The sequence below is a fragment of the Lolium rigidum genome, chromosome 3 (genome assembly GCF_022539505.1).
Source record: "Lolium rigidum isolate FL_2022 chromosome 3, APGP_CSIRO_Lrig_0.1, whole genome shotgun sequence".
NCBI lineage: Eukaryota > Viridiplantae > Streptophyta > Magnoliopsida > Poales > Poaceae > Lolium > Lolium rigidum.
Window position 1 is genome coordinate 72840069 of NC_061510.1, and position 72089 is coordinate 72912157.

The following is a 72089-nucleotide window of genomic DNA, read 5'->3' on the forward strand; positions in this document are numbered from 1 at the left end:
TAACTAATTTTTTTGTGTTTTTGATATAGAGTGCAAGACGAGTAAATAAAGTAAAGCTAGCAACTAATTTTTTTGTGTTTTGATATAATGCAGCAAACAAAGTAGTAAATAAAATAAAGCAAGACAAAAACAAAGTAAAGAGGTTGGGAAGTGGAGACTCCCCTTGCGGCGTGTCTTGATCTCCCCGGCAACGGCGCCGAAAAAGAGCCGTTGACGTGTGAGTTGAAAATCTTTGTGGTGTAACTTTTCTTCGTTCCCGGCAACGGCGCCGTAAAAAGAGCTTGATGGCGTGTATTTCACACGTTCGTTGGGCAACCCCAAGAGGAAGGTATGATGCGCACAGCGGCAAGTTTTCCCTCGAGAAAGAAACCAAGGTTTATCGAACCGGGAGGAGCCAAGAAGCACGTTGAAGGTTGATGGCGGCGGGATGTAGTGCGGCGCAACACCGGGGATTCCGGCGCCAACGTGGAACCCGCACAACACAACCAAAGTACTTTGCCCCAACGAAACGAGTGAGGTTGTCAATCTCACCGGACTTGCATGTAACAAAGGATTAACCGAATTGTGTGGAAGATGATTGTTTGCAGAGAAAACGGTAAAAACAAGTATTGCAGCAGATTTGTATTTCGGTATTAAAAGAATGGACCGGGGTCCACAGTTCACTAGAGGTGTCTCTCCCATAAGATAAAAGCATGTTGGGTGAACAAATTACGGTCGGGCAATTGACAAATAGAGAGGGCATAACAATGCACATACATGGCATGATAAGTATAGTGAGATTTAATTGGGCATTACGACAAAGTACATAGACCGCCATCCAACTGCATCTATGCCTAAAAAGTCCACCTTCGAGGTTATCATTCGAACCCCTTCCAGTATTAAGTTGCAAAGCAACGGACAATTGCATTAAGTATGGTGCGTAATGTAATCAACAACTACATCCTCGGACATAGCGCCAATGTTTTATCCCTAGTGGAAACAGCACAGACACAACCTTAGAACTTTCAGTCACTTGTCCCGAGTGTCAATGCGAGGCATGAACCCACTATCGAGCATAAATACTCCCTCTTGGAGTTAAAAGCAAAAACTTGGCCAGAGCCTCTACTAGTAACGGAGAGCATGCAAGATCATAAACAACACATATGTAATAACTTGATAATTAACATAACATGGTATTCTCTATCCATCGGATCCCGACAAACACAACATAGAGTATTACGGATAGATGATCTTGATCATGTTAGGCAGCTCACAAGATCCAACAATGAAGCACAATGAGGAGAAGACAACCATCTAGCTACTGCTATGGACCCATAGTCCAGGGGTGAACTACTCACTCATCACTCCGGAGGCGACCATGGCGGTGTAGAGTCCTCCGGGAGATGAATCCCCTCTCCGGCAGGGTGCCGGAGGAGATCTCCAGAATCCCCCGAGATGGGATCGGCGGCGGCGGCGTCTCAATAAGGTTTTCCGTATCGTGGTTTTTCGCATCAGGGGTTTCGCGACGGAGGCTTTAAGTAGGCGGAAGGGCAGAGTCGGGGGGCTGACGAGGGGCCCACACCACAGGGCGGCGCGGGCCCCCCTTGGCCGCGCCGCCATGTGGTCCGGCCACCTCGTGGCCCCACTTCGTATGCTCTTCGGTCTTCTGGAAGGTTCGTGGCGAAATAGGCCCCTGGGTCTTCGTTTCGTCCAATTCCGAGAATATTTCGTTACTAGGATTTACGAAACAAAAAACAGCAGAAAACGAGAACCGGCACTTCGGCATCTTGTTAATAGGTTAGTTCCAGAAAATGCACGAATATGACATAAAGTGTGCATAAAACATGTAGGTATCATCAATAATATGGCATAGAACATAAGAAATTATCGATACGTCGGAGACGTATCAGGGTGCCGCCCCTACACCTAAGATAGGTGTAAGGGCGGCTAGATGCCTAAGGGTTGCACTACGACAGCATATGATACGAAGAACAATGCTAACCCTAACACATCTAAGATAACTACGTTGCTCGCCATCAAAAAGGCTTCGAGTACGAGCAACGCATGAACAACGTAATAAGCTACGTCTGCCTAGATCGCAAGATGCGATCTAGGCAGCATGGTGCTTACCAGGAGAAACCCTCGAGACGAAGGAGTTGGCGATGCGCCGAGATTGATTTGTGTTGAACGTTGGTTGTTGTTTATTTCATAAACCCTAGATACATATTTATAGTCCGGGGGACTTTCTAATTCAGGCGTGCACCTAACCGTGCACGGGTTAAACTCTAACTTCTAACCGATACGTATCCTACTATGGTACAGATACACGGGCAATTAGCCCAAACTTGGTACACAAGGCCGATTCATGCATTTCTTCTATATATATATTCTTCAAGCCCATCTTGATCGCGGCCCACCTCTGCTTCGGTCAAATTCTGGTGATAACACATGCCCCCTGGTTTTGGAAATGATATTTCCAAAATGATTACGCTTTTCTTTCGTCGGGTCATGTCGTGGCGTCTTGCCTCCTTGACTTTATCACCAATCTAAAAACTCCCTCTTAAAATGAAGGAATGTCTTCACTTAACCTCGCCGATAGCTGGAATCAAGCACTCCCCAAAAGAGCCGATGGTATCACCCCAGCCTTTATGATAAAACAGGAATAAGGCCAACCTAACTGCCTCTCCAAACGGTAACCTGTGCCCTCCGTCTGAGAAACTCAGATCCCCAAATCGCCGCCTCGGCAGCTCCACGAATCTCAGATCTCAACCGCGCCGTCCCGATTCCTCAGCGCATCCAATGGCGGAATCATCCGACGCCAACGACATGGTCTCCGGTCTGAAGGTAATCCTCAACAGCCTCCTTGTCATGTGCATCAATGCTAGGAGTAAACAGCAAACACCTGAATTAATGTTCTATTCCATTATCAATTTTAGGTTTCAGACATCCTGCTGCCACATCCTTCTCTCGCAAATTCTATGTGCCTCGGTCCTCGTTCTTCCGAGAGTCCCGCCCTCCTAATTTCATGCGAAGCTAACAGAATCCCCTTCGTGAATCAGAACTTAGAACTGACCTCCTGGGCTGACTGCCTGCGAGCCTGGCCTAATCCTCCTGAGGGTTGGGTGACATGGTACAATAGAGTATCAAAAACCCATTATGCCACCTGGGAAGCCATAGGGATAGCCGATGCCCTGTCATTATCATTGTATCCTCTTGAGAAGAATGAAAATATTCTGAAAACCATCGGCTACTTCTAGTCTGACGCACTGAACTGCTTCATGTTTGGCCATGGCCCTATGACACCAACCCTGCTGGATGTGGCCATGATCACGAGCCTAGACATTGCATCCCCAAGCCCTTCGCATTCAAACTGCTGAAAGTCCCTTTCACCCTTTCTTCTAAAAAAGAGTGTACCGAGTGGGGTGCCTACCTCAATCGTTATATGAAGACAAAAGGCCCTATGACGGAGAGAGAACACACAGCCTTCCCGAACTTTTGGTTGGAACACTTCATATTCTCGTGGCCCATCACTTGCCCCTACCAAGAATTACCTTTCCCTAGCCTATGAACCGGCCAAAGGCACCCATCTTGGCCTAGGCAAACTGTTTCTTGGAGAGGTCTATCGATCTCTTCAATCGATGTCTCGTCAAACTGTTCTCTCAAAAGACAGATTAAACCGGCGGTCCCCGGTGGTTTATTCGGTTATGGGCGCAGCTATACTTTCGTAACCAAATCCCGGACTTCCCACCTTTGACCTCCTGCACCTTTCCAGATGCTAACGGAAAGGATATCCGATGCACCAGCTATGGCCAAGCTTTGTATGGTCTCCCAGGCAGCAGGCTGATCCCTAAGGAAGCAGCAGGGTGGTTCAAGATCTTCTTCCAAGGTTTGGACAACCCCCTGTTCTTTCCTTATACTGAACCGGAGAACTTTGAAAATCCAGTCTCCGTTCGATTGGATAACTTTGCCGATGACGCTAGCACCCAGCATCTGTATTCCATCATGATTCGTCCTTGCTTCCTCCCCGTTGGCATGAGTACCTCGAACCGGATCATCAAGCCTGGTTATGAGTGTTATCAACCGGTAGTGGTAGCCCGACAGCTCGGTCTTGGGCAGGTGCCTCCACACTTCTTCTTACACCACCTGACAGCAAGCAGAGTTGAACTGCCTGACATCCTTACTGGCCAAAGGTGTTATACCTTCTTTGATGCTTTGGCCATTCTAATTCCCCACGACCTCCGTTTCTCCTTCACTACCGATGGTTTCGAGACTTGGTGGTCCATGTGGAAGACCCATATCTTCAGAAGGGCTTTAGGACCGCTGTTGAGACAACTTGATGCCGAGTATGACGTCCCCGCAGACCAGGTACCATTACTCAAATATTTCTTGTAACCGCTTATGGTGATTTGTCTGTGACCTGACTCCATCTTCTGGCAGCAACAAGATGGCCCAGCTCCCACGCAAGCCGATGGCTCCCCCTTCGTATTCCTTCCTCCGACCCCAATGGTTCTCTTCTGCCAGAGCTCGCCACCTCTGAAGAAAATCATAATGCAAAGTTAGCCGATTTCACCGAAATCGGCTCCCAAGAGTAAAGCATCTTCGGGGCCAGTTGCCCCCCGAGCCTCGACTCAGGCGAGGACGGCGGTGAGGAAGGTGGCTGTCAGGAAGACCCTGAAGCGCAAAGCTCCTGCCCAAGAAAGCTTGCACGTAAGTTGATTCGTGTCTTGACCGAACACATTTGCCTTCCCAACCTTTGTAACATGGTTGTACCTCTTCTTTCAGACTTCTACTGAAGAAGACTCCAGTGAGGTCCAGTCCAAGGGACTCCTCCCCGGGCGATACAGAGAGATCGACCACACAGAGCCAGACGGACTCGCCAACGTCAGCTTCTAGGAAAAGGTCGACTCCCGAGCCTGCTGACCTTCAAGCTCCGATCAAAACGGGGTCACGCCTGAAGCGTCGATGCGTCAAAAGGGCTCGCAAAGGCCCACAAGTTTCCTCGCCGAGCCAGGAAGTTTCAAATGTAATTACCTCAACAGCTCGTATTCCACACCATCCCGTTACTAATTGGATTGCCTCACCATTTCCCTTGCAGACTAATGGGACCTCTAGTGGGGACGTTGAAGAAGTACCGATGCCACCTGCTACACTCGGCCTATCCAACTCGCCGAGCGTGGCTGACCAAGTAGCTAACCTGGCCCAGACTACCGCAAAGCCGATTGTTACAACATCGGCTGCCCTTCCTTTCTTGGGAGAGGTAAGTTCCACTCGCTCGGGCCTACCCTTTCCTTTTGCCCTGTGCTCATACAGCTCTTGCTCGTCTGTCAGGGCTGCGATCCTTCAAGCTTGCTGACGTTCGACCCCGACTCCATCGAGCCAGCTTCTTCCAAAGCAGGTGAAGAGCCAAACCCTAGCGCGGTCCATGGCCCGCTCCAGCGTCTCAAGGTTTTGCTCTCCTCCCCGGTCGAAACCCTGGTCGAGAACCCCGAGGCAATCAAAGGCATCCTCGAAGACATTCAGCCACGTCTCCCAATGGCGCTGCAGGTTAAGCTTTGGCCGGCTGTGACTTTGTCGGTTTTCAGGTCAAGGGTGCAGTCGGCTCGTCAAAGAATTACTCTCCGCCGCGCCCAGCTCCCGTTGAGAGCCGATATTGCCGATAAATGTCAACGGCTCAACGAGAAGAAAGCAGCTTTAGATGCCAAGACCGCCACTTCTACCCATAGTGTCGAACTCGAGACCTTGCGCAAGGAACTGGGGGACCTTGAAAAGAGGGTCAGGGAGACCAAACAACTTATCCAAGACAAGGAAACCCTCATTGCTCGCTTTCAAGAGGAAGCAGAAGGTTTCACAGCCGATCTGAAGACCGATCTGGCCGAAATTCGTGCCCTGGGCGTCGACCGGTGATGGGGAGGGACGAGGACGACGAGGCCGAGATCGCCGATGTGGATCGGATCCGTGCCGATGCTCTTCACGCCCTTAACGCCTTTCTTCAGTAGGGCCTTTGTGTAAACTGATGTATGCTTTACTGAACTTGTCTAAAGTTGTTGGACGTGTATCGGCTTTCTTAACATTCTGAAATCAATGTCTGAGCATCGGCTCTGGTAACTGCTGATATCGGACGTGCATGCCCCTTTTTTTTTTACCGGCCGATTTCCCTATTGGCCACCAATATTTCTCCGCACATGGATCGGTGTCGCGCATGCTCATATGACTAGGTGCCCCCCGAGCCGATTCTCGCTAGTAACCGCCGATATCGGCTCTATGGTTAGCCAAGGTACTACGATGTGAACGTCGGCTTTGTTAGGAACAATGTGGATTTCTTCCAGTGCATCAGCCGACGCATCCCATTGCCCATTAGATCGACGTTGGACCCAGGCCGAATGCATGGTGAGAATTATTTTGGCCGATTTCTGGAATCGGCCTCCATGTTAGTAGGTCCATGAAGGTCTGGCGATGTTTCTTCACAGATCTTTGGGGCCGATCACTTGGATCGGCATTACCGCGTTTGCCCATACATAGTGTCGGAGCCGGTCGCGTGGAACGGCTTCTTTCTTGTCTTCGCTGTGAGAGCAGCTGCCCTCGTCTCTATCCTTACCAGGGTGGTGCCCGAGCCCTATCATGTTGATGTCGAATGAGGATCATGGCTGGCACCCTCCAGGGTAAGTGCGCTCCACCATGTTAACGGTGGATGCCGGTGAAATCGGCACTCGGGACTGGAGTGGCATCTCTCCTTTGTGAGTCCCCAGAGCTGGTCCCGACGGAGAATACTGATGGCTCATGATTTCCTGGATCACGCGCAGAGCGACACGCTCCAAAGTGTTCACCGAGCTCTCGTAGTGGCGGTGCGGCGAATGAGCCACCATGAAGTTGATCTCCCGACGCGAGCGACCTGGTGCGTTCTTCTCGACGGGGCGGACAGGTCCACTCCATCGAGCGCGCCTTCGGTGAGAACCCCTTCCACCTCGATGCCATGGGAGCGGGTTCCGTGGAAAGAGCCGATGAGGTCGGCTTCGAGGACCGCCTTGATCTCGTCATGCTTCTTCTTGAGCTCGTCGGTCGGATCCTCGTACTTGACCGGGGTGCCTTCCGCCATCTCGGATGTAGATGGCGATGCGGTGGATGTCGAAGATTGTCCCACCGGGCGTGCCGGAATGTGTTGCGGTCGAAACCCACCGGCGAGCGGCGACCGGCAACACCGTAGAGCCGGGAATCTCCCGGGACTGCGGCTGGCCCCGGTCCCTCCGAGCGACGGCCCGCAAAGCCTTCCGGTCACACGTCCGATGCTCGTCGCAAGGGCGTGCCACCTGACCTATACCCGGTCGGGAAGGTGTTGGATGATGCCTCGCTTAGTTTCCTGCATGGCATACACGTAAACGTTAAATACGAGCCTCGATCGGCTCTCGGGTTGTCCCGTGAATCGGCTCAAAGAGCCGATCCACCCATGATTCGTACGAGGTGTACGAATATATGGTGGTCCTGCTTGATCAAGATAAAGCTAAAGCGATCTACGACGATTTAGGGTTTTCACCGCATAATCGGATCATCCTACTCACGATTGGGCCTCGCGCTCGCGTACCGTGACCGTAAGCCGATCCTAGACAGGGCCTAAAAACCAACATGAGGTTGATCCCCGGAACATCCTGTCTAGGGCTAGCATACTCCACCCTACACGCCGCTGGATCCTCCAACCCTTTGTAAGGCCTAACTATTGCGGATATTAAACTAATCCTTGAAGAACAAGGAGCAACCGTAACGGATCGGATCTACTAAACAATGATCAAGCGGGTGCCGCCCCTACACCTAAGATAGGTGTAAGGGCGGCTAGATGCCTAAGGGTTTCACTACGACAACATATGATACGAAGAACAATGCTAACCCTAACACATCTAAGATAACTACGTTGCTCGCCATCAAAAAGGCTTCAGTACGAGCAACGCATGAACAACGTAATAAGCTTACGCTGCCTAGATCGCAAGATGCGATCTAGGCAGCATGGTGCTTACGAGGAGAAACCCTCGAGACGAAGGAGTTGGCGATGCGCCGAGATTGATTTGTGTTGAACGTTGGTTGTTGTTTATTTCATAAACCCTAGATACATATTTATAGTCCGGGGACTTTCTAATTCGAGCGTGCACCTAACCGTGCACGGGTTAAACTCTAACTTCTAACCGATACGTATCCTACTATGGTACAGATACACGGGCAATTAGCCCAAACTTGGTACACAAGGCCGATTCATGCATTTCTTCTATATATATTCTTCAAGCCCATCTTGATCGCGGCCCACCTCTGCTTCGGTCAAATTCTGGTGATAACAAGTGCACATGCACACTATTTTAAACCTTGTTTGCAACCAATGCAAAGGCGTCGGAGGAACACACAACACCCCGTACAAACTTTTGATGTACACAACACACAAAAACACATGAATCACTGAGAATCAATTGATGGCCACACTCGGCACTCTCCTTCATATTGGCCAGCCCCTTGTCCTCGTCCGCTTGATCTATTCAGCCAATCGGTGGTCTCCGTCCATTGGCATGCCGTAGTTGACCGCCATTTCAGTTTTGCCCCTTTCTGTCCTCCTAGCCGTCGGCAGGCAACTACCCCCGCCACTGCAATCTACCACTGGAACGAGGCTCTGTTTGTCGAATTGGTTCGCTCGACCATAGTGGCTGCCACATATGTCCTAACAGTGGGTCCGGCGAGCTAATTATTTGTCAAACAAGCAAATTACACATTTTGTGTTCTGTGCAAATAATTAACCCAAATGTTGATGTTTCTTGCAACAAGAAGCTAATGTTGTAGTTCTGTGTAAAAGGAGGACCAACATTTGGTGTTATATGCTAACACCTCTAAGAAATATGACACCTTGTCTCTTGTAATGGTCTAAGAAGACAAACGACAAAGGAATAGCCAAAGGAGGTTACAGAAGATCGGTAGTTACCATGTGAGAGACGTCAAAGTTTCGACACTTGTCGAGCTTAACACACGCAATACTACTGTTGAATACTTTGAATTACTTTTCTTGGTCATGTATTTGGAAAAAGTTGAGTCAGCTATTTCCGAACTGAGAGAGTACTTCTACTCAGTATCTCAAAGGGAACTTTTAAAATCTAGGCACAACCGCATCAGTTCAAAATTTGGCTGAAGAGATTTTGTCGCTACTGTCACACCGGGATCCAATTCTGAAACTTACCCAAATACTTAGGAAATGAGCCTAAGTTTTCAACCTTAAATTGTAGAAGTAACTCTTTTTTCTCATTTTTATAAAACCAAGCATATGGTCATATTATTTTAAGAAACTATATGTGTAGTTTCAACTTCATATCAGCGTGATTGATTTTTTTTTAAAGATTTTGTAAAGAAACTTGTTTTTTGCTAGGATATAGCAACTTAAATTATTTGTTAAGGATGTTCAAAGGGGGTTGGACTAATCCTTCATATTTTATTTTGCACCTTGTCTTGTAATGGTCTAAGAAGACATGCGACAAAAGAATAGCCAGAAAAGGTTACCGAAGATCAGTAGTTACCATGAGAGAAATGTCAATGTTTTGACACTTGTCGAGCTTGCTTTGCTTAACACACGCAATACTATTGTCACTGGCGGAGCTATGTAGGGGCCGAACCGGGCCATGGCCCGCCCAGGTTTTGGGCCAAAAAAATATCATGTAGTATGCATCACATGTCCAGCCCTGCAGCCCACCAAATGACCAGAACCTCCACCTCTCTGCCTCATTGGCTCACGAAAACCCAATCTCGCTCGACCAAGAACAGCACCAATCCAAGTAGAGCGGAGCTAGGTTTGGGAAATGAGAAGGGAAACTAGGGGAAGTAGGCGGAGGCGGAGCAGGGCGGCACAACAGTAGCAACAACGCCGCCCGCAGCAGCGCCGGACCGCTGCCCATCACTGCAGCCCGCAGTCTCGCACGCGCAAGGCGCTGCTTCGAGGCAGTGCTGGCCGGAGGTCCAGCAGCCGACCCCGCGACCAGATGATGAATCAAGCCAATGATCTTCCCCAATTTGTCTGTACTGGTACTTTCTTTTTTCCTAAATCCCTGGTTAGCAATAACTTCACTGTTCTCTGCATTTTAGTATGAAAATCATTAAAACGAGGTTGCGCAATAAGATGAAGGATGATTATCTTGCCAATAATATATTAGTCAACATAGAGGGTGATATTTTGGAGACATAAAACTATGAAGATGTCATTGCAGATTTTAGTGGCAAAAAAGATCGGAAAGCTGAGTTGTAGTATCAAGTATGTATGCCGGCCTGAATATCTCTAGTCTAGCTCCTTAGGTAGCATCTTTTGGTATAGCTTATTTTACTTGTACTAATATTATATATGTATAATTCGTTGATCTGTAACCAATGCACTGATGTTTAGTAAAGTGGTATGTTTGAGAACAAATTTCTGTGTTTTTTCTGTCCGGCCCGCCCATAATTTTCCTGGTAGCTCCGCCACTGACTATTGTTAGAATATTTTGCATTACGACTCTTTGCTACACTCAGTAGTGACTCAAGAATATCCCGAACGAGTGACTGGTGATGAAATCTATACAAGAGTCTCTATCCAATTTGCGACCTGCAACATAACCTAGCAATAAAATCCATGGATATCTAATGCTGCTTTGATTTATAGAATAGAAAAATTATAAAAATATGATAAACATAGGATTGAGATGTCATGGCTAATTGAATCCTATATGAAGATGAGTTTTGTTTGATTTGTGTCAAAGAAATTTTTTCATGAGGTATGACCTAATGTTTGATTCGTGTAGAATTTGCACTAAAGATTTCTATAGGATTAGTTCTTATAAGATATATTCTATGAACCAAATACTAGTGTAGGAAAAATTCTCATAAAATCGAAATCCTAATAATTCCAATATGAATCTTATGAATCGAAGAAGCCCTAGGCAGTTCCTTTCCAAGTTGCAACTTGCAAGTTGCAACCTGTCCGGTGTCGCTAAACCAAGCCAAAATTTCCGCACAAACAAACAGAAACCAAACGCTCGCAATGCGACGCCACAGGGAGCCAATGGAATTCCAGGGCGTGAGGTGGGAGGAGCAGGACACCCGTCCGGCCGGCATGCGGGCCACGCGACGTGACGCTAGAAAGTTCTCATCTTCTTCCTTAATCCTTGCTGCCCCGCTCCGCCACCGAATCACGAAACCCCAACTTGTCCCCATCGGCTTCCCGGTTGGATCGAGCTTCACCGCATCCGCCGGGCACGTTTCCTTTCTAGTCTAGATCCGCTCACCTTTCCTCCTCGGTTCGTTCACATACCTCCGGCCGGCTATCGCCGCCTCCGATCCAGTGCGCTTATCATAATTAAACCTCCACCTGAAAAGCAGAAGCAAACGGGGCAGAATTTTGGTTGGCGCGATGGCGAAAGATCCTTCCTGGTTCCTATCGCCATGTGTGCCTACACCCACGTCCACGTGAACATGCATGGAGCTAGATCTCCAGCGAAGAAGAAAGGGGCTATTTGGAGCTAAAGGACAATATTCTGCGCCTGCCTGAGCTACCTAAATTGCGTGCACAGCCCACCTTAGCTATGTTAGGGCCTGTTTGGTGTGGCTTTTTTGAGCTTTCGAAAGCTTCGCCAAAAGCTACCTAAATAGGTGCTTTTTGGCTTCCAAAATCCAAAAGCCAAAAAAAGCACCTATTTAGGTGCTTTTGGTGGCTTTTGCCAAAGTCAAAAGCCAAAAAAAGCCACACCAAACAGGCCCTTATTTAACTGGGCTACCCCATATCGTATGGCTTTAGTGAGAGCTATTTAGCACGTGCAAAATGTTGCTTCCAGAGTGCGTGCAATAAAGAAGAGGAACACACAGTGTTTGTTAGGATATTCCGTCGGTTCCAACCCAAAATTTGGCATGTATCGGATCAATTTCTGGTGTGTGGACTGTAAACTTTATTCAAAAGCAAACATTTTTGCCATCCAGTTGTAGATATTGCCACACCATTGGCAATACAATCCGAGAACCGAAAATATTTTGGTACACACATCTTAACCATACACCTACACAACACACCACACATCGGTGAAGATATATGAAAGTCTCTTGTCTGCAGGTTTTCAAGGCATAGTCGAGTGTCACCCCGTCTGCGATCGACCATGGCTAGAGCTACCAACAACTTCTTCATGGACATCGTGACCTTCTTAAAGGCTTTCTCTGCTCAGAACAACTCGAGGGAAAAACCCTGGACCCGAGAGTGTGATGATAGCGGCGTTATGACGTTGTTCCCCTCTTGAGGGCATCATTTATTCACAAAAATCCAACTTAAGTGACATCTTATTTGGCGATGATGTTGGTGGCGAGCGGAGCTTGGTTACAAGTGATATTTGGTAGTCGGCTCCTTCTGGCATGTTGGAGGTGTTTCCCGTGCCTCCCTTTGTCTTCGGATAGTCTCTAGGATGATAATCTAGGACGTGGACTTATTAGTCAAATTTAGTAATGACAAAACAAAACAGAAAAAGAGTTGAAATCACAGGGTTCTACATAAAATTTGGCAACAACAATTTCAGCTCTTCCCATATCCGTTTTCATATTATCAAAACGAATACGAATGTTGTCGAATATGAATGTGGGTCAGATGTTCCCTCACTTCAGAATGGATACAAATGGAGAAAACATATACTTTTGAATATTATAGTGAGTCAATTGTATAATGATATAAAACTCATTTGTTTCAAGTTCAATCATAGAAAAATACATTTGACCATTGTATTAGTATTTTTGGTTGAATAACTGTCATATTGGGATATAATTGCTAAAACATGCTAACATAGTTTACTCATGAACGTATATAACCATTTTCATGTCCGCATTTGGTTCAAAATCCAATACCACGTTTGTTTTTGTATTTGCAAGACGAATCTAGACATTTGCCACATATTTTCATGCTCGTCGAAATACGAGTGTTGGATGATCGAATTATCCTCTACCAGTTCCCACCCCTAATAATAACATTGTTGGCGTAGGGGTTAAAAGGGACTTGTATTGTGTTTCACGGCCACAATGACCTTTTTCTCCGACTTATTTAATTTTCTAGCTTCTGTTTATCTTCTGATTATGCAAGTGACGTGCGAAACAAGTCTTCATTTTTTTTTGAGATTTTTTAAATTTAAAAAATACTCATTTCTCTTGTACAACTATGCACAACGGCAGTAGTGTTTTGGAGCATATGATCCCGTTATTTTGAAATGTATCTTAGATGTATTTTGAAATGTCAAAAAAATTAAAACAAAAAATTCACACTTCATTTTCGGATGTTATGTGTCCGCCAAGTTGTTTCATGGAAAATCGATTTGTCGCGTTAGGTGTGTAAAAAGACAAAATTCGATGCTAAAAATTAGATTTGGCATAAGATAATTTTTCTCTTTTGAATATAGATCACAAAAATATCGTTTTTCGCGAAGTTGACAAACGTATATATTGTGGAGATGTACATGTAAAATTTCTTGTCAAAAAAAATAAACATTTCATAAAAAAATTCAATAGAGAGAGCACATGCACCCGAAGTGGGATTGAATTTCCGAGACAACACATTATGCCCAGCCTGGACTAAAACACCAACTAATGAACTAGCGACTATCGCCGAATCCGCGATGGCAATCTGCCCTGCACCATTCGTGCAAGATGACAAGCCGCAGAAGAAGGGCGTAGCACAGCAGACGCACGGGAGATCCAACTGAACTCAACTCATCCGCCGGTGCTTCCACCCGAACTCCACTCGCGCCCACCCGTCGCCTTCCTCCCACACTCCCCAGCTCAATATAAACCAGCTGCTCCCCGAGCTCCACCTCTATCATTAGTCACTTGTCCCCGGAGCTCACCTCACCCACCCACCTCTCCCTCTACTCCAACACCAACCATCCATGGCTCTCGTCCGCCAGCGCCGCCAGCTCCCGCACCTCACCCTCCCGCTCGACCACTTCGCCCTACGCCCACCACCCGCCCCGCCCGCCGCCGTCCCACCGCCAACCGACGCGCCCCGCCTCTCCGACTACGAGCGGCTCTCCCTCCTCGGCCAGGGCAACGGCGGCACCGTCTACAAGGCGCGCCACCGCCACACCTCCCACCCCTACGCGCTCAAGCTCTTCACCGCCGACGACCCCTCCGCCGCCCGCGAGGCCGAGATCCTCATGCTCTCCGCGGGCATCCCTCACATCGTGCGGCTCCACGCCGTCATCCCCTCCCCAGCCGCCGAGCAGCCCGCCGCGCTCGCCCTCGAGCTCCTCCCCGGCGGCTCCCTCTCCGGCCTCCTCCGCCGGCTCGGCCGCGCCATGCCCGAGCGCCCCATCGCCGCCGTCGCCCGCCAGGCCCTCCTCGGCCTCGACGCGCTGCACGCGCTCCGCGTCGTGCACCGCGACCTCAAGCCCGCCAACATCCTCGTCGGGGCGGCCGGCGAGGTCAAGATCGCGGACTTCGGGGCCGGCAAGGTGCTCCGGCGCCGGCTCGACCCCTGCGCGTCCTACGTCGGCACGGCCGCGTACATGTCGCCCGAGCGGTTCCACCCCGACGCATACTGCGGCGACTACGACCCCTACGCCGCCGATGTGTGGAGCCTCGGCGTCGCCGTCCTCGAGCTCTACCTCGGCCACTTCCCGCTCCTCCCCGCCGGCCAGCGCCCCGACTGGTCCGCGCTCATGTGCGCCATCTGCTTCGGGGACGCGCCCGAGGCGCCCGCCGCCGCGTCCGAGGAGTTCCGGGACTTCGTCGCGCGCTGCCTCGAGAAGAAGGCCGGCCAGCGCGCGTCCGTCGCAGAGCTGCTCTTGCACCCGTTCATCGCCGGCCGGGACGCGGACGAGGCGCAGCGATCCCTCGCCGCGCTCGTCGCCGAGGCGGCGGACCTCGGCGACCAATAGCCTGACTCTGGCCGCCGGCTAACTACTAGGAGAGTCAATTAATTGTTAGGAGCCCGAGCCAATCCATCCTAGCTGATGATGTGTACATAATCTTCGCCACGGGGAGGAATATCCTCTCCATCCCATGTGTGCGTTTTTCTTCTTCTTCTTTCCCTGCCATCCCAGGATTCCTTCGTTTTTTACTTGGTTTCTACCATCGATAATTGCAACTTGCAACAGACAATTTTGAGAAAGGAAATCTTCTTCCTGATGAGCTATACATAAGGGGTTAATGGAACCATTATCTCAACGATCTGGGATGCGCAAGGAAATTTCTCGAGCTATATAAACCTATAAAATCTTTGTTCCTATCGACAACTAGCTCACCTATCAGCATAACCTATGATAAAAAAAAATGAAGGGGGCACATTGCACATGCATAAACGTACAAGAAAACACGCATTGCACGATAAGAAATTGGCATGTCTTGTTCATAGTATTCCGATCGAATGCTTAGTTGGTATTGCAAGGGCTTTTCAGATGCGATCTTCTTGTTTCCTATGGATGTACCATTTAGTTACAATTTAGCAGCCTTTGTTAGGCGTAACAGAAAAAAACTAGGTGGAGTGAGCACAGATTTTCCTCACAAGGCTCTACGTTTGGCACTTGGCCTAATCATGTTACCAAGTTTTTCCTATTTATAGTTTGACAAACTAACTTTTTCTTTGAAGCTAAACCCAACTTTCTTCAATTCTATAGATATTCTGCCATAAGTAACTTAGCATCCACAAATTGAGCCTGAAAATAACAAGAACAGTCGGAACTAGCCCTCATTTGCATATTTCTTTATTTATGTTTATAGAAGAAGTGCTCCATAAGATGGGAGGGAACTATGTTCGTTGGGTACGCCACCGTGACCCTAACCGTTGGGCTACTGCTCGGTTCCTCATTGAGCCTAACTAGATACGTTAGCCCCTAGCTTTATTTCTCTTGATCATGGTCGCCACCTGTGGCTCCTTATATGACCAGACATTGCTATTACAACGATGTTGATTGTGCAATAAAAGAAGCTATAAACCCTAAAAAAGGATAATGGCATGTATATTTTTTCTCACAACAAAATTTGATGATATTTGTATTTATAATTAAACAAAATTTAATGATATTTTACTTGCTGCAAGCAGTAATCACAATACCAGCACATAGAGCACGACGAGCCATACGAGTTCCTTGAGTCGCAGAACCTTATTAGTTCGCTTCCTATGCATACTTCACGCACACAACTCAAATCTTTGCGCTAACAAGCTCATATAAGGGTCAAGAGAAAATGTGGCATGTCATGTGTGAAATTAAACAACATCAAGTTTGTCATCTAGACCGGGACATAAAGTCTCTCGTAAGTTACTCCAATATCGTCATGTTGCATCTAACACCTTGTATTATGAGCACTGTACTAAAACATAGATCCACAACGAGTTGATAAATAGGAACAACACTTGCAACATATTAAAATATTATTTTTTTGTATCAGAAACAAAAATCGTTTTGACCATGCCAGAGAGAACAAAAACTGCAGAATCCCCAACATAAATAAGAGAGCTTAAGACTTGGCCTCCCTGAAAAGAGCACCCTGATGCCCCAGATCATTATCATCAAAAGTAAGATCAAACGGTAGGCGGTAGCATCCTTATCGATGATAATCTGCCCCTACACCTGCATGAACTATATTTATGACATTTATACTTTCGATGATATGATATGATGGCATTGTTGTTCCTCTCGAGTACTTGTGAATTGTCATTTTTTATTGTTTCTTGTAAGGTACAAGTCATCTTTGTTTAGCGTTGCAATTTGCCTTAAGCTAGAGAACCAACTTATAGTCAGATGGTTGCATACATCCCAACTAATAACTAAACGCGGATCAAAAACTGTTTCGTTAAAATGGAATGTTATTTTCAGGAGACACCATATTCGCGTTGAAGCAAGGTGAGTGATTTCATCAATCATGAACATGCATAACTTGTGTCTTGGGTATGATCTTGGGTAATGCGAAGGTCGTCCTACCTGCTATGTTGGGGCGGCGGCTCTAAATCTGGGGGCGGTCGACAGGGAAGCGAGGGCTCGGGGCGGTGGACTTCCGATGCTAGAGGTGTGTGTTTGTGCTCTTCGGTGGGTGTGTTGTGTGGATGATGTACCTCCTCGCTAGCGTGGTTTTTTGACCTGATTTTCCTTATAAAGCGGACAAATGTGTAGTTTGTATAGTGTTTTTTATAAACTGGATCACTCTCTTCTATCCAGTGAACGACTGATATTGACCGTTGTTACCTCGAAAGAAAATTATGTTAAGGTAGACGGTGCATTTCTGCTAGATAAAAGATGGTCATGACATGGGCTCCTCGATGAATTTTGTCATGACATGGGCATTTCTGCTTAGACAACACATCTTGGTGGATTTTTCTGGAATCTTGTGCTCCTCCATGTCCGGCGAGCATATGCTAATTGTGCGTTACGTGGAGCATGTACAGAACTGTTGAGATGTCCCGAGATCATCGTGCGCTAGACGATACTAGCTACTACCAGATTAGTGATCCGTCCCACTGATTAAACCCAGAACAGAACAAAAGGTAATCGAAATCCAGCACTTGTGTGGATAACGTAGTCCTAACGACCGCGAGGACGATACTTGTTTTCATTCAGATGGACAGCACAGTACTGTTTGCGCGTACACCTGATTTCGCTTAGGTAGTCGGTGAGCTAAACTAAATCTGCAATTGCCTAAACGCGCAATGGATGTCACCCCCGCACCGGCACACCGAACGCGTGCGTGCAAATGGTGCGCTGTCGTCCAAATCCTTCTTCATTCTCGTCTTGTCAGCGTATCTACACTTTGAAAGATCAATGATTAGTAAGTTTATTTATCGTATCATCCTGAGCTCAACCACCGGACGTACACTACGGTATCAAGTGGGATCCTACGTATTTATAGAGCAAATAGTACACGATAGTTTTGAGAGATTACAAAATAAAGTTTAACAAAAAATGAGCAATTTTTTTAGGTTTTAAAACTCATTCTATTGTCGTGACACAACAATCATGTAATTGTCCGAACACAACAACAAAAATCAAACCATAAACATGTAAATACCAACGAATAGTTTCCTATAATTTTAAATTTAATTGCAATGCCAAGGTTACACGCGCGGGGGAAAGCAAACGCTAATCATCATCACTAAGAGTCTAAGAGTATCAACATAACTATTTAGGAAAAACAACCAAACAACCTACACTACTAGAATAACAGCTACCCGTGGCGCACTATTTTTTGGTCTCATTGCGCACCAGCCATGCGCCACCGCTAGCGATCCACTGGCAAGTTTTACCAGTGGCGCACCACCTAGCGTGATGGTGCACCACTAGTATGTGCCCTACAAGAGGTGCACCACCTGGTGCGTCACTGGTAGGGATGTAAACGGATCGGATTAGACTTTTCTTGTACCATATTTTTTAACTATATTTTTTTTTGGATTCGGATCGGAGCGGATATTGCTCTGTATCAGATTTGAATGCGGATATAACGAATTGCGGATTCGAATCGGAAATGGGGCGAACTCGGATCGAAAACAAAAGTAGTCAGATATATGTTCCCATCGGTAAATAATTATGGTCATTCGAAATCTTGAGAAGAGTTTAAACTTCTTGAGAGGGATTTAAACTTTTAGTCTTTTGTAGTTAAGAAAAAGGAGATATAATTTACGCTAAAACTTAAGCATTGATAGAAATTCAGAGCTAAACATGTTTGTTAAATGAATTTTGTAACTTAATATCTACTAACATTGTGAGATTGGCCTTGCCTTTTGACTAAAAAAATCGGATTATTGGTTTAAACCTTCAGATTATCCTAATTAATTTCGTGATCTGCATGTTGCTACACCATATTATACACTGTATTCAGAGTACCACGTCGGAATCAGATATGGATATCCTTATGCGGCAGGGTCGAGGCAGGGTGAAGGCGGGGTCGGAGCAGGGCACGTGGAACTCGGCCAGGTGGCGCATAGTTGAGGCGCGGAGGTGACGACGAGCAGGGACGGTGCTAGGAATAAAGTATAAGGGAGCCAATCTTAGTATGAGGAGAGCAGAACTAGCTAAAATCATACAAATAAGGAGCTGCCATGGCTTGTGTTCGAAGGAAAATCATGAGCATAGGGGGCGCAGCCCCCCATCCCCCTCGTCCTCCCTTGTCTTTGTCCCTGATGACAAGCTGGCGAGGGAGAGTTTGCCGGGTTGGGGCAGGGCGGCTGCGTCCGGGTCAGGGCAAGGCGCGTGGAAGGCCAGTCGACATCGGGAATGGATCATGGGCTGAAGATTACATACTGTAGACGGTGCTATCTCCACTGAGGGTGAGGCTGGCTAGACGGAACCGATCAGGTACAATATGAAGACTTTGGTTTTAGCCGCCTGCCGGGGTGTGATTCTTGTTTAGTCATTTGTAGTTCAAATTCTTTAGGCTAGATTTTAAATTAGGAATCAGAAGAGTGTGAATTTGGCGGGAATTCACTTGCATTTTTTACGTACACGTAAGCGAGGCCAAAATTATGTTGCAGAAGTTTATTACGTCGGGTTGATTACCAACGAGGTCCAGACGCTCTGCTACCCTTTGCAGCTTCTGAAGTAGCAGAGCACACGACCCTTCGCTGTTGTTCTCGACTCCGACGCGACCGCGAAACGAGCAGCAGCATGTCCGCGTTCGTATCCAAGCTGCAGAATCTCTCCTGTGAACCAGACGCCAGGGTAGTCGCCGTTTTGTCAACTTGATATTCTACCGGAGCAGTACTACAGACAGACAGAGAGATCGGTGGCATCGACGTGCAGGATTGTTATCGCAGACGATCGTGTGGCGTGGCGTCTGGCTGGCCAACGGAATGATCGGAGATGGTTCGCAGGCTTCGTACGTGTGCAGCGGTGCGCCAGCTGGAGGATTTGCCGCGTTGTCCGGGTTTGTCAATGCACCGTCGGGCCATGGAGCAACCGGCGTTCCAGAAGGAAGTCGCGCCGCGAGACCGGTGATGTCAGCCGTGCTGTCACAGGTGGTCTAGGGAACGGGAAGCCACGCACAAAGCAGACCAGGCGAAGGTTGGTCCGTCAATTCGCTATCCAATTATTCTCGAGTTTTGCGAACGAATAGTCAGTCCAAGGAGTGCGAAGCGAGCAGACTGAAATCTGATTGCTGCAATCTAGCCGGGGTTGGCTGACCACACATCTTACTTACCGCATTCTTCTCGTCACGCGTGACGTCTCTCTTCTACCCTAGGTTTTTTTTTTTAGCGTAAGATCCATCTTTATTCAAGTAATAATGTTTATGGGTACAAAGACAGGATCAGGAGAAAAACCAAGCCACAGATGACGGCCGGTTTGTAAAGCTACTGAACATCTAGCGAAATTATGAGCTTCTGTGTTGAAGGATCTTCGTTCATGCACCACCCTGGAGTTGTTAAAATGCCTGCGTCGCTCTGCAATCTCTTTCAATATAGAACCATATGAAGCTAAGTTGCCATCATTGATTTCTCACGAGACAACTAGGCAATCTGTAGTCACTTGGATATTTGCAATATTAAGATCCGAGCTAGCCCCTCAGAACATGCAAAAGCCTCCAACGTCGCAGGGTCATTGATACCATCGATAACCCTCGCCGATGCTCCCCATGAAGACACCATTCTCACATTTGCAAATAGCTCCTACCGCACCTCCAATAGCTGTTTTTGACAGAGCGGCATCGACACTGACTTTGCACATACCAGGAGGTGGCGGCAGCCAGGCTGTCGACTGTCGCGTCTGACGACTTGCCGTGGTACGTGCTCTTTGGACATCATTTGCAACTCTGAGATCAACCGGGAAAGAGTTGATGAATACATAGATAGATAGAGGGCTCTGGAAGATCAGCTCATGTATAGCTTTACGCCTTGCTGTCCAGATCGCCCAAAGTGTCACGGCTGCCTTCACAAAATACTCATGAAACAACCGTTTCAATGGAGAAGAACAACCATTCCTTTGCACTACCACAGTTGTTTGCCAGAGGGTGCTCTACTAGATCCTCATCGATAAATGCCCATGTACTGCTGGCCATATTGCACTCTAAAAGTGAGTGCCTCCAAGAGTCATTAGGGGCATGGCATAGTCCACATGTCCCAAGGCAATCCGTAGCCCGGCCCGGTCCAACAATCCTGGCCCTATAAGAACTTGGATGTTGTGCCGGGCTTGGACATGAATCTAGGTGGTTTCTATACACCAACCAGATCGGCGCGTACCACACGCGACACGCCACACACCCCCGCACGGTATGGGCCCGCCAAGTCAGCGCCCCGCACCTGGGTTTTTTCAATTCGTATTCTCTCCGTTCTAAAAAAAAATAGTTCTCAACTTTTTACAGATTCGGATGTATGTATAACTAAAATGTGTCTATATACATTCGTATCTAAACAAAGTTGAGAAGCTTTTTTAGAACGGACGGAGTATTCCGTTTCTTTTTTTCTTTCTTCTTCTTGTTTTTTTCTTTCCTATTCATGATTCATGATTATGTTTTTTTACTTTTTTAACATTTTAGAAATGTGAATTTTTTAAAAAATATTAAAATTTCAAAATGTGCAAATTTTAAAAATTGTATAAACTTGAAATGTTTATATTTTGAAAAATATGTACATTTTAAAAAAATCAATTTTTTAATAAAATCAATTTTTTTATAATGTTCAATCTCGAAGAATTTTCAAGTTAGGAATTTTAAAATTTTAAAAAATATTAAAATTTGAAAACATTAAATTTAAAAAATGTTCGCATTTTTGAAAAAAAGTTCACATTTGAAAATGTTCATATTCTGAAAAAACCATACTCCCTTCGATCTATATTACTTGCCACTAAAATGAATGTATTTACAATCACCATAAGGCTTTTCTAGACCTACCCTAAGTTTTGCGTGGTCAAATCGGCACTCACTACCAATTTGAATTCCTAGCCGTTAAGGCCCAGCTAAGCAACAGACCAATCACAAGTAGTATAAAGTTGCATCCAAGAAATCACATTAAATATGAGAAAACATTAAATAGCAAATAAAATCTTTCAAAAGTTCAAAACATAATTCTTTGTGTACATATGTGTGTAAATTTGCACGCCTTTTTTGCTCGCAATTTGCTAGAAAGATTTCTAGTGTTTCTAACTTTTTTTGAAGCACTGAATAGTTATTTATCTAGATACAGAATATTAATTTGCATTCTAAGAATTTATGCCTCCACACAAAAAATGCAATGTCTGCTTAAGAAACTATATCGCACCGCCGTATTTCCACAAGCTATCTTCTTATTCGGGAATGAAATGACCCCAAAAGTAAAATGTTACCCTCACATTAAAACACAGTCTTCTTACGCTCTCTCGCGCGAAGTTGTTTTGGACGGGATGCCTGCCATTTTTTTATTTTTCACAATATATCTACGATGCGTATGACCACCATAGTCAAGATCAAAGAGGTGAATTCTTAATCACCGCGGAACACTGCCAATGGAGGGAAGGTTCCATTTTTGAGCGGGAGACACACTAAACTTTGTTCAAAAAATCGTAATTGTCTTACAATCCAGTTTAATGTTTATGCATGAAAACATGAGACATGTGAATTTAGTGACATAATCGTAAACTAATATTACTTCTGAAACTTTTTTTCATAATTATACTTTTCATATTTTAAACTGAATTTCATCTATTTATTGGGATTCCTATGTTTTTCTTTGTCTTTTTATATTCTTTATTGTATGTACATGTTTCTATTCTAAAATATTAAGAATCATGAACCTATACGTTACTAGGATGGTAAGGACGTGTTATCGAAGTGTTTCTCCCATCCTTTTGTCGTTTAAAATCGTAGGAATCATGAACCTAGACACTATCAGGAAGGTAAGGACATATTATCGAAGGGTTCTCCCCGCATTTGTCGTGTAAAATCTTAGAAAACATGATCCTAGACGCTAATAGGATGCTAAGATCAAAAAAAATTGGGTGCAAGGCTTTGCATGGTCTGATCCCTGGCATGGTAATTTTAGCTAATCGACACATCAAAGTATGCTCTCAGTGTCCGATTTGTAAACAAGGAGTTGAAGATATACGTTATCTGATGTTCACTTGCAATCGAGCAAAGAAAATCTGGAAAAGCCTTGGCCTTGATGAAGTCATTGATAAGGCCTTCTTGCTTCATAGGTCAGGGTCTATGGTGTTTGAGGAATTACTGCGAAGCCCAAGAAAGAAGTCACATGTGCTTGGATAGCTCGGACTTCAGGAAACTATTACGGTGGCGGCCATCTGGTGGCAAAGGAGGGAAGCAGTGAAGGGTGAATCAGTGGCTCCTGTGGCAAGATCATCCTTCTCCATTCATGCTTTAACACTGAATTATGGTTCAACAGAACAAAAGAAGACTCCAAATGAAGAACCCTGGTGTAAACCGCCTCTGAAGCAGTACAAGGTTAATACTGATGCATGTTTCATTCCTAATGGCCAAGGGGCGATTGCAGGTGTAGTAAGGAATGGTAGAGGCAAGGCAATTGCAGGAAGTGCGAAGCCTAGAATTAATCTTTTGGATGCAGCCACAGCGGAAGGAGAAGCAATTCGGCTTGGTTTACAGGTAGCTGATAGCATCGGTATCCCTTCGGTTATTGTTGGGTCTGGTTGTGCTCATGTGATCAACGCCTGCAATAGCATTTCAGATGTTTGGGGTCCTTATACGGCTATACTAATGGACTGCTTTGAGCTGTCTCATAGGATTGGAGCTGTCTCTTTTCAATTATGTTCTCGTGACTCAAACAAGGTGGTACACAATTTAGCTAGGTTAAGCTATGATTCTGATAGTATTTTCTCCTTTTTTTCGATAAAGGGAATATATTAATATCAAGAAGATACCAATTACACCCAGCCTCTGCAACAACGCACCACCCTAATGGCACTACGGATGCACACAGCCAAAAACAAGAAAAGAAAACTAAGAAATAAAAGTCCCGCTACAGTATCTCGGGCCTAACAACAAGCAATACATCCACCGCCAAGACAACACCTGAATTACGGACTAGTCCCCGCTCTCAAAACAAATGCCTCCACCAAGGACATTGCTAGGCACAACCAATTAAGGCCGGACCTTGGGTTTTCACCCTGAAAGGTAGTACTCTGCACTTCACCTGTGTTGTCGTCCCCACTTTCATACCGCTGCTGTGAAGCCCGAAACACCAAGCAAGTCTCTCAACATCGCAAAGACTTGAACCTCCCTTAGCTAGTCCTCCCCTCTGGCCTTCATGAAATTCTCTTCTTCCGACTTTCATCATGGATCCATAGTCACTTGATGTCAATCAAAGAAAAAGAGCTCCGCGCCGCTCCCTCCAGAACCAATCGGTCGGAATAAAAATATGGGTGCGCACGACCGAATACCTCCGATCCAACAAACTCCAGGCAAAAGCACTGTTACATTCATCGGCGGAGCCTTCCGGAACTCAACAATCCGGCCAGATCACGAGTCCAGGCCTCCGATAGGTCCTCCTCTTCAATAGTATTTTCTCCTGGGATGGTGATCCACCTCCCATAATTTTACGTCATGTAATGAACGATATTTCGCTGTTTGAAGCTTGAATATAGTGTGCCCTTGTTTCTAAAAAAAAAGGATGGTAAGGACGGGTTGTAGAGGGGTATTTACCCCTCCGTTATCTTTAAAAATCTTAGGAAACAAATGGGCTTGGCTTCTGTTTGTTCCTAATGTGCTCGGGCCGCTTCTCATTTCATGAATCAAAGTACTCTTCCGCCTTAGTTTAAAAAGAAAATGTTTTGGCTGACACTGATGAAGTATAGTTTTTTTTTGCGAGAAATCCACCGATCTATTAATAATCATCAACAGTAGTATAAATAACCCAAAAAGTAAAAAAAATTTACAAATTGGTACTCGGACCACCTAGCGACGACTACAAACACTAGCTTTGAAAAGATATGATCGTCTTTTAGATGACAACTTGCGAGAGCAGCAAATGGATACAGCTCGGAGCGGAAAATAATTTAGGGACCTGATTTACAAATTTGTTTGTCCTATAGAATTACTTTCCACGGCTCACCGAATGAGAAAAACGAGAGCATCATATATGGGGAAACGACGTAAAAAATGTGCGCATCCAGGGAATCGAACCCTGGTCAGTACCGTGGGAGGGTACTATGATACCACTACACCAGATGCGCTCTGATGTATTCTTCCGCCTTAGTTTAAAAAGAAAATGTTTTGGCTGACACTGATGAAGTATAGTTTTTTTTTTGCGAGAAATCCACCGATCTATTAATAATCATCAACAGTAGTATAAATAACCCAAAAAGTAAAAAAAATTACAAATTGGTACTCGGACCACCTAGCGACGACTACAAACACTAGCTTTGAAAAGATATGATCGTCTTTTAGATGACAACTTGCGAGAGCAGCAAATGGATACAGCTCGGAGCGGAAAATAATTTAGGGACCTGATTTACAAATTTGTTTGTCCTATAGAATTACTTTCCACGGCTCACCGAATGAGAAAAACGAGAGCATCATATATGGGGAAACGACGTAAAAAATGTGCGCATCCAGGGAATCGAACCCTGGTCAGTACCGTGGGAGGGTACTATGATACCACTACACCAGATGCGCTCTGATGTATTCTCTGCTCATGTCATCTTATATAAAGCATTTGTAAAGGAAGGTAGTTCTACCAAATTCTTGTACTATTAAAAAAAATTGGAACTTCTATTTACAAGATATTATATTTTGGAGATTTGCAAATATTGTTCTTCCTCCAGCACAAATTAATTGACGCAGCACCAAGAAATTTGGGCCGAAAAAGTACCTAGATCCGTACTTTGTCTTTTTTATGTAACCCCAAAATATACATCATTTATTAAATGACAATTAAACTATTAAATGACATTTAAACACTATATATATATGTTTTCAGAATTTTTTAGAACTCAAAAATATGATTTTTATATATTTTTTAAAAAACAGACGCCCATGTACACCAAATCTCCACTCCTTTCCAAACAGTGACACAAATCCTCAAGAAAACGCGCTTGTTACGTTGACAATGACCTCAAATTCTGTCAGCATGTAACAGCTCCGATGCTCCATGCATGGTTTTGGTTTTTGATGATAACGTCCCCTTAGACTGGCCATAGTGAAAGTATCATATAGTGGTATCATTTATATAATACAAATCTATGGTACTACCCCTATAGTGGATAGTATCATCTAGTAGTATCATAATCTTATGATATTTAATTATTTGTAGAATCTTAATGCAATTGTGTGTATAGGATACATTTGATATTAAATTTTCTAGATTCACGTGCTATGATACAGTATCATATTATGATACCACTAGCATATCTCTCCTCATTCATTATAGCGCTGGCCAAGGTGACATACATGATACTCCTTGTGATACTAGCACTATGGCTAACCTTAGGCCCTTACCCCCGTAAGCTGTACTTATACAGGGGAGTACAAAACGACGAGGGTGCAGAGGGGAGTCACAAACTCGCAATGATGTTCAGAACAGCTTGACATTTACAAAACAAACACAGCAGTATATACGCCAAGTGAATTCCATGCTGGCAGGTATTCTATGTAATGACAAGGAGAGTAGGGGAGCACAAAATCCCAATCCTATGCCCGAAGTAACAACAAAAGAATCATGTATGGTCAATAAGAGTTAAGTCTTTTGAGTATTGCTAAACTACACTGACTCTGAGCATGACCACAGTTTTCAGGGTGCAATGGCACCCACCTGGTTCAACTCAACATCACCAATTGACCATTCCTCTGTGGTGCTTTGATCACCTGGAATCTGAACAATAGGGAACAGAATCAGTATGTAGAACAAATGACTACTTCATCGAAATAAATAAATGTAGAACAATAGTCAAGCTCTAGAACCAAATGACTACTTTCAGCTCATTTTTGTGAAATTAGTCAGCATTGAACTAGGCCCTGCCTCCAGCAAAAGCAAAATAAGCTTCAGATCAACTAAGCAGATATATTAGGCCCTGCCTCCTGCTAAAGCAAAATAAGCTTCAGATCAACTAAGCAGATAAACACCTAACAGCAGCTGCTGCCAGTTTCTCTTCACAGGCAGTTCTAGCAAAACAAGGTTAAGAGTAAGTGAAGGTCAACTAGATTTTCTTTTTGGCCTGGTCAACTAGAATAAGAAATCCAGCTAAGTACCGACTCAAAATAAGAAAGGGCAGCAACCTAATACTATTGTGACGGGATCATGTAAGTACACACTCTTTTTTATTGAATACTACATTGTAACTTTACACTGAACAAAAAGAATTCTAGACTCTTTTTTATTGACCCTGCGAAACCTAATGTTGCTGCCCAATGTGTTACTAGACAACCAATTATACTTCAATTATGACATCAGCTGAAATAAGAAAATGAGTGGAATTTGCAGGGAACCAATGAAATAGTAGCATAATGATAGCATACTGAACAAAAAACAAAATCTATTTCGCTGTGATTAAAGGAAGGAAATCCTAACAAAGTTCTGTGTGCACATGATGTGCATAGTGTGTCATTGCACATACAACATTGGCAGCTACATACTCCCTCTTCTCCTTGCCATAATATAGTGCTCATTGGTTTCCGCGAAAGTCAAACTTCACTAACTTTGACTAAGTTTATTGAGAAAATTATCTACATCTACAATGGCTAATGCGTACCATGTTAAAATGTACTTTACAGTAAATGGTATTGATTTGAGATTCTAATGGTCGATGATTTTTTGTACAAACTTGGTCAAAGTTTACATGCTTTGACTTCAAAAAATATATTATAGGCACTATATTTTGGCGTAGAGGGGGTACAACACAGTCTGCCTGTTTTGCAGAAAAAGAACAACATAAGACATACAACAACTAAGGCATACCATGTTGAGGATTTCTGTAGTTTTGCAGTGCTTCCATCTGAGTGTCCTGCTCTGACTCTGGAAAATCATAATCTTGAACACTTAAACCTTGAATAGTGTCCTCCAATGGTGGTTCAAGTATAAGTTGCCCGTTCTCGTCAAAACAAAGATCCATGTCCAAGTCCGGTAGAGCAGACGTGTCAGGAAGGAAGTCCCAAGATGAATCAAGTGTGTTGAGGTTGTCTGAGGTCGTTTGAGTGTCCATCTCCATGGGCATGTCAAGTGCAGGACTTGAGATTGGCTGTGCGGTGTCGGAACAAAATGTTTCATCTGCTATTACTTGGCTAGAAGTTCCAGGGACATGAGGCCGATACTGAATAATTTCAGCCCCTCCACCAGAAGTCCCCTGATCAGTTAGTGGACCCTGCACTAGAGCAGGGAACCTCCTTTTCTTGCTTCCATCAGCATTCCACCAGTTGTTCCTGCGCTGCTGTTGCTGTTGCTGCTGCTGCTGCAGCACAAGCTGGTTGAGAAAACTAGGGTTCTGGACAACAATTGCTAGAAGTGCCATCATCTGCTGCTGATTCTGTTCCATTACTTGAAGGCGTTGAATCAAATTCTGTACTTCAAGGTTTGAGCCTTGCTGGTAGTGCCTGAGATCTACAAGCTGCTGCATGAGAAGAGCTTTATCCCTCTTAAGGGTTTCAACCTCCTTTACCAGGCCGCCGTATTTTCCGATTTCAATATTTTCAGTACCAGGTGCAGGTGCAGTTCTGGCAGGTGCCTTCTTCTCCAACTCACCACCAGCTTCATTATGTCTCTTCTTTCTCTTGATGGTTTTCAGAAGATGCTTTTGGCCCCTAAGAAAGCCTTCATTGGCCCACTCCCATCTATCAGGGTCAACTTTACGAAATCCCTAGTTAAGAAAAAGAATCATGGATAAGTTCACCAAATAAGGATCTTAGAATGCTTAATACTGAACACAGAACAAGCAATGGAGCATTCCAAATAAACAATAGCAAAATTTATGCAGGGGCTTTCTGGATAGTAAATAACAATCATGCTATGCTTCTACCTTTAGTACTGATTTAATTGCACTGTTTGAGCCATGCGTCATGAGGAAGTTTTATCAAAAACATATGGAGCAACGAGGTGCAATCATGTGGTCACAACAAAATAAAATAAGAGAAGGTACACAACCAAGTGAGCAAAAAAACTGTTCGTTCTGTTGATCAGAGAATGGACATGAAAGAAGCAGTATAAAATGGAAGGAAGAGCTGCCCGCTATGGCATCACTGACTGCAAGAATCTGGCCCTATCTATTGAACACTGATGGACATTTATCAAAAGCATGCCATCGTTCATCAAGTACCTTTGGGTAGGGTACAACATGCTCCAATGCACATATAAATGAAATTCTCATAAGGAGACGACACAGAAGATTAGGTGTGAGTCAGGATATTTCGGTCAATGCAAAGCAAACATTACAACACAACAATCATGCTGTTCTTTCAGTTAAGCATGAAGCAAGTACACTAGGAGAAGCAGGTTCATTCTCTAACTAGGAAGTTCAATAAATAATAAGGAGGTCCAGCAACACGCATTTCCCTGCAAACAGAACTAGAGGCAGGTAAGTTGAGCAGGACCGCTACAAGCAATGGTTATGTTGATCATATCCACATAATTCTATTTTTTACACGCACAACATATTGCACATAAAGCACAAATTTGACTACTGACTAGGAAAGCATGCACTGATGTGATACGAATGCTTTGATCTGGAACAGAATGTGTCTGTGGAGAGCATTCTTCCGGATATGATCAAGTCACAGAATAATATTTACCACAGCACAATTGTTTTGTGTGTTGCACATAAAGCACAACGATTGCTACTGACAGTGTGCACTGATTGGGTACAGATGCTTTAATCTGGAATGGAGTGTGTCGTGTGCAGTGGCATTCTTACGGAGCAGTAAGGCATCACATGAGCAAACTAATATCATGAAAGGCTTGAAAACTAAATCAAGACGCACATGATGATTTCGTGAAACCACAGACCCCATTTTACCCCAAAATCGAAAAATCAAGCTACACGTTGTCAACACACGAAGCAGCAAGATTGAAAGAAAGCAACAGCCTGAAACGAACTGGAATCAAGAGAAAATAATGATCAGACTATACGAATTTCAAACAAAAGTGTCCACCGAGTTACATCGAAATCTACTCCAAACAGGCAATCGTAGGTAGACCAAATTTCGTGCCTAGCCGCGGTAATACATTGTGAATTCATAATAATAAAGCCCTACTCCGCAATAGCAGCAATTCCACCCAAAATCACCGGGAATCCGCGCATCAGAGAAACAGACGAGGAAGTCAAGGGGGAAAGGGAGGGGGATCTCACATATGTGTTTAGCTGTCGGATGAAGCTGCTGAAGTTGCCGTGCTTGAAGTGTCGCCCGAGGTGGTCGCGCTCGAAGGCGTGCGCGTCCCAGACGACGAAGCTGCTGCCGGCCTTGGTCCAGGAGATGACGCTGTCGGTGGCCGGGTCGGAGACCATGTCGTAGACCTTGGTGAGGAACGGCGCCAGCTCCGGCGGCTTCGGGACCGGCCCCACGGCCGCCGGCGCATTCCCCGCCGAGGCCCCCGCGGCGGACGTCGACGCGGAGGCGGACGCGGCGCCGGCGGAGGCAGGCGGCGGGGGCGACGCTTTCTTAGACCCCATGGGGCGAGCGAGCGGGGCCGGAAACCCTAGCGGCGGCGGTCCGAGGGTTGGAGATTGGGGCGGCGGCGAGGCGAGAAGCGACGGGGGGAGACGAGAAGATGGATGAACGAACGAACGGGGGATTTTTGGTTGGTTTGGGTTCGGGCGACTTTTGATTTATTTTGTGCGTGCTGCTTTGCCTTCTGGATTAAGAAAGAAAATTTCGTGGAGTCGTCGGATTGTTTTTGTTTTTTTGTTTGCGAATAGGATCACGGAAGGCGTGTGCCCGGAAGTTGCTTTATTTATTATGGGTTGCACTTTAAACCGGGTGATATTCGACAATGACTTGCGGGCCCAAAGTCGTGTGGACCCACCTGTCGGTGTGAAAGGGTTGCGCTTGGAGAATTTCCTCGTGGTGGGGACCTGTGCCAGTAGTGTTTTCCGCATTTTGCGCTTTTCTGTGGGGCAGAGGAGGCAGCGTCGTGGGTTCGTCACGTCCCACCGTGCCGTGCGTGCGGGTAGGGATGGCACCCACAGGGTATGGGTACGGGTAGAGCCATCCCATACCCGTACCCGTTGCCTTAAATCTTACCCGTCACCCGTACCCATACCCATAATGGGTACAAGTTTTTCCCATACCCGTTACCCAATAGGGTAAATGGGTACCCGCGGGTAAAAAATACCCGTGCTTACAACACATCAAATTGATTAAAAAATATGATAGAAGGTGAACCGATCCTAAATAGGGGTCTAATCCTCACTAACCTACCAGAGATTGTGAGATCGAAAAGCGTGAGGTTAAGCCTAGCAACGTGATGGCGCGATTAGGGCTTGTTTGGTTACACCCGTTCCCGGGGGCTTCCCCTACTTTTCCCGGGGCGAACAAACCCCGGGCCGAATTGCCCCGGGTGAGCCCACCTAGCCGTTTGGACGCTCGCAAGCCCGCGATTCCGCGTCCATTCCGCGTCCAACCCGGGGAGCCCGTTCCACCAGTCGTGAGGCGAGGAAGAGATTCCGCGAGGCGACTCGCGTCGGGCGGCGACTCGGAGGGCGACGACGACCGGACCTCCTCCCCTCCCCACCTCCGGCAACCGAACCCCCACCCCTCCCCACTCCGGCAACTAGACCCAAGCCCCTCCACACATCGCCTCGAAGCCCCTCCCCTCCCCGCCGGAGTGCCTCGAAGATCTGGAGCTGTACTCCGCCACCATCGTACCCCAGGTCCGCCTTCAAGATCTTCTCCTCTCCGGCAGCAACGACGGTGGTCCGGTGAGTACTGTAATCGCGTTCACCTATTCTTCCTTCTTCCTTTTTTGCTTATTCCCTTTTCATTTTCTTCTCCGATCTGTATTCATAATCTTTGTTGGTCCAGATCCAGATTCTTGGTACAACGAGGAGCAAGAAACGAGCGAGGATCTGTTGTGAGGTATATCAGATCGCGGTTTCTACTAATGTTTGGATGCGCTGCCTACTCATTACTTCTAGACTTGCAGTCATAGTTGACTGTTTAGCCTATAATTGCACCTTTTGGCTTTAGTTTGGATTGGAGTTGATAACAGGAAGTTCTAATGTATTTCATACATGTCGTAAGAGTTCAGATAGAACTATGGTAATATGTTCTAATAATTTGGGTACAAAGGTCTGGCTTGAACCGTATATGGTATACCCAAGCAGTAGGATCAAATTTGTAAGCTTGTCATGATCCAGAAGAATAAAGTTTTGTTTGTGCCATTTAACAAACTGTAGTGCTGCTGCAGTTATTTCCAAGCACAAATCAGTTCAATACTTATATATCTTACTGCATATGATCTTGGTCCTCGTGTTTTGACTCATATAAAAAAGCAGTTTACTATGTAGCTCTTGTAGCTCTGTAGCTCTTGTATTTCTGTACGTCTTGTATTTCCCAAGAACATGTGTTCATTGATTCTCTGTTCTCGTTTTGCTTTTCTTATCTTATTCATCCCCTCACTGAGTTTTTGCTTCAGATTAGGAATGCTAGGTTGCTGCTCGAAAGATAGGACTTGGTGATTCATTTTCAGAGATTGCTGTCTTCTTGTTTGTTCAGATCTACCCGTCCTCTTGCTCTGTTCTTTGAGCTCAGCATCACATATTGTTTTCGTTGCAGGCGATGAATCCTGAAGTCCACAAGGTCTTGGAGCTGGACAACACTTGGACAACAATGATTTACTCCATGAAGTATCTCATTTTTGGTTTTGTACTCTAGCTGTAAGTCTTAACGACAATCTTAAACACACTTCACCAGAGGCAATATGCAACTAGACTGACATTGTTGAGTGCCACATCAGTTAGCCTAGAAACATACTCCAACATGGTTAATTGATGCCAGAGAAAAAGTATTTTACTCAGGAGTTTGGTTAAACATTTTAAAATCGTCGGGCCACCTTACTTTAGTTCTAACTGAATCTGTTTTGGTGCAGATGTGACTCCGGCACCAGCAGCAACAATCAAAACAGCTGCAAGTTCAGAAACTGACCGAGGTAAAATGTTGCACTTCAGGGCTGAGCAGAAGATGTCGTCCATCCTTTCGTGCGAGAACACCAAGAAGTCGTCGATCGAAGCGAAGCTGCGCACACGAGAGGTATCCGCTCTGAACTGTGCATTGCTCCCGTCCCTTTAGTTGCAAAATTCAGTCTGTTGTCGCACGTCAGTTAGCAGGAGGCTAACAGCCATGCTACCCGCGTCGGTCGAATAGTTTGTATCTTAGAATATGATTTATTTACGACGTATATGATCAATGCACTAACCTGGTGCGACTAGAAAACTGATCAGTGTGCATGTTAATTTACATAATATTGTGGTGTTCCTTGATGGAACAGAACAGGGAGAAGAAGGCCAAATAGGCTCATAAGAACACAAAATCAGCACATATCCAATTCACATCATCACATATCCAATTCATAGTCGACTGTATCTCTCTTTTGATGCAATTCTGATAAAATGGTGAACACAAATGCTGATAAAATTCTTGTGCCTTCTTATTCTTCAGAGAGAAGAAGCACTCGTGATCATGGACGACACTTGGGTGGCGTGGCCGCCGGTTTTTGGTCACGGGAGAATCTAGATTGACGAGTTGGAGCTGCCAGCGAGACCCCTGGCCGCGACGGCGACGAAGGGCTCAGTTTCTTCTGGCTGCGGCGGCGAGTCAGGGCACAATTCCTCTGGCCGCGGCGTCGAGGGAGGGCCAAAATTCGTTGATGAATTTGTTCCTCGGTGGCAAACAGCGAGGGAGGGCTCAGCTTCTTCTTGCCGCGGCAGCGAGTCAGGGCCCAAATTCGTCAATGAAATCGTTTGTCGGAGGCAGACAGCGAGGGATCTGCACAGTCGGGGGAGAACGACGATGGGAGCAGCGCGGCCGTAGGAGGGAGTGTGGCTAGCAGGCCACCGGCCGCCAGGTCGACCCGCCCCGTCCTGCGTCGGCGACCTCCTCCGCCTACACGATGCTGGCGTCCGCGAGCTCGTTCCGCTCGTTCGCGTTATCGACGATGGAGTCCGGGAGCTCGTGTGCATCCGCTGTATGCTGGCCTGCGCGTCAGCGCGATGGAAGCAGGCCGGTGATGGAGCAGACGAGCGACGGCGAGAAGAATGTGTTTTTGCAATTTGATTTGAAGCCCAGATCTGAACTAATCAGAGTTTATTAGGGGGTGTTTTGCAAAAATGTAAATGAACTGGGGGAGGGAGGGCTTCGACATCTTTTGCGTGACGGAGGGAGTATGAAGAAACGTTGAATTTTGGCTTTATTTTCGAATTTTGATCAGTTCCCGGTTGTTTCCGTCCGTTCCCGTACGTTCGTTGTCCAAATGGCAAACTTAGATTTACCAAATCTGGAGGGGAACCCGGGGTTTCCCTCGGGTTGAGGAAAATTCGCTCGGGGCGAGCCATCCCTGGGATTCGGGCCCCTACGTCCAAACGAGCCCTTAGGGGGGAAATTAAGTAGTTTAGAATATTTAAATGACCCACTAGTTAAATTTAGATGGGTAAATGGGTATGTGGGTATGGGTTCTACCATCCCATACCCGTACCTGCTCTATCCGATGGGTATGATATTTTCCCATTTACAAACCCGTGGGTAATAGATTATCCCAAACCCGTACTCTTATTGGGTTTTTACCCGGCGGGTACGCGGGTCATGGGTACCCATTGCCATCCCTACGTGCGGGTACGTTTGGGATTCTAGGCTGTACTTCTGTGTCCATGACATGTGGGATCCGCCCTACAGTACCTGCAAATCCTGTGGGATGAGTCCACGGAGGCGGTAGGAAACTCCACACTGGGAGACTGAATTGTGGCTACAGAACGACGGAAGCCATTCCGTAGTGACGGCCAAGTCATGAACTAGGGAGTCGAATCACACTTGGCAAACTCGTTTCCACACGCACGGGACGCGCTTTCACAAATTTAGTCCACACTCCACACTAGTCCAGTTGTCCATTTTTACAAAACTGACCTATTTTTGGTAACAACAAATAAAATAAACTGTTTTGGAAAAGATTTCACAAATTAACCTATTTGTTTGGCGCTCTACCGGGCGGAGCCTAGCACCACAGCTCGACGCCGCCGCGGACGGCGTCGTGCCAGTACGACGCCACAGTCAGCGGCGCCAATGTTAGGCAGGCGTGGCAGCCAGCGGCCGCTGCGGGGGCCGCAACTAGGAAGCTTGGCTCCATTGGTGGCGGCGCCAAGCTGTGTAGTTCGGTCCGCCCCGGATGGCACTGTGCCCCTATACCAAGGCATAGTTCGGGCCGGGCCTAACAAAGCCCGACGCAAAAAACCCAGGCCTAGGCCTGGCCCGATCCGACCTTCGGGCCTAGAATTTCAGCCCAATCCCGACCCATCACAACAAATACGCATCGGGCTTCGGGCCTCGAGCCGTGACCTCTTCCTTATTTGGCACATTTCTCAAGCCCAGGCGTAGCCCAGCGCAACCATCGGGCCTAAATCTTTGGCCCAGGCTCAGCCTAGAGGCATGCTCGGGCTGGCCCAAGCTCGAGGATTTCGGGTTGGGCCGACCGGGCTGGGCTTCCCATGGCCAGGTATGCGTGCCCCATGATACCGGCTTTCTTGCCGTCATAGCTCCCAACAACCTAGGGAGGCGGTTGTATGCTTCTTCCTAATCACCATACAAAATTTTAAATGTCGCTTGCGTGGCCTTCCACGCCTTCCCGTACTTCACCTTGTAACCTAATAGTTCATTTATCAAGTGTATCACCCCTTAATTGTATATGCAGGGAGTGACCTTATGTTATTGGCAACTCTGCAAGCAATGAAAGCGGAGGATAATTGACGGTGATCATCCGCAACTGTGGTATCACGGATATCCTTGCCACTGCATGTATGAATCGATTGGCAAGTTGCAATGCTCCATTGCGGCCCTCCTCTGAATGGTCTTGCACGCACAACCCATGAACATCATTTGTCCTCACACTTGATTGTGTAGCGCACCTTAGCATCCGAGAGAACCACCTTGTACGGTCGATGGTACTTAACCGCGTAGTCCTTGATCCACATTTGAAATTCCAACAAACTTTGAAATTTCACTTCGGGATTAATCCCATACTTTTTGGATTTCCTATCCTCTTTAGCGGATGCCCTTGGTTCAAGCACTCTACTAATGCCACCATCAACTATAGCCTTATTCGCGAGGCTAAGATCTCAAAACAATGATGGGCGATGAGGCCTACTACCTTCTTGTGAGTTGCGGCTTCTTTAGTCGTTAACCCATCCTCATCAACATCTTCGCCGGGCCCTTTACCCTCTGAGACCGATGCATGAGACCGCAAATAAGGGAGGTCATGGTCCATGTCCTCCTCTAGGCAATTTGCCTCCACGTCACCAACTTCATTCTCACGGAGCCCATGCTCCACTTCATCGCCCTCGTGGTCACCACCCTCCGTTTCCTCCTCTTCATACTGGTCATTACGAATCGGGCCCATTGGAGGTTGGCCCATCGGAGTGTCGTACACATCGGCACTATGGTATGAGATGGCTCATCGCGAGCACATGGGGAAGCATGTCGGTTCAAGTCAATGCTCAACCGAGCAACAAACTTGCTTGTGGCAAATACCTTAAGAGACTTATCTTGGGAACCCGCCACAATCTCCTTGTATGCACTCCAATTCAAATCGGAGTCAACGGGCATTATTTTCAACCGACTGTGATGTCCGAACCCGACATTATACCTTCCAATCTATTCACATGCATCACTTGGCTCCAACCACTTCAAATCGAATCTAATTCTTTCAACAACCACGACGTAGGTAGGACTAGTGATGAATACCATGACTACCTCCTTTGGGTCAACACACTCGGCATTGCCTTTCAAGAAAGCCGCTTTGTCCACATGATGAACATTCACAATTCTTGCCATCTAAAAAAATGAGAACAATCCAAATGCATCAAAATCTTTGATAACCCTAACCATAAGCACCAATTTCAACACCTAATGTTTCATAGTCATCTAACCAAGAACCATTGGCTAATTCATAAGAATAAACCTTTCAAATGCAAGATCTAGGGTTTCATTGCTTGTGAAGAAAAGCACCGAATCCACGAAATTAATTGGACAAAAAGAGGGAGAATAGGGAAGATTACCTCTTGGGCCTAAAGGGAATCGAAATCCACCAAGAAGCCTAAGAGATATGAGGGATTTGATGGGGAACTTAAGTGGTGGATGATGTCTACTCACACTTCTTTTCCTGTAGACAGTGTTGGGCCTCCAAGAGCAGAGGTTTGTAGAACAGCAGCAAGTTTCCCTTAAGTGAATCACCCAAGGTTTATCGAACTCAGGGAGGAAGAGGTCAAAGATATCCCTCTCAAGCAACCATGCAATCACGATACAAGAAGTCTCTTGTGTCCCCAACACACCTAATACACTTGTCAGATTTATAGGTGCACTAGTTCGGCGAAGAGATAGTGAAATACAAGTAGTATGGATGTATATGAGTGGTAATAGCAATCTGAATAAAATATGGCAGCGAGTAAACATGCAGTAGAACAGTAAATAAACGGAGATTCGATATTCGGAAACAAGGCCTAGGGATCATACTTTCACTAGTGGACACTCTCAACATTGCAATCATAAAGGGATATAAATAAGCACTTCACTATGTGATTCTGAATTACTCTTTGGCAAGATAACGAACACTAATTCATCATGTAGGCAAACCTTAAAGATGTATTCCCAAGTACTAATAAACACCCCACGCTGTCATCTGTGAGCATTCATAGGAGGTACTAACACACCACAATTTCATAGAGACATCCAACTCAAATCATAACTCGGTGAATAAGTATTACGTGAAATATAGCCTAAGAGACCCACACGGTGCACACCTCTGTCACCTTTACACACGTGGGACAAGGAGTCTCCGGAGATCACATAAGTAAAATCCACTTGAATAGCATAATGATATCTAGATTACAAAGCTCATCATATGGATCTCAATCATGCAAAGCAACTCATGAGATCATTGTATTGAAGTACATGGGAGAGAGAGATATGAACCACATAGCTACCGGTACAGCCCTTAGCCTCGATGGAGAACTACTCCCTCCTCATCATAGGAGACAGCAGCATCGATGGAGATGGCGGTGGTGTCGATGGAGATGCCTTCCGGGGGCACTTCCCCGTCCGGCGGCGTGCCGGAACAGACACTCCTGTCCCCCAGATCTTGGCTTCGCGATGGCGGCGGCTCTGGAAGGTTTCTCGTACCGTGGCTTATTCTGTATAGGGTTTTCGCGACGGAGTCCTTAAGTAGGCGGAAGGGCAGTCTCGGAGGGGCCCTGGTGGGGCCACACAATAGGGGGGCGCGCCCCACCCCTTGGTCGCGCCGCCCTGGCGTGTGGGGCCCCTGGCTCCCCTCTGGTCTCTCTCCGGTGTTCTGGAAGCTTCGTGCAAAAATAAGATGATGGGCGTTGATTTCGTCCAATTCCGAGAAAATTTCCTTTCTAGGATTTCTGAAACCAAAAACAGCAGAAAACAGGAACTGGCACTTCGGCATCTCGTCAATAGGTTAGTTCCGGAAAACGCATAAAACCGATATAAAGTGTGAACAAAACATGTAGGTATTGTCATAAAACTAGCATGGAACATCATAAATTATAGATACGTTTGAGACGTATCAATCATCCCCAAGCTTAGTTCCTACTCGCCCTCGAGTAGGTAAACGATAACAAAGATAATTTCTGAAGTGACATGCTACTTACATAATCTTGATCATACTATTGCAAAGCATATGAGATGAATGAAGTGATTCAAAGCAATGGTAAAGACAATGACTAAACAAATGAATCATATAGCAAAGACTTTTCATGAATAGTACTTTCAAGACAAGCATCAATAAGTCTTGCATAAGAGTTAACCCATAAAGCAATAAATTCAAAGTAAAGGCATTGAAGCAACACAAAGGAAGATATAAGTTTCAGCAGTTGCTTTCAACTTCAACATGTTTATCTCATGGATAATTATCAACACAAAGTAATATAACAAGTACAATAAGTAAACATGTAAGAATCAATGCACACAGTTCATACAAGTGTTTGCTTCTAAGATAGAAGGAATAGGTGAACTGACTCAACAATAAAGTAAAAGATAGGCCCTTCGCAGAGGGAAGCATGGATTACTATATTTGTGCTAGAGCTTTTCATTTTGAAAACAAGAAACAATTTTGTCAACGGTAGTAATAAATCATATGTGTTATGTATAACATATCCTATAAGTTGCAAGCCTCATGCATAGTATACCAATAGTGCTCGCACCTTGTCCTAATTAGCTTGGATTAACATGGATTATCATTGCATAGCATATGTTTCAACCAAGTGTCACAAAGGGGTACCTCTATGCCGCTCTGTACAAAGGTCTAAGGAGAAAGTTCGCATTGGATTTCTCGCTTTTGATTATTCTCAACTTAGACATCCATACCGGGACAACATAGACAACGGATAATGGACTCCTCTTTAATGCATAAGCATTCAACAACAGTTAATATTCTCATAAGATATTGAGGATTAATTGTCCAAACTGAAACTTCCACCATGAATCATGGCTTTAGTTAGCGGCCCAATGTTCTTCTCTAACAATATGCATACTCAAACTATATGATCATGAAAATCGCCCTTACTTCAGACAAGACGAACATGCATAGCAACTCACATGATATTCAACAAAGGTAAAATAGTTGATGGCGTCCCCAGAAACATGGTTACCGCTCAACAAGCAACTTATTAAGAAATAAGATACATAGCTACATATTCTTCACCACAATAGTTTTTAAGGCTATTTTTCCATGAGCTATATATTGCAAAGACAAAGAATAGAATTTTTAAAGGTAGCACTCAAGTAATGTACTTTGGAATGACAGAGAAATACCATGTAGTAGGTAGGTATGGTGGACACAAATGGCATAGTTTTTGGCTCAAGGATTTGGATGCACGAGAAGAATTCCTGTCAATACAAGGCTAGGCTAGCAAGGTTGTTTGAAGCAAACTCAAGTACAAAACGGTGCAGCAAGACTCACATATGAACATATTGTAAGTATTATAAGACTTTACATTGTCTCCTTGTTGTTCAAACACCTTAACCAGAAAATATCTAGACTCTAGAGACCAATCATGCAAACCAAATTTTAACAAGCTCTATGTAGTTCTTCATTAATAGGTACAAAGTACATGATGCAAGAGCTTAAACATGATCTATATGAGCACAACAATTGCCAAGTATCAATTTATTCAAGACATTATACCAATTACCACATGCAGCATTTTCCGTTTCCAACCATATAACAATGAACGAAGTAGTTCAACTTTCGCAATGAACATTAAGAATAAAGCTAAGAACATATGTGTTCATACGAAACAGCGGAGCGTGTCTCTCTACCACACAAGCATGAATTTATTCAGAGAATGAAGATAACAAAACGAAAATAAAAGCACACAGACGCTCCAAGTAAAGCACATAAGATGTGACCGAATAAAAATATAGTTTCAATAGAAGAAACCTGATAAGTTGATGAAGAAGGGGATGCCTTGGGCATCCCCAAGCTTAGACGCTTGAGTCTTCTTGAAATATGCGAGGATGAACCACGGGGGCATCCCCAAGCTTAGACTTTTCACTCTTCTTGATCATATTGTATCATCCTCCTCTCTTGACCCTTGAAAACTTCCTCCACACCAAACTCAAAACAAACTCATTAGAGGGTTAGTGCATAATCAAAAATTCACATATTCAGAGGTGACACAATCATTCTTAACACTTCTGGACATTGCTCAAAGCTACTGGAAGTTAATGGAACAAAGAAGCTGTAATGTTCCAGGTTTAGAGACGATCGAGGGGTAGATTTTAGAAAGGGATGTGCATTGCATTGCAAATTCTGGGGAAATTTCGCGCTTTTAAACAAAAACTGCATCGAAGGGGGACAAGTTTCTCTCTCGACACCTTACGGGGTTAGGGTTTCGAGAGTGCGACAAACCTGTTCCTTATTCAACTAAACTAGGGTTTTGAGAAGAGAGGGGAGAGTTTGCATCACAACCTTAAGTTGCATGATTGAATTCTAAATTAAGTTGTATGATTGAATTCAAACCAAATTTGAATTTGAATTTCAAATTCAAACCTCAAATGGATATCACATAATTCAAACTTGAGATAACTTAATAAACAATTATCATTAATCAAGATTATAAATAATACAACAACTAAGTAAAGCTCATTAAGGAAAACTTGAGCTTTATTGATAATCACACATGATACATTGTCAATTACAATATTCAGAATTGAAATAAATGAATTATTACAACACATTACACAAATGGGGAAAATAGAAAATGAAGGTAAAAGAAAAGTACAAGTATGATTCTGTCCTAAATACTACAATGTGAATATCATCTGATCTTGGACTTGATGATCTTCATGTTCATCATGATCAACTTCTTGATCCCTGCACACAAGCAAAACAAGAAGAGTATTAAGCCAAGTGGCAATGCCACTTGGCAGATTAGCAAAAATAATGAACCAGGAGAGGATATGACCAAAGCTGCCGAGCTGATCAGCTCACAGCCAAGTCCCAAGCCAGATGCAAAGCATCAGTATACACACACACACAGCCTGCTCACAAGGCTGTGTGCATGGAGCACAACACACACACAGCTAGTGAGTCACCCAAGTGTGCCAGGCTCAGCTGTCGACAAAGAGAGCAAAGCAGAGAGGGTATAAAACCTTTTCCACCGCCAGAACTAGCTGTTCTTCGACAGCAGCTTCACTGGGTAAGTTACCAAGAACACAAGAACACAAGAACACAAGAACACAAGAACACAAGAACAACTACTGCTGTTCAATCTATTTCTCAATCACCAGAAATTCATCAAGCATCACCAGCAAGCCAGGAGGAGCAGGGCAAGCTCATAATCCAACCAGAAGAAATCCTCTACATCAACAACCATTTATAGGAGCTGGAGTGAGGTATACACAAAGAATCATGAGCAAGCATCTGTCTTGCTCATAAACTAGCTGGGTGGCCCGCGAATTCGCGGGTCTAGACAATCTTTGGGCGTTAGATAATTTATGGATGTTACATTTTCCTTTCAATTTTTTTGCAATTATTATTCAATATTGATATACACGTTTAATATTTCCATAATATTTGATTTAATTTTAAAATTTTATCATTGAATTTCAATTTCTTTTCTCACATTTGTCTAAATGAGAGCAAACTATTTATTTCCCCCATTTGCTAATTTAGACTAATATGTTTGGAATAATGAATTTGTTGACGTTGCATTTTGCTCTTAAATATTTTCATCCAATTCGTATTTTTACGGATTATATGTTAGTTTCCCTGGCCTTATTTTTGTATTGGCATTATTCAATTTTTGAAAAACATCTATGCACCTTTTTTTTCTTAGCTCACCCTAATTATTTTTCCAACAAACTTTGTTTCATTTGTAACCATTTTCCTCTTAATTATTTATTTGGTATATACATGCTCGTGGTCGACCTGGTGAAAATACCAATGCGGCCACTGCAACGTACAAACCAGGCACAGTAAGCTGCATGAATCATCAAGTTGTCCTTGATGCAAACTACATACGGTATCATCAAGTTTTCATTGATACTCTTATGCCATGCATGAATTAAAAAAGTGACAAAAAATATTTAATGCAAGCAATACAAATTGGGAATATAACCTTTATTATTAGACTGATATCTGCCGAACATCTTTGCTGATGGAACCTTACCAAACAAATCTGAAAAAATTAACTAAAATTTGGCCTATCATGTTTAACTTCGGTAGAGACTCATGTATTTGCACATTGAAAAGAAACTACAAAAGCTGAATTGTAGGTAGTTGATAAATAGGTTCGGCCTTCAACAAAAAATTAATTATACCACGGGTAGAACCAAAATTTTAGTTGCGCTCTGATTTGGTACCAATTATGAATTCTTTGGAGCAATCCATCAATCTGTCACTATTACTGGAAAAAAGAAGGCTCCAAGTGTCTCAGATGAAAATGTGACTGTCTGGTCGAAATAGCTAGAGTAGTCGGATCTGCTCCATGTATCAAAACAGTGTGCAGTTCAACTTGAGTCCGATATAGAATCGCCCTCCTTTGCTCGTGACATGGACCACCGCTGCCGCATCCTCCACCTTGAATTACTCATGCAGCTAGTGGACTTCATATCAAAGTAATTAATCGGAGAAATACTGAAATCACCAACATGTTTATCCAGTATCTTTAAACACATCTTAGAAAACAAAATTCAGTTAAAATTGTCCATTAGAATCACTAATCAAGAAAAACAAATCACTGCACTGATTAAAAGAAGTCGGTAAGCTCATTTACCTAAATCTTAAAAAGATATATACTTGTACAAAAATTAATGAACACGTGGGAACAATAGTACTTCCATGGCCAACTTGTTAATGTTTTATCTTCAGTTCAAAGGAAGATTCGAAGATTAAAAAAGCATATTGCCATCCTTTTCTTTGATGTTCAAATCTATCGTGAGTTCGTGACCCCACTACATTCCTGCAACAATGGTGTGAGTTTAATTTGAATCGGCAGATTAACAATAGTAATTTGTATGGAAATTTATCAATTTCATCTCATAAGACTTAAATCGAGACAAAATATTTTAACAACCCAACCTAGAACCTGTAAGATAAATATGTACAATTGCAATGCATCAACAAAGTTACGAATCCAAACCTCTTGACAGTCAGCACCATTTGTGAATAGTGATATTATGTGATGCCTTCCATTGTCTGTTCGAGTTCTCCAAACTGACGATCTCCTCTGGAGCATAGGGCAGAAGACCGCCACTCTCCATCTCGTCGGCGAGGCTGAAACTCTATATAAAGGTGCTCTACTTGCTTGGGCATGCAGAGCTGAGTATAGGGACAATAGAATAACGTGCTAGCTTTTTTGTACGATTGGCGCCGTGATAAAGAATCTGCAAAAGACGCCACCATATTTGAAATTAGTCTGATTAAAAGTAAATTCATAATTGGGGTGAAACATTAAACAGAAGTGTTGGAGATCGCCCATACATTGGTTATAGGCTGCCCAGCAATCATTTTTCTCGGTCCAGTAGATGTTCATGCTCGTGATCGACCGGATCAAATTCCCTAGTCATGAGTCATGATGCACACGTTACTTGTGTATACTAAACACAGGTATGATGTAATCTCAAATCTATGGCATTAATCTACATGCATATTTCTCACAAACGGATGTTTGTAATTAAGCAAGCAGCTAGCTTGTACGATAAAGTATAAAACGATTTTAATCAATGGTACCTGGTCGTAGTTCTTAATGGCAAACATTGTAAGTACGATTGTGAGTGTTTGTCGTCATCTTTTCCTCCCTATTCCAGCGAAATCCAGCTCGTATTTTACTTCTTCCCAATCGTAGGCTTGCGCAGGAGCAAATCTAGTTCATAGAGTCCCAGTGACGATCGTTGTGGCGGCTGCAGGATATACATCATGAGAAGAAGTCTTGTATGAATCTGTATATGTCTGAGAAACTGAGAAACAACGAACCAAGAAATTGAACTTACCCGCAGCCATCCAGGAGTACATGGACCACCTAGTGTGTCAAAAGGGAACAACTTTTGTTCCTCACCGTTGTTCTTGTCGTGCTCTTCTGCTGTCGTTACCATCCACGACCTTGGTGGACTGGTTCCAGCGCACATGGGTGCACCGTCAATTGAATCCTTGAGGTGAATGATCAATAAGACAAATCTGAGTGAATATCCGTTGGCTTAGTGATGCAACAGAGACAAATCTCTGTGAATATCCATTGGATCGGTGATGCAATGCACCAACCCCATCTTAAAGCATTGGTACCTCATGGCCGCGCACAGCTTCGAACTTGCAGCTGAGCTGTGTTGGGCGGCGGCAATGGCTGCCACGGGACTGGCGGCTGCTGATTAGGGTTTGTTTAATCCTGGAACCTGAGAATTATTTTCACGGAAGGACACGCTATAAGCAGCGCATTAGGAAGCAAATCTTGGCCATTATTATTGATTTGCCTTATTCTTAGCTAATCTACACCATTGGTTGGTTGTTATTTTAATAATATAATTAATATTCTTAGCTAATCTACACCATTGGTTGGTTGTTGTTTTAATAATATAATAGATTCAGACATACCAAACTTACGTAATAGAATGGTCACACCAGTTTTGTTGCCAGGAACACAACAATATAGAAACCGGCCGGGTGAAACAAATAAGAATCATTTTTTCTTTATTTTATAAATTTGCTTACATAAGGATATGTATTCAACCCTGCAAACAAAAGGATAAAATGTCCTTTGCAATTCTTCGCATGTAGTTGATTAAATTTTCCGTGAAACCAGAAATTCCGAACACATATGGAAGTCAACAGATATTTCACGTATGAAATGAATTGATGAAGATATACAATCTCTAACTAATTAAGTGGGTATGTACCTTTTGAGTTCTCACCTCTTTGCCCGCCACCGCTTTTTCTCTGCTGCAAAAGAACTTCACATACTGCAAAAGAAGCATCATGGCATCAATAGTCTTTATTCTGGTGCACCTGCCTTGTCTGTAGCCTAAGAAACAACAAATAATCAGATTGATCGAACTTGTTCTAAATCATTAAAAATTCACTGAAAACCCCACATACATGGAAACTAAGTAGAAAGAAAACTCAAGATCGGAAGATTGAACCAATCACTCGCATCAGTTAGGTCCTCAGATTCTTCTAGTGTGCTGCAAAATCCACAAAGGAAAAAAAAACAATATTTTTAGATACCACGGCCACAAAATAGCTGATGTATCATATTGTGGCTTTTTTTAATAAAAAAATACGGGATCAACCGGATATTTTGTGATTGCGATGAAAAACTCACAGTCAATGGCTGGAAAATAGACAAATAAATTGCAAGATTTGAGAGTCCTTACTTCCTTCGTGAGAGTACGAATAATCAGCAACAAATTCGAAAGGTGCCTGGGAGGGCGAGCAATCGCGACACCGTCTGGCCGATGAAATTGAGACCGCCATCGCTACTTCTTTTTCTTCCACCTCGATGTGGATGAGAAGGCTCGGTGCTAGAGTTATTTGATAGCACGCGGGTGTTGTTACCTCAGAACCAATCCATGTATCATGTAGGTGCCCCCAAGCTCGTGGTCATATATACATGGTTCAAAGTTGTAGTCTTGTCCAGCTCGTTGATTTAGATATGATGTGCTTGTATCAGGTCCTGATCGCAGGTGTGATCTATGCATGGAGAACTCGCTGCATGGCTCCAGTTGTGGCGGAGCGAGGCCGCTGGCAGCACGTCAACCATTGACATGCAGACTACACGCACGGCTTCGTCTTCTCCGGTGTGAGCTACGCCATCGGCCGCCTCGGATCTTGCTGCATGTACGATCTTCGTCTCCGGATCGAACCCGAGATCGGAAGAAATTTGTTCTTTCGACTTTGTGGGAAGACTCCCGTGAACAACAGCCCCTTATCATGACTGTGGCACAGCTTCGTCTTCTCTGGTCTCGGCTAGGCCATCGGCCGCCTCGGATCTCGCTGAACGATCTTCATCTCCAGATCTAACCCGAGTAGATCGGAATAAATTTGTTATTTCGTTTTGTTGGAGGACTCCCGTGAATCTTTGGACTCCTAACAGCGCACGCCTATCAAGTTTGCCATGTGGACTCCTAACAGCACACTCCTATTAAGTTTGCCATGTGGACTCCTTTTTTTTCCAATTGTAGGTTCATTAAATCTGATCCGTTCACTTCCAAACGCTCAATCGGAGCCACTGGTTTCAATCGGAGCCACTGGTTGTCTTCTGTTTTAATTATATAATAGATAAGCATGAGCATCAATCACACACAAGCAAAAGGGTGTGAGTACCAGTTTGTATCATCATCTGGCTACTAAGCCTTTTGGTGCAAGCAAACCAAAGAACAGTCAGAAGGAAATTACCAAGGGAACAGTGGTATGTTAACATGGTGACATACCAGAGAAATCCAACCTGGATAAATCCCTAACTAGCCATTCAAAATCATCTAGCACCTAAAGCCAAGCAAGCCATCAGACAGATAGACAGATTATGTCTATTCTTGTTGTCAACAGCAAAGGTAACTGGAAAACCAACAAGGTTTCTTCCAGTGAGATATTCACCAAATCACAGCAAGCCAACAAAGGTGGGAGCTACCCTAACAGCAAGGAATTACTGTCAGGGCCACCTCAACCACTTTACCAAACCCAATAGAGAAGCCATGCACAGATATCATTACCCAGATGGGTTCAAATGGAGCTAGGGTTCCCAACAGATGTTGGCATCCCTCTAGCTCAATCAATTTAATTGTAAGATGATCACAACTGCCAGCAGTTCACATCATTTATCCACTTAGCCAAGCAAGACAACACAGATAAATGATTATACAAGAAGCCAATACACCAGAGCTTTGCAAATGATCCAGAGGATCACTGCAAGCATCAACAGATGCTTGAGCAAGCACCAGCACACACCAGGCCAAGCCTGAGTGATGCACACACAACACAGTGGGAGCAATAGTGAGGCACAGCTATGAAACAGCAACATTTACCAGCAAATGATGATCATGTGATCATCAGCAGCTTGCTAAAAGCATGCCAGTACATGCTAGAGCCAACCTATCAATAAATCATGGATCATTTGACTAACACAACACCAATTCATCAACAGTTGCTTCACACCTAATCACATAAACAATTTATGATTGTATCCAGAAGCACATCAAATGCTTAATGAATCATTGGATCATAATACACCAGCTAAACATATAAATTCATAACTGTATAACACAGATAAGCCACAGTGATAATCAACTGAGCATAATCATAAATCTGAGCACCAGAATGAGCCACAATGGCTCTGGCACTTGCAAACTTGCAAGAAATTGCACATCGTAATCAAGCCGGGGTATCACACATGAACACACTTGAATTCTAGCCAAGCATAGCAACTAGAATAGAGGCACGGATCGGAAATGAGTGAAAACAGCAAGCACCGGCGTGGCCGGGTAACACCGGCTAAGGCCGGTAGGGCCGGTAGCAAGAACGACAGCAGCACGGCTATGGCCATGGCGATGAGAGCAACGATGGCAGCTAGCCGGAAGCGCAGCGAGTAGCAAACACGCATGCACAGGCAAGCCCAAGTGGTAGAGCATGACAGAGGAGGAAGAAGCAGGGGAGAAGATGGAGGCGCGTGTACCTGGAGCGGAGCACCACGGCGTGCCATGGCGGCACGGCGGCACGGGCCAACCACGGCAGCGCCAAGCCGCGCCTGGCCTGGCGTCGCCGAGCACGAGCACCCCATCACCACCACGGCGGCGTCACGGCACCAGCGTCGCCGGTGAGCAGCACATCACCGCGCAACCTCCTGGCCGTGCGGGCGAACGCGACGGGGGCGAACGAAGAAGGAGACGAAGAACAGATCGAGCCGGAGGATCTGATGCGCCGTCGTGAGGCGGTCCAGATCCGCCGCATCTCATCGCCGGAGTCGGTCGGAGGCGACCGGAGTATTTCAGTGAAGGCGGCGGCGACCACGACATCGCCAGAGGGTCGAGGAGGGGGTTAGGGTTTCTGCGCGAGGAGAGAGGAGAGGACGAGTGGGCCGACCGAGCCCAAAGGGTGGCTCGGGTTCGACCTAACCCGTTGGGCCACCCCTACAGGTGGGGCCCAAGGGCATTTTGGTCATTTAACAAAATCACTTAAATACATAAACTTTGAAACTTCATAAGAAATGCTTTAAAGCTCTAAAAAAAGAATTAAAAATATGAACATAGATCAGCATAAAATTCTCTATCATAATAAAATACAAAAGGGAATTTTTGAAGACAATTAAGAATAAATCTTCATTTGATGATTTAAATAATCATTTAAATCACACATATAATTTTCAATAATAAAAATAAGTCCATTAATGCATTTGGACTTTAAAAACACCTTGACAACATTTCAAGGTTGTATTTTACTTTAAATAAAGTATCCCCAAATTATTCTTAGTATTAACCTCTTACATGAAATAATAACGACATCGGAAGGGGGAACAAACCCTAAAACTGGAACCATGCATAATTGCTTCTTTAACCATTGCCCTTATCGGACAATGATGCTATTTTTCAGAACCGGAGGACAAAGGTCAGTCCACACCATCCAACCGCAAAACTTTGCGGTATTCGAGCAAGTTCATCACTTGCTCATGTCATTTGAGTATCTTTATCAAATTACTTGCAAAGTACTATGATTATCACTATTGCATAAAAACCAAAACCACTATTTTCATAACTATGAATATGACTATGTGGTTGGCAATGGAACCATGGATTGTGTTGATATGGTGGAGGTTCCATTGCAAGGGTTAATATCCATCTAGGATTAACAACAAATGTCGTCCAGTGATTCTTGTGCCGTAATACCCGTGTTAACCATAAGATCCGGAGTGGGACGGAGTAGTAAAAAGTGTTTCCACCTCTCGTTCATCAACGGATGCGCTTTACCGTAGACACTTGTATCTGTCAGGGCAAGCGGTTGGCTGGGGAAGCCTTAAGTCCCCACGGCATAGTCCGTAGACACTTGTCGCTCGAAGAACAAGCGGTTGGGCTGGGGAAGCCTTAAGTCCCCACGGTATTGCGGTCTATGATGGGTTGCAGCTACCGGCGAAGGAGTTTGGTTAACGAGTCTCAAACTGTTGTCGTGGTCGGGGTCCACCCGTGAGTGGGAATAATGGGACCGGCGAGGACCCAGGGTCGGGGCATGCAACAAAGGGTGGGTGTTCGAGGTAGCGGAGGAACATGATTGGCTAGACCTTATACCGGGCCTCACACCATAGGAAGTGTGGACGGGAAAGCTGCCCGGTTGGCACCAAGGTTAAGATCTCTTATGGGTAAAGCAACACACCTCTGCAGAGTGTAAAGAACCGTGACCTGTCACTCCCTGTTCCGCGATATGGAACTACGAACGCGGCCGGAAAGGAACTCCATGAAGTTCTAGTAAACCGGTGAAGGCTGACGGACATAGCTCTTTGAAATAAAAGCAATCTCCTGAAGAAATGTTTATCAAAACCTGCATATTGGTATTAGACTTTCTGGTCTAATATCGTAGTTAGTGCATTAAACACCTCTTATCTATAATGAACTTGTTGAGTACGCTCGTACTCATCCCACTATTAAATCCCTTGCTTAGATTGTCTGAATCGTCTGGAGGAGGACTATGACAACCCTGAAGGAGCCGAGATCATCGGCTATGAAGAACAAGACCTCTCTGGAGGTATTGAAGGCGTAGACTACCTCATAGTCTACGGAACCGGGGAGGCTTCAGGAGGAGATCAAGCCTAGAAGCATCGATTAGTAGTAGTAGCCGAGCAGCACGAACTCTTCATACTTCGCTGCTCGAGAGAATAAATGTATAACTTAATGAGACTTCTATATTGTAAGCTAAGTTGGGTTCGCCTCAAACCCAGGAGTATTCCTCTTAGGACCCAAGAGGAGCTCCGAGACGATATGTGTATTATGCTTGTAATAATAAATGAATGAGTTATGAACCTGCTATGTTATGTTGTACTACTCTGAGGGATGTAATATTTGCGGAATGGTACTTCGTGAATGTTATATCAACGACTGGCATACTACAACATGCAGTGGTATGCAGGGTCACCACAGTTGGTATCAGAGCAAAAGCTTTGACCTTAGGTTGGAACCTAGTAAATGGGACCGAACGTTAGGAGTCAAATAGGACTAGTAAAGAATTCTCTAAAAATATGGTGTATATTCAATTGAGAATACAACAATCATATCTTTTAGTGCGATAATTCTTTATTATCTCTATTATGATGCATTATCACTAATCTTATATTCTTTCTATTTCTACAGCCAACAATGGCAAGTTCACGTCCGGGACGAAACGTGAAAGTGATGGATTCCACACTGAGTGAATATGAAGGAGGACTCGCGAGATATTCTTCGTGCCATGTTACTTGAATTTGGGTGTGATCCCCGGATTCAAGTAAAGAAATACATGTACTATCATGGTACTTGTATTGGCAAAGTGTAGGGTAGGGCTACGACTTCCCGAATCTTTGGGAATGAGCGTAGTAATGCCGACGAGTGAAGCCAGAACTATGAACACAGCCTACCATATAGCCGTTATGAGAGCCATAACCGATATTCGGGAGCATAAGACGAAAGAGCTTATGGGTTCCGAATTCACACACATTCCTCATTTGGAGGAGGACGATGATCCCATGCTTAACCATTTCAAATATGCCAAACGCAAACCCGCAGAAGCTGCAAAATACATGGACAATAGCCGCAACTTACTATCATTGTTCTTTCAGTTGAACCGTCATTTGACGGGAGCAATTGATACAATGCTAGAAGAGTTTACTGAACCCAAGGAGGAGACTAAGGGGAAGGAACCTATGGAGAATGAGGTACACACACCAGTTTACTCAGCTGGTGACTACATTAGTATTGACCACCCTGAACGAGAAACTACACCCGTTACACCTGGGAACTATCTTAGTAGTTCCTATAGAGGATATGAGGGTGGAGAGGAATCCGGAAACAATCAGCGTTCCGTGACTCCTATAGAAAACTCCACGAGGTTGGCGTTGGGGGTCCGATACCGGAACTCATAGTACTTCGGTGTATTATGACGGGGAGATGAATGAGGACGCCACGACCCAAGCACCGGAGTTATCCGTGGAATGGGGAAGAAGTTGGAGGGTATCCGACACGAGGTTGAGTCGGATACGAATGTTGGAGATACCTATGGTGGAGGCACGGGGATTACACCCGATGGGTGGACTATGATGCACTGAATGACCAGTTCGTGAACACTGATTTCTCCCTAGGATCATCATCTGATTCCGACTACCAGCCGACGGGGAGACCTTATGTTCCAGGTTTTGTCAGGAGGACAACACGTTCGACCGGATGGAAGCATAGAATGTATCGGGAGTGAAGATCAACTAGAGACCACCAAGGGAAGCAGGACTACAATACACAAGTACCACGTGTATTGTAGTGTGTAATATTTTGTAGAAATTTGTACATATACTTTAATAAGTGAGTTTGCATACTCACATCGACTTGAGTATTGTAATAAGACCACTTAAGTAGGTTTATACATGGTATATGTTTTGTATGATTTGGATTTGCTTCTTGATTTCCATTGCGTGACTAGTTCTATGCAGAAAGTTGAGCTCAGAAAACTTGCGCATGGAGTAATTATGAGTATCATCTTGTGTTGCAGAACTAGGGGGTTATGTTGGGACCGGTAGGAGAGGAGAGCGAAGCGCAGCGCATGGAGCGCGAGGCGAAACAGAAGGAAGAGGCTGATGAAGCAGCTAGGAATCAGTTTCCACCACCACCACCACCCATGACGCGGCAGAACTTTGTCCAGTACATGCAGATGATGGAAGAGAGACAACGTGTAACGTTGGAGCAGCAGAATAAATTCTTCCAGGAGCTGCTGCAATAGAACAGAGTTGAGAGACCCGAGAATCAGGGAGTCACTTTGGTAGACTTCCAGAACACAAAACCTATATCTTTCGCATACGCGCCCGAGCCGATGGACGCGGAAGACTGGCTCATGGACACTGAGCGAAAGCTCAACACTGTTGGTTGCAACGACCAGGAGAAGGTTCGTTATGCTACACACTTGTTGTGTGGACCTGCCGCATCATGGTGGGACAACATCGTAGCCGTTTATCCGGCTGGAAAAGTATTCACCTGGGAGGAGTTTGCGAGGAAGTTCAGGGAATCCAATGTCCCCGAAAGTATTGTGGAACTGAAGCGTCGAGAATTTGAAAGTCTCGAGCAGAAGGACAAGGCCATCCTGACTTATGTCAGGGAATTCTCAAAACTGTCCCGGTACGCTGTTGAAGAAGTCAACACTGAGGACAAAAAGAAGAAGAGGTTCTTGAGGGGGTTAAGTCCCCAGTACAAGGTACAACTCCGAATGATGAGAGCAACGGAGTTCCAAGAGTTGGTGGATGCAGCCATCACTCTTGAAGATGATTTCAAGCAACTGCAAGAAGAGAAGAGGAAGAAGGCCAAGTTTGAGCCTAAGAGGTTTGTCAGCAACAAGCCCAATACCAGCTTGAGTTTCAAGCCAAGGTACAACAACAACAACAACAACAACAACAACAACAACAACAACAACAACAACAACAACAACAACAGCAATTACTACAATAGCAGGATGAACCAAGCGTTTCAGACTGCCAATCCAATGGTTTGCCGAAGCTGTGGACTTCCAGGGCATTTTGCCAAGGATTGCAAGAAGCCAAGGATTATATGCTTTGGTTGTCGCCAGGAGGGGCACATGCTTGAAGGACTGCCCCAAGAGAAATACTGGAGGAGGTCAGTCCGGAGGAGGAGGAAGCCGAGGAGGGAACTGGAAGAACAAGAAACCCTTCGGCAAGTTGAACTGCACCAGTCTGGAGGAGGTGGTTAACTCCGATCAGGCAGTGATAGGTACGCTCCAGATACTCACTCATCCTGGCAAAGTACTTTTTGATACTGGTGCAACTACATCATTCATTTCTCAGCAATTCATCATCAAACATGGGATTAGTTGCACTAAGTTAGAAACACCAATAACCATACTTTCCGCGGGGGGAACGATAGTAGTAACCCATACCAAACAAAAACAAGTCATCATGATCAATAAATGCGCGTTTGACGCAGACCTGTTGTAACATCCCAAATTTCAAATAAAGGAAGAAGAACAATTTCAATTATCCAAAATTTAGAACCAACAAAAACTTTTACTTGCATATAGTACCCTGCATAGGACTTGTGCATTTTGAGTGCTATGCCATGATGTTTGTTACTTTGTGTTTGTGATGAACTCTAAAACCCTGGAGTGATCAAGTGATCATCATAGTTAAATACCTCAAAAGAGAAAGAAATCAAATATCACCAAAAACCCTAAAAACCCTAATATAAGGTCTATGTCATTTTTGGTAAATCTGATCTTAGACCCATTTGATCTTCACCAATATTTGTGTTATGATATTAAAGAGTGAATACAACTTTGAGAATCAAAGATTTACTTTTCAAACCATTTTCAAAATTGAAAACATGATCACATATGATCATGGTCATTTCTGACTTTTATAGTCTGGTACCTACTTTGAGCTTATCTATTTCAATTTTTCCAAACCAAACAAATCCAACTCTTGGCATGTCATCCAAGTACTCAACAAGGTGAACAACTTCTGTAAAGGTCACCATATCAAATTCATCATAGATCAAGAGATAGAAGCATGCCAAGATGAGACTTTGAAACATATGTAACAATCTCCATTTTTGAATTGTGATCAAACCAGGCCACCACTTGCTCACCACTTGACCTAGCATTGACCACAAGACCCTCCTACACCAAACCCATGCCTTGGAACCCCCGGACACGACCAAACACGGCCTAGCCATGGCCATGCCGGCCACGTCGCCCACGACACGCCTCCCTCTCTTTCTCTTCACCATCGCCACGGCCACCATGTCCAACGCGTCGCCCATGATCCCAGGAGATCGCCCTGTACCCGCCGTTGGTCGAGGAGACGCCGACAAGCCCCGGACGACGCGCGCCCGGGACGCCCGAGTACGCCGCCAACGGCATGGCGACGTCACCCGGTGCACGGACACGTCCACGCGGCGCTCGCCGGATCTCGCCGTACCCGACCATATCCGCGCGCCGTAGTACCTCTCTCGCCACGCGGAGCTCGCCGGACACGCTCACGTCACCCCCTAGCGTCTACCGCCGCCGGAGAGGAAGCTTCCTTCCGCCACGGCCGCGGCAGTACACGGACGCGCCCGACCGTCGTACGCCCCCATTTGCCGCGCCGTTGACGCTCGCGAGTACCGCCTTGACGTGGTGAACACGACCCCGTCGTCGCTTAGCCCCCTAGCTCACCGGAGACGCCGCGCCCTTGTCGACTTGCCGCAGCACCCACGGCACCCCTCACGCCCTATAAAAGGAGACCTCCCTTGATGATCCAAGCACACCACCAGCTTCCCCTCTTCTTCCTCGACTTCCCCAGCACCTCGCCATGATCGATTAGCCACCGCCGCCGCTCAATCGACGCCTCACTGCCGCGGAAGCCCTGCAGCAATCGCCGGAGAAGGAGGCCGCCCCTGACGACGCCGCTGCTACAGGCTGCCTCGCCGTCGTCTACACCTTCGTCGAGCCCACTGCCAACCCTAGCTGGAGCCACGGTGAGCTCGCCGACCCCCTACTGCCGCCGCCGCACGTCGGGTTCTCGTCGGAGACGACGATGAACGCGAACCGTTGATCCGTGTTCTAATCCAACGCACCACCTCGCCCCATACCGTTTCGGTGACGCTGAGTCACTGACGCGTGGACCCCACCCTGTCAGCACGCCGCGCGTCTGTGGACCGTGGTTGGGCTGAACTGGGTTGGTTTGGGCCGTTTTTAAACCTTTCGGCCCATTTAGTTTTCCCGCGTAGCCCAGTAATTCAAATTCGATTTATCCAAATCCATTTAATTTCAATACTGGTTCCAACTTAGAAATTCAATAGATTGAAATTGGCTAAACCAAATTTGATGAACTTTATGTTGTTGGAAAGCTAAGAAAAGATCTAACCAATGCCACTGGCCCCATGGTCAGATACTTGGTAGAATAAATGTGATAAAAATAACAAGACAGGGACTTTTTCTTATTCAAATAATTATTAAAAATCAACCAAAATAGATATTAAGTTAATTCCAACTCTAGTAGCTCACATTTGACTTACACTAATTGTTTCTGCAAGAAAATGGTGTGGTCACTTTGCATGATCATGCCCTAGTTTAATTAATGGATCATTTGACTAGTTTAACTAGTTGATATTATCCAAAACTACTAAAGTAAATCTTGTGAAGTTGTATACTTCATTTAAACTTGTCTCACATGAATTCATGGGATGTTTGGACCCCTGGTTTCAAACTCTCTTATATGAATTACTTGAGATTTAAATCAAATGTAGTGTTATTTAAATAGTATGAGGTGGTCTACCTCATTTAAATCATTTTCTCCAATAATGATGATGAATGGTTGACTTGGGTCAACATAGGATTCATGTATTGCTGAGGAGAAATTAAATCTTAAGAAGATTCAATGAGAGGAAATTATTTTCCCAAATACCATATGAACCTTACCTCTCACATATGAATAAGAGGAAATCTTTTTCCTCAAGTCACCCACCAATACACTTACTTATTTTATGTGTGTGCTTAGTATAGTTTGTGTGAAGTAATGATGTGTTTAGATTAGCCTTTGAGCTTGTTTGGTGATTATACTTCGTATTCAAATTTAGACGCTAGCACCGGAGATTATCAAGAGGAAGGAGAATTCTACCCTGAAGAAGAAGGAGAAAACCTAGAGAACTACCAAGGCAAGATAATACTCTTGCAAAGTGCAAAGCTCACTTTGAGCAAGGCACCATGATTCTTACTTCTCTTTATACAAGTCTATCTTATGTGTACACCATACAAGTTCTACTTGTTGTGTTTTCCAAGGATGAACTAAAATTGGGATAGAGAACAAGATTACTAGATGAGAAGAGATAGCAAAGCAAAGTAGCACCCCTCATGATTAGTGCTAGTGCTAAAGTACTAAAATTTGACTATATTAGATGGGAGCATGTGAATGGTTGATTTTGAAGCCTTCCATTGAAGAGTTTGAAGTTGAATGTGAACAAGAGAAGATGGTGATTTTTGATAAAAACCTGATATTGGTTTGAATGCGATACCTTTCCAATTTTTGAGTACCCCCACAATACCTGATTATGGGTAGGGCTTAATTGGAAGTTTATAGATTTTAGTATGAGTTCCCTCTGAACACACATCATAGGGGTTATGCTGAGGCTGCCTCCGTTGTTGAGAAAGGATGTGAATCGAGGTGAAATTGTACGGCCAAGCCCTGTGCAGTTCCCAGGTTAACAGTTGGTTTTCACTGGGAGGCCAAGCTCATGGGGAGAGGTGCTCATACTAGGATGTGTAAGTGAAAGGTTATGGTTGATGATCCGCGTATCGTGTTACGGTGACTCGGAGTTATTCCGACGGATGAAATCAAATGTTGTGGCACAAGTGTGCAACCTCTGCAGAGTGTAAACCTATTCGAATAGCCGTGTCCACGGTTACGGACGATTGGAAAGGCCATACGGTTTCCGGTGTCGGATTTTCGAAAGCTTTAGTAAATATGAATGGTGACTTGGTGACTCTTTGGGTTTTGCACCAATGATGTGGGAATGACACTAATGTTCCCACTTAAGTTAGTTAGTACATGAACCCAGACTTGTGAACTAAAATTTGGCATATGCAAGTTAAATTAGAGCTTAGTTTCTTTCATGGGCATTTTACAATAGTATTAGTTTGCAAGTACTTGAAGTACTTACGGCTTTGTCCCTGGCTATTCAAATGGCCAGAGTACGAGGAGGAACAGAACTATCACGAGGATGACCAGCAGGACGCCTACAAACAACTAGGGATTTCTAACGTCAAATGTTGGCCTGTGGACTAGAGAGTCCCGTTACTATTACGCTTCCGCTATGTATGAACTTATGTATGTTGTTGATTGTGAGATCAACTATTTGTGTAATATGAATCATGTGATTCAAGATTGTATGACACTATGGCTTGTAATAAATAATGACTGTGATATTCGACTATTATGCCTCGCAACAACATTATCCTGGGATTGCGATGAATGACATAATAGGCATCTGGACTTAAAAATCCGGGTGTTGACAAGTTGGTATCAGAGCCATTATTTGACCTTAGAAGACCCTAGTTAGAATGGACGTTCATGAAAACTTAACTTTGAAATCAAATGAAGTAAATATTTGTGAAAATTTACTCGCATTCTTGCCTTTGAGACTATTTCAAAATTTGATGAATAATGTGCTCTTCTATATTGAATCTACTTAAAATTTTGCCACACTTGTTCACTCTCTAACTTACTCAACCTTTTCGCTTTCAGATGGAGCCCAATGAACCCATCAACGCGAAGTTCTATCAGCTCGGGAACGGTGGGAGCCTCGTGTTCGAACATGACCTCACCGCTGTCGCTGCTTTCCTTGGTCGACTTCCCCCTGAGTTCCACGGAATTCAGGTGAACGATCAGCCCGGTGGAGAACTCCGGTGGATTATCACCTGCAGATGTGCGAGGCACGATGGAGTCTCCTAACCAGGAGAGGATTCTGTTCTCATTCCGTGAGAGCAAGCGGCTCGACGGACTAGCGAGAGCTCTTCGGGAGGCATTGGCACGCCTCTGCGGACGGAATGTGGTACGCCCGCTTGCGTCCCGCTTCGCTCACCTAGTGAGGCGTGATGCCTCGGGAGCACCCATGACTCGCGGTCGCACCCAGAGCTGCGACACCACGCCGAGCACCTAGACTTTATGCTGTATCATACACAACAGGATCTAGACAACGCCCGGGTGTACGCGAACCAGACGCACATCGCTCTGGCCACCCATGGAGATGCTATCAAGATGCTGTCCAGAGACCGCAACAAGCTTCGCCTAAGGTGCGCGAAGAAGGATGCCACCATCACACGCCTTCGCGCTCAGATAGCGTCACTTGAGGCCACGGTGAAGGCTCAGGAGGAGCAGATCCAGGAGATGGAGGAAGACGAAGCGGGTATCGATATTCAGGGAGGAGGAGCCTTCCTGAGTGACGATGACGACTTCGAGGAGGACGAGTTCACCGAGGAGGAGGACTACGCTTTTCTGGAGCCGGGTCCTGATGACGTCGTTCCTATCGATGTGGAGGACGAGGGTAGCTGCACTTGAGCACTGATGTAGGCATGAGTTGTATCCCGACCTTTGTATCGTAGCATGTGAAATGGTTCTTAAAACCATTGGAGTGTTGAAATGTTAGTTTGTAATGTGTTATGTGGTATGAATGAATGAATGTTTGTGTGTGTCATACAAAGCATTCAAGTTTTTACAAGTTTATGAACTTATTCAAAATGAACCATAGAATTTCCCTCTTATCTTATAATCTAATGTATATTCAGATGGCCCCTCCCAATCGCAACAACAACGATGCTATGATGCAAGCTGCTGCAAACCCCTGCCGGCGACAGGGAGACCGAAAGGGCTGAACGTCAAGCCAACATCACCGCACCGCAAAACCTCGCAACCCAAGGCCATGGGAATCATGATCATCCCGGATCCAAACTCAAGAACTTTCGAATACCAACCCTCCGGTGTTCGGCAAGACGGAGGAACCCCTCGATGCCGATGACTGGCTTCAAACCATGGAGAACAACTTGGAGGTAGCGGGAGTGGAACCCAACGAGATGGTTCTGTTTGCCACTCATTACCTCGCTGGACCAGCCCGAGCCTGGTGGATTAGCACACGTGCCATGAATGGAGGTCAGTTCATGACTTGGGCAGACTTCAAGCTCAAGTTCAGCAAGTACCATGTACCCCCAGGTCTTATCAAGAAGATGAGGGATGAGTTCCGTGAACTGAAGCAGGGTCGCATGACGGTGGTAGAATACCGCGACAGGTTCCTTACCCTGTCAAGGTACGCCCCCGATGAGACCGACACCACCGAGAAGAGGCAGGAGAGATTCCTGAACGGACTGCATGATGAGATGCGGACTGTTCTCGTCAACATCCCCTTCGCTGACCTCGAAGCCCTTGTTGACTCCGCCATCCAGATGGAGGGCAAGCTGAACCAAGCCAATGAGAACCGTAAACGTCGCATGATGCACCAGAGTGGGCCTAGCAATGCCCCGAAGTATCGCCCCAGCTCAAGCGGAGGTTTCACTCCGAGGAACAACAACAAGCCCCCTATGCAGAACTCGCGCCCCGGTTATCAGAACCGGAGTGGAGGAAATTCCAGGCCAGGAGGCAACACCAACAACTACAATAACAACAACAACTTCAACCGCGCTCCGCCCAGAGCTTTCAACAACAACAACAACAACAACACCAACACCGCCCCAAGGACTGGAAGCAACGCCATTCCGGTCGCAACCAAGGACAAGTCCACTATCACTTGCTATGAGTGCGGAGTGGTGGGGCACTACTCCAACGAGTGTCCCAAGAGACTCGCCAAGCTCGCCGGCAACACCGCTGCACCTGCTCAGCAGCAACGCCGCGTTTCCACTGGAAAGAAGTTCGCCCCCAACAACCCCAATAACCGTAACGGCCGCCTCTTCCACATGAATGCCGAAGAAGCCCAGGAAGCACCAGATGTTGTACTGGGTATGTTTCCTGTCAACTCAGTACTCGCCGAGTGTTGTTTGATTCCGGAGCATCTCATTCTTTTGTCACTGAAGACTTTGCATCAACAAGTAAAATTCAACCCCTCAGTTTGAAACATGTCATGATAGTTCAAATTCCCGGATCAACCACTAAAGCCAGAAAATTTTGTAAAAATGTACCCATCAAAATTCATGAAGTAGAGTTCTATGCCAATTTGATAATTTTGGGAACCAAAGGTTTGGAAGTAGTACTGGGAATGGATTGGATGGCGAAACATCATGGAATGATTGACTCGTGCCAAGAAAGCCATCACCATGACCCAGTAGCACCGGTATCTTAGTGGAACATGTCTCTGAACTGCTACCTAGAAAGTTTACCTGCAACCAGAGCGTAGCCAAGCCAACTCTGGATCAAATCAGGGTCGTTTGTCGATATCCTGATGTGTTTCCGGATGGTTTACCCGGTATGCCCCCAGACCGGGATATCGAGTTTATCATCGAGTTAATTCCCGGAACCGGACCTATAGCCCAGAGAGCCTACAGCATGAACCCAGCAGAGCTTGTGGAGCTGAAGAAGCAACTGGATGAACTGTTAGCCAAAGGTCTGATTAGACCAAGTGCGTCACCTTGGAGATCACCTGTTTTGTTTGTGGATAAGAAGGATGGTGCCAGTCGTTTATGTACGGACTATCGTAAGCTTAACGATGTCACCATCAAGAACAAATACCCTTTGCCGAAGATAGAAGATTTGTTTGACCAGCTGACCGGTGCCATAGTTTTCTCAAAGATTGACCTCAGGACTGGATACCACCAGCTGAAGATTCGAGCATCGGACATTCCCAAAACTGCCTTTACCACCAGATATGGATTGTACGAGTACAATGTCATGTCATTTGGATTGACCAATGCCCCTGCTTATTTCATGAATCTCATGAATAAAATCTTCATGAACTTTTTGGATAAGTTTGTTGTCGTTTTCATCGACGACATTCTAATCTATTCCAAGTCTGAGGAAGAGCATGAACAACACCTAGAAGCTGTCCTAGAGACCCTGAGAGAGCATAAGCTGTATGCTAAGTTCATCAAATGTGAGTTTTGGTTGAAGGAAGTTGGATTCCTGGGACATATCTTGTCTGCAGGAGGAATTGCCGTAGACCCCGCCTAGATCAAGACTGTTGCAGAATGGAAAGCCCCAACCACCCAGACCGAGGTCCGCGCTTTTCTTGGATTAGCTCGGATATTACCGCAGATTTGTAGAAGGCTTCTCGAGTATCGCTCGACCAATGACCCAATTGTTGAAGAAGGATAAGAAGTTCGAATGGACGGACAAATGTGAAGAGAGTTTTCAACAACTCAAGCTTAGACTAACCTCAGCCCCAATTCGATCATGCCGGACATCACCAAACCCTTTGATGTTTACTGCGATGCATCCAAGATTGGTCTCGGATGTGTGCTTATGCAAGAAGGCAAAGTGATCTCTTATTTGTCCCGGCAACTGAAGCAGCATGAGCAGAACTACCCCACCCATGACCTCGAGCTCGCAGCTGTAGTTTTAGCAGCGAAGGTGTGGCGTCATTACCTCATGGGTAATCGCTGCGAGATCTATTCGGATCACAAAAGCCTGAAGTATATCTTTACCCAGAAGGAGCTGAACATGAGGCAAAGAAGATGGTTAGAACTGATTAAGGACTATGATATGGAGATCCACTATCACCCCGGCAAGGCCAATGTGGTAGCGGATGCGTTGAGTAGACTGCCGTGTCAGTTGAATTCAATGATAGCAGAAGAACAACCCAGCCTGTACCAAGAGTTTGAACAGTTTAGAATGGAGCTAGTCAGTGAAGGATTCTTAGCTAGCATGGAGCTACAACCTACCTTGATGGGACAGATCAAGGAAGCTCAGAAGGGAAATGCCAGCATTGACGGAATCAAGACCCAGATAGTCGCAGGAAAAGCCCCGGGATTCACCGTAGATGAAGCCGGAGTTCTTTGGTACAAAGGACGTCTCTGCGTACCATCGGACTCGGACTCGAAACAAGTCATTCTGAAGGAAGCCCATGACACATTATACTCTATTCACCCCGGAGGTACCAAGATGTACCAAGATTTGAAGGAACAATTTTGGTGGCATGGAATGAAGAGGGAGATAGGAAGCTACATCGCCAAGTGTGATATCTGTCAGCGAGTCAAGGCAGAACATCAGCGACCCGCAGGACTGTTGCAACCCTTGCAGATTCCGGAATGGAAGTGGGACTCGGTAGGAATGGACTTTATCACAGGTTTGCCCAAATCCAGCAAAGGCAACGACTCTATATGGGTAGTGGTGGATAGATTGACCAAAGTAGCCCATTTCATCGCCGTCAAGACCACCTACCAAGGACCAAAGTTAGCTGAGCTGTACATCTCCAGAATAGTCGCCCGCACGGAACCCCGAAGTCGATAGTGTCGGATAGAGGATCACAGTTCACCTCACGGTTCCGGCGGAAAGTACATGAAGGACTAGGAACCCGTCCGAATTTCAGCACCGCCTATCACCCGCGGACCGATGGACGGACCGAGAGAGTCAATCAGATTTTGGAGGACATGTTGAGAGCATGCGTACTGGAGTACGGATCCAAGTGGGAAGATTGCACCGCCTTACGCAGAATTCTCTTACAACAACGAGTTACCAAGCCAGCCTGCGAGATGGCCCCCTTTGAAGCTTTGTACGGAAGGAAGTGCCGTACCCCCCTGAACTGGTCGGAAGTAGGAGAAAGCCAAGTCTTTGGACCAGATGTTCTTCGTGAAGCCGAGGAGAAGGTGCACAAAATCCGAGAGTATCTCAAGACGGCGCAGTCAAGACAGAAGAGTTATGCCGACAAGAGACGCCGAGAGATGACCTTCGAGAGCGGAGATTTTGTCTATCTCAAAGTATCCCCCCTGAAAGGAATGCAGAGATTTTAGCTGAAAGGAAAGCTTGCACCCCGATATGTCGGACCCTTCAAAGTTCTCAGTCGCCGAGGCGAAGTATCCTATCAATTAGAATTACCTGAAGAAATGTCGGTCGTGCACGACGTGTTTCACATCTCACTCCTTCGGAAGTGCCTGGAAGTCCCCGAGAAGACGGAAGTGTTCAAGAACATCGATCACCGTTCGGTAGATATCAACCAAGACCTGACATACCGCGAAGTGCCGATTCGCATCTTGGAAGAAGCATACCGAACCACCCGCACCCGAAGCATCAAGTTTACGAGGATACGGTGGAGCAACCATACCGAAGATGAAGCCACTTGGGAGCGAGAGGAAGATATGAAGAAGGAGTACCCAGATCTCTTTAGTACCTAATTTCTTTAAGATCTCGGGACGAGATCTTTTGTAAGGGGAAGGGTTTGTAACATCCCAAATTTCAAATAAAGGAAGAAGAACAATTTCAATTATCCAAAATTTAGAACCAACAAAAACTTTTACTTGCATATAGTACCCTGCATAGGACTTGTGCATTTTGAGTGCTATGCCATGATGTTTGTTACTTTGTGTTTGTGATGAACTCTAAAACCCTAGAGTGATCAAGTGATCATCATAGTTAAATACCTCAAAAGAGAAAGAAATCAAATATCACCAAAAACCCTAAAAACCCTAATATAAGGTCTATGTCATTTTTGGTAAATCTGATCTTAGACCCATTTGATATTCACCAATATTTGTGTTATGATATTAAAGAGTGAATACAACTTTGAGAATCAAAGATTTACTTTTCAAACCATTTTCAAAATTGAAAACATGATCACATATGATCATGGTCATTTCTGACTTTTATAGTCTGGTACCTACTTTGAGCTTATCTATTTCAATTTTTCCAAACCAAACAAATCCAACTCTTGGCATGTCATCCAAGTACTCAACAAGGTGAACAACTTCTGTAAAGGTCACCATATCAAATTCATCATAGATCAAGAGATAGAAGCATGCCAAGATGAGACTTTGAAACATATGTAACAATCTCCATTTTTGAATTGTGATCAAACCAGGCCACCACTTGCTCACCACTTGACCTAGCATTGACCACAAGACCCTCCTACACCAAACCCATGCCTTGGAACCCCCTGGACACGACCAAACACGGCCTAGCCATGGCCATGCCGGCCACGTCGCCCACGACACGCCTCCCTCTCTTTCTCTTCACCATCGCCACGGCCACCATGTCCAACGCGTCGCCCATGATCCCAGGAGATCGCTCGTACCCGCCGTTGGTCGAGGAGACGCCGACAAGCCCCGGACGACGCGCGCCCAGGACGCCCTGGTACGCCGCCAACGGCATGGCGACGTCACCCGGTGCACGGACACGTCCACGCGGCGCTCGCCGGATCTCGCCGTACCCGACCATATCCGCGCGCCGTAGTACCTCTCTCGCCACGCGGAGCTCGCCGGACACGCTCACGTCACCCCCTAGCGTCTACCGCCGCCGGAGAGGAAGCTTCCTTCCGCCACGGCCGCGGCGGTACACGGACGCGCCCGACCGTCGTACGCCCCCATTTGCCGCGCCGTTGACGCTCGCGGTACCGCCTTGACGTGGTGAACACGACCCCGTCGTCGCTTAGCCCCCTAGCTCACCGGAGACGCCGCGCCCTTGTCGACTTGCCGCAGCACCCACGGCACCCCTCACGCCCTATAAAAGGAGACCTCCCCTTGATGATCCAAGCACACCACCAGCTTCCCCTCTTCTTCCTCGACTTCCCCAGCACCTCGCCATGATCGATTAGCCACCACCGCCGCTCAATCGACGCCTCACTGCCGCGGAAGCCCTGCAGCAATCGCCGGAGAAGGAGGCCGCCCCTGACGACGCCGCTGCTACAGGCTGCCTCGCCGTCGTCTACACCTTCGTCGAGCCCACTGCCAACCCTAGCTGGAGCCACGGTGAGCTCGCCGACCCCCTACTGCCGCCGCCGCACGTCGGGTTCTCGTCGGAGACGACGATGAACGCGAACCGTTGATCCGTGTTCTAATCCAACGCACCACCTCGCCCCATACCGTTTCGGTGACGCTGAGTCAGCGACGCGTGGACCCCACCCTGTCAGCACGCCGCGCGTCTGTGGACCGTGGTTGGGCTGAACTGGGTTGGTTTGGGCCGTTTTTAAACCTTTCGGCCCATTTAGTTTTCCCGCGTAGCCCAGTAATTCAAATTCGATTTATCCAAATCCATTTAATTTCAATACTGGTTCCAACTTAGAAATTCAATAGATTGAAATTGGCTAAACCAAATTTGATGAACTTTATGTTGTTGGAAAGCTAAGAAAAAGATCTAACCAATGCCACTGGCCCCATGGTCAGATACTTGGTAGAATAAATGTGATAAAAATAACAAGACAGGGACTTTTTCTTATTCAAATAATTATTAAAAATCAACCAAAATAGATATTAAGTTAATTCCAACTCTAGTAGCTCACATTTGACTTACACTAATTGTTTCTGCAAGAAAATGGTGTGGTCACTTTGCATGATCATGCCCTAGTTTAATTAATGGATCATTTGACTAGTTTAACTAGTTGATATTATCCAAAACTACTAAAGTAAATCTTGTGAAGTTGTATACTTCATTTAAACTTGTCTCACATGAATTCATGGGATGTTTGGACCCCTGGTTTCAAACTCTCTTATATGAATTACTTGAGATTTAAATCAAATGTAGTGTTATTTAAATAGTATGAGGTGGTCTACCTCATTTAAATCATTTTCTCCAATAATGATGATGAATGGTTGACTTGGGTCAACATAGGATTCATGTATTGCTGAGGAGAAATTAAATCTTAAGAAGATTCAATGAGAGGAAATTATTTTCCCAAATACCATATGAACCTTACCTCTCACATATGAATAAGAGGAAATCTTTTTCCTCAAGTCACCCACCAATACACTTACTTATTTTATGTGTGTGCTTAGTATAGTTTGTGTGAAGTAATGATGTGTTTAGATTAGCCTTTGAGCTTGTTTGGTGATTATACTTCGTATTCAAATTTAGACGCTAGCACCGGAGATTATCAAGAGGAAGGAGAATTCTACCCTGAAGAAGAAGGAGAAAACCTAGAGAACTACCAAGGCAAGATAATACTCTTGCAAAGTGCAAAGCTCACTTTGAGCAAGGCACCATGATTCTTACTTCTCTTTATACAAGTCTATCTTATGTGTACACCATACAAGTTCTACTTGTTGTGTTTTCCAAGGATGAACTAAAATTGGGATAGAGAACAAGATTACTAGATGAGAAGAGATAGCAAAGCAAAGTAGCACCCCTCATGATTAGTGCTAGTGCTAAAGTACTAAAATTTGACTATATTAGATGGGAGCATGTGAATGGTTGATTTTGAAGCCTTCCATTGAAGAGTTTGAAGTTGAATGTGAACAAGAGAAGATGGTGATTTTTGATAAAAACCTGATATTGGTTTGAATGCGATACCTTTCCAATTTTTGAGTACCCCCACAATACCTGATTATGGGTAGGGCTTAATTGGAAGTTTATAGATTTTAGTATGAGTTCCCTCCGAACACACATCATAGGGGTTATGCTGAGGCTGCCTCCGTTGTTGAGAAAGGATGTGAATCGAGGTGAAATTGTACGGCCAAGCCCTGTGCGGTTCCCGAGTTAACGAGTTGGTTTTCACTGGGAGGCCAAGCTCATGGGGAGAGGTGCTCATACTAGGATGTGTAAGTGAAAGGTTATGGTTGATGATCCGCGTATCGTGTTACGGTGACTCGGAGTTATTCCGACGGATGAAATCAAATGTTGTGGCACAAGTGTGCAACCTCTGCAGAGTGTAAACCTATTCGAATAGCCGTGTCCACGGTTACGGACGGTTGGAAAGGCCATACAGTTTCCGGTGTCAGATTTTCGAAAGCTTTAGTAAATATGAATGGTGACTTGGTGACTCTTTGGGTTTTGCACCAATGATGTGGGAATGACACTAATGTTCCCACTTAAGTTAGTTAGTACATGAACCCAGCTTGTGAACTAAAATTTGGCATATGCAAGTTAAATTAGAGCTTAGTTTCTTTCATGGGCATTTTACAATAGTATTAGTTTGCAAGTACTTGAAGTACTTACGGCTTTGTCCCTGGCTATTCAAATGGCCAGAGTACGAGGAGGAACAGAACTATCACGAGGATGACCAGCAGGACGCCTACAAACAACTAGGGATTTCTAACGTCAAATGTTGGCCTGTGGACTAGAGAGTCCCGTTACTATTACGCTTCCGCTATGTATGAACTTATGTATGTTGTTGATTGTGAGATCAACTATTTGTGTAATATGAATCATGTGATTCAAGATTGTATGACACTATGGCTTGTAATAAATAATGACTGTGATATTCGACTATTATGCCTCGCAACAACATTATCCTGGGATTGCGATGAATGACATAATAGGCATCTGGACTTAAAAATCCGGGTGTTGACACCTGTTCATTTTACCGATGAAGGACATTGATGTCATTCTTGGTATGAACTGGTTAGAAGCTAACGGAGCATTGATCGACTGTGTGAACAAGACTGTGTCTTTGAAAAGCCCCGATGGAAGTAGAATGATCTACCAAGGAGACAAGCATACACAGATTGAAGTTGAGCTACAGTTGAACAGCATGAAGGAGGTGAAGTTGGAAGATATACCTGTAGTAAATGAATTCCAGGATGTGTTTCCTAAGGAATTACCTGGAATGCCACCAGATAGGGAGATAGAATTCACTATCGACCTAATTCCAGGAACAGCTCCGATTGCTAAAGCACCATATAAGATGGAGCCTAAGGAGTTGAAAGAACTTAAGGAGAAATTGGATGACTTGGAACAGAAAGGATTCATACAAGAGAGTGTTTCACCATGGGGATTGATGTCTACGGGTGCTTCTATTCTTGTAGACAGTGTTGGGCCTCCAAGAGCAGAGGTTTGTAGAACAGCAGCAAGTTTCCCTTAAGTGGATCACCCAAGGTTTATCGAACTCAGGGAGGAAGAGGTCAAAGATATCCCTCTCATGCAACCCTGCAACCACAAAGCAAGAAGTCTCTTGTGTCCCCAACACACCTAATAGGTGCACTAGTTCGGCGAAGAGACAGTGAAATACAGGTGGTATGAATAAGTATGAGCAGTAGTAACGGCGCCAGAAAAGTGCTTGCTGGCGTGTGGTTGATGGTGGTAGTATTGCGAGCAAGTACGGATGCGAGTAAAACAGTAAACAAGCGGCGATAGCGATATTTAGGAACAAGGCCTAGGGATCATACTTTCACTAGTGGACACTCTCAACATTGATCACATAACAGAATAAATAGATAAATGCTAGACTCTACACTCTCTTGTTGGATGATGAACACCACTAACTGTGTAGGATTACACGAACCCTCAATGCCGGAGTTAACAAGCTCCACAATATTCGATGTTCATGTTTAAATAACCTTACCAAACCAAGTACTAACATAGCATGCACACTGTCACCTTCACACTATGAAAGGAGGCATAGATCACATCAATACCATCATAGAAATAGTTAACTTCATAATCTACAAGAGATCACAATCATAGCCTACGCCAAGTACTACACGATGCACACACTGTCACCATTACACCGTGCGGGAGGAATAAACTACTTTAATAACATCACTAGAGTAGCACACAGATAAATTGTGATACAAAACACATTGCAATCATAAAGGGATATAAATAAGCACTTCACTATGCCATTCATAACAGTGAATAAGTATTCTGTGAAATATAGCCTAAGAGACCCACACGGTGCACACACTCGTCACCTTTACACACGTGGGACAAAGAGTCTCCGGAGATCACATAAGTAAAATCCACTTGACTAGCACAATGACATCTAGATTACAAGCATCATCATATGAATCTCAGTCATGTAAGGCAGCTCATGAGATTATTGTATTGAAGTACATAGGAGAGAGATTAACCACATAGCTACCGGTACAGCCCCGAGCCTCGATGGAGAACTACTCCCTCCTCATGGGAGACAGCAGCGTTGATGGAGATGGCGGTGGTGTCGATGGAGAAGCCTTCCGGGGCACTTCCCCGTCCCGGCGGCGTGCCGGAACAGAGACTCCTGTCCCCCAGATCTTGGCTTCGCGATGGCGGCGGCTCCGGAAGGTTTTCTCTGGTTTCGTCGAACGTAATAGGGTTTTCGCGACGGAGACCTTAAGTAGGCGGAAGGGCAGCCTCGGAGGGGCCTCGGTGGGCCCACACACTAGGGGCGCGGCCCCCCTCTGGCCGTGCCAGGGTGGCGTGTGGGGCCCCTAGGGCTCCTCTCCGGTACTTCTTCGATGCTCTGGAACCTTCCGGGAAAAATAGGATGCTGGGCGTTGATTTCGTCCGATTCCGAGAATATTTCCTTACTAGGATTTCTGGAACCAAAAACAGCGAAAACGAGAACCGGCCCTTCGGCATCTCGTCAATAGGTTAGTTCCAGAAAATGCATAAATATGACATAAAGTATGTATAAAACATGTAGATATCATCAATAATGTGGCATGGAACATAAGAAATTATCGATACGTCGGAGACGTATCGGCATCCCCAAGCTTAGTTTCTGCTCGTCCCGAGCAGGTAAACGATAACAAAGATAATTTCTGGAGTGACATGCCATCATAACCTTGATCATACTATTGTAAACACATGTAATGAATGCAGCGATCAAAACAATGGTAATGACATGAGTAAACAACTGAATCATAAAGCAAAGACTTTTCATGAATAGTACTTTCAAGACAAGCATCAATAAGTCTTGCATAAGAGTTAACTCATAAAGCAATAAATCAAAGTAAAGGTATTGAAGCAACACAAAGGAAGATTAAGTTTCAGCGGTTGCTTTCAACTTGTAACATGTATATCTCATGGATATTGTCAACATAGAGTAATATAACAAGTGCAATATGCAAGTATGTAGGAATCAATGCACAGTTCACACAAGTGTTTGCTTCTTGAGGTGGAGAGAAATAGGTGAACTGACTCAACATAAAAGTAAAAAGAAAGGCCCTTCGCAGAGGGAAGCATTGATTGCTATATTTGTGCTAGAGCTTTGGTTTTGAAAGCAAGAAACAATTTTGTCAACGGTGGTAATAAAGCATATGTATCATGTAAATTATATCCTACAAGTTGCAAGCCTCATGCATAGTATACTAATAGTGCCCGCACCTTGTCCTAATTAGCTCGGATTATCGGGATTATCGCAATACATATGTTTTAACCAAGTGTCACAAAGGGGTACCTCTATGCCGCCTGTACAAAGGTCTAAGGAGAAAGCTCGCATTTGGATTTCTCGCTTTTGATTATTCTCAACTTAGACATCCATACCGGGACAACATAGACAACGAGATAATGGACTCCTCTTTAATGCATAAGCATGTAGCAACAATTAATGTTCTCATATGAGATTGAGGATATATGTCCAAAGCTGAGACTTCCACCATGATTCATGGCTTTAGTTAGCGGCCCAATGTTCTTCTCTAACAATATGCATGCTCTAACCATTAAATGAGTGGTAAATCTCCCTTACTTCAGACAAGACGGACATGCATAGCAACTCACATGATATTCAACAAAGATAAAGTTGATGGCGTCCCCAGGAACATGGTTATCGCACAACAAGCAACTTAATAAGAGATAAAGTGCATAAGTACATATTCAATACCACAATAGTTTTTAAGCTATTTTTCCCATGAGCTATATATTGCAAAGGTAAAGGATAGAAATTTTAAAGGTAGCACTCAAGCAATTTACTTTGGAATGGCGGAGAAATACCATGTAGTAGGTAGGTATGGTGGACACAAATGGCATAGTGGTTGGCTCAAGGATTTTGGATGCATGAGAAGTATTCCCTCTCGATACAAGGCTTAGGCTAGCAAGGTTATTTGAAACAAACACAAGGATGAACCGGTGCAGCAAAACTCACATAAAAGACATATTGTAAACATTATAAGATTCTACACCGTCTTCCTTGTTGTTCAAACTCTTTACTAGAAATTATCTAGACCTTAGAGAGACCAATTATGCAAACCAAATTTTAGCAAGCTCTATGTATTTCTTCATTAATAGGTGCAAAGTATATGATGCAAGAGCTTAAACATGAGCACAACAATTGCCAAGTATCAAATTATTCAAGACATTCTACCAATTACTACATGTAGCATTTCCCGTTTCCAACCATATAACAATTAACGAAGCAGTTTCAACCTTCGCCATGAAAAATAAAAGAAGAACACATGTGTTCATATGAACCAGCGGAGCGTGTCTCTCTCCCACACAAGCATGATGGATCATATTTTATTCAAACAAAAACAAAAACAAACAGACGCTCCAAGTAAAGTACATAAGATGTGACCGAATAAAAATATAGTTTCAAGAGAAGAAACCTGATAATTTGTCGATGAAGAAGGGGATGCCTTGGGCATCCCCAAGCTTAGACGCTTGGGTCTTCTTAAAATATGCAGGGATGAACCACGGGGGCATCCCAAGCTTAGCCTTTTCACTCTTCTTGATCATAGTATATCATCCTCCTCTCTTGACCCTTGAAAACTTCCTTCACACCAAACTCGAAACAAACTCATTAGAGGGTTAGTGCATAATCAAAAACTCACATGTTCAGAGGTGACACAATCATTCTTAACACTTCTGGACATTGCCCAAAGCTACGGAAAGTTAATGGAACAAAGAAATCCATCCAACACAGCAAAAGAGGCAATGCGAAATAAAAGGCAGAATCTGTCAAAAGAGAACAGTCCGTAAAGACGAATTTTATTGAGGCACCAGACTTACTCAAATGAAAATGCCCAAATTGAATGAAAGTTGCGTACATATCTGAGGATCACTCACGTAAATTGGCAT

General features: G+C 45.0%; 2 protein-coding genes, 1 long non-coding RNA gene and 2 other non-coding genes across 5 annotated transcripts; 2 read left to right on the forward strand and 3 right to left on the reverse strand.

The window, feature by feature from the left end:
- The first annotated feature begins 13832 nt into the window (after positions 1-13832).
- Positions 13833-14861, forward strand: LOC124696791 (mitogen-activated protein kinase kinase 9-like). Its single transcript, XM_047229463.1, has one exon. The coding sequence runs from the start codon at positions 13872-13874 to the stop codon at positions 14859-14861; it is 990 nt and encodes a 329-aa protein (XP_047085419.1). The 5' UTR covers positions 13833-13871.
- Positions 14862-25011: 10150 nt separating this feature from the next.
- TRNAG-CCC lies at positions 25012-25082 on the reverse strand. Its single transcript has one exon. It is a non-coding gene; the product is annotated as a tRNA-Gly (tRNA).
- A 371-nt stretch (positions 25083-25453) lies between these two features.
- TRNAG-CCC lies at positions 25454-25524 on the reverse strand. Its single transcript has one exon. It is a non-coding gene; the product is annotated as a tRNA-Gly (tRNA).
- Positions 25525-26416: 892 nt separating this feature from the next.
- On the reverse strand, positions 26417-30503 carry LOC124695027 (heat stress transcription factor A-9-like). The gene is made up of 3 exons (XM_047227928.1): positions 30183-30503; positions 27803-28697; positions 26417-26719 (listed from the first exon to the last, which is right to left on the reverse strand). The coding sequence occupies exons 1-3, from the start codon at positions 30501-30503 to the stop codon at positions 26709-26711; spliced, it is 1227 nt and encodes a 408-aa protein (XP_047083884.1). The 3' UTR covers positions 26417-26708.
- Positions 30504-31495: 992 nt separating this feature from the next.
- On the forward strand, positions 31496-34240 carry LOC124696792. The gene is made up of 5 exons (XR_007000733.1): positions 31496-31751; positions 31855-31908; positions 32608-32708; positions 32921-33081; positions 33490-34240. It is a non-coding gene; the product is annotated as an uncharacterized LOC124696792 (long non-coding RNA).
- The last annotated feature ends 37849 nt before the right edge of the window (positions 34241-72089 follow it).

What these genes read in the sequence shown, in the direction of transcription:
- LOC124695027 (XM_047227928.1), bottom strand. Translation starts at nt 30,503, where the DNA reads ATGGGGTCTAAGAAAGCGTCGCCCCCGCCGCCTGCCTCCGCCGGCGCC. An exon ending in TCCGACAGCTAAACACATAT is followed by an intron (nt 28,698 to 30,182) that starts GTGAGATCCCCC and finishes TTTCTTAACTAG; the next exon opens with GGATTTCGTAAAGTTGACCC.
- LOC124696791 (XM_047229463.1), top strand. Translation starts at nt 13,872, where the DNA reads ATGGCTCTCGTCCGCCAGCGCCGCCAGCTCCCGCACCTCACCCTCCCG.